Source organism: Eupeodes corollae, chromosome 1 (assembly GCF_945859685.1).
Source record: "Eupeodes corollae chromosome 1, idEupCoro1.1, whole genome shotgun sequence".
Lineage (NCBI taxonomy): Eukaryota > Metazoa > Arthropoda > Insecta > Diptera > Syrphidae > Eupeodes > Eupeodes corollae.
In genome coordinates this window covers 7,301,736-7,373,824 of record NC_079147.1, presented here as the reverse complement: position 1 = coordinate 7,373,824, position 72,089 = coordinate 7,301,736, and the positions used below count along the sequence as shown (strand labels likewise).

General features: G+C 32.6%; 2 protein-coding genes and 1 non-coding gene across 4 annotated transcripts; all 3 read left to right on the top strand.

Moving 5' to 3' along the window:
• Nucleotides 1–30,070: 30,070 nt before the first annotated feature.
• On the top strand, nucleotides 30,071–30,142 carry Trnag-ucc (transfer RNA glycine (anticodon UCC)). The gene has a single exon. It is a non-coding gene; the product is annotated as a tRNA-Gly (tRNA).
• A 4,201-nt stretch (nucleotides 30,143–34,343) lies between these two features.
• LOC129953688 (atlastin) lies at nucleotides 34,344–67,132 on the top strand. Of its 2 annotated transcripts, none has more exons than XM_056067021.1 (7): nucleotides 34,344–34,597; nucleotides 49,835–50,079; nucleotides 60,091–60,867; nucleotides 60,931–61,086; nucleotides 61,158–61,438; nucleotides 61,508–61,574; nucleotides 66,243–67,132. In XM_056067021.1, the coding sequence occupies exons 2-7, from the start codon at nucleotides 49,885–49,887 to the stop codon at nucleotides 66,366–66,368; spliced, it is 1,602 nt and encodes a 533-aa protein (XP_055922996.1). In that variant the 5' UTR covers nucleotides 34,344–34,597; nucleotides 49,835–49,884; the 3' UTR covers nucleotides 66,369–67,132. The 2 variants fall into 2 exon arrangements, with proteins under 2 accessions (XP_055922996.1, XP_055922997.1); XM_056067022.1 differs by lacking the exon at nucleotides 34,344–34,597 and adding an exon at nucleotides 49,558–49,752.
• Nucleotides 67,133–69,805: 2,673 nt separating this feature from the next.
• On the top strand, nucleotides 69,806–71,809 carry LOC129940454 (putative nuclease HARBI1). The gene is made up of 3 exons (XM_056048801.1): nucleotides 69,806–70,019; nucleotides 70,080–70,521; nucleotides 70,588–71,809. The coding sequence occupies exons 1-3, from the start codon at nucleotides 69,898–69,900 to the stop codon at nucleotides 71,113–71,115; spliced, it is 1,092 nt and encodes a 363-aa protein (XP_055904776.1). The 5' UTR covers nucleotides 69,806–69,897; the 3' UTR covers nucleotides 71,116–71,809.
• The last annotated feature ends 280 nt before the right edge of the window (nucleotides 71,810–72,089 follow it).

Here is a 72,089-nt window from a genome sequence, read left to right as displayed (position 1 = left end):
TAAAAGAAAGAAAAGAAAAATATACAACAGTCTCCCTACACGTGAACAGGCCACGTATAATTGCCCATAAGAGAAACATGGATTCTCTAAGTCTAAGCCGCAAATAGACATTGTTTGTCCTTGTGATTTGTTAATAGTCATCGCGAAAACTAAACGGATAGGAAATTGCAGTCTTTTGAAAGGTATTGGAGAATCTGACGGTATCAATGGAATGCGTGGTAACAGAACGACTTATCCTTTAAACTTTTCTGCCAAAATAGTTGCTTCGAGAACATTTAAGGTGATTTTTTTGATTACCGAACGTGTACCGTTAATTAGAGCTAGAAATCACTGGCAATGTTTGCCGAAAATCAACAGATAATAGTAGAAAGCTCCACCAAAAAGTCTGTCATTACTGTTTAATCCTGCAAAGTTCTATTTAATGCTTCGAGTGAATGTTTATGTACACTCATCCCAAATTATGATTGAACTCCTTTGTAACACTGTAGCCATTCCACTCCTTTTCTTAATGTTACACATAGTATTTGGATTTGTATGGACATCTAGTGGTTTCTTAAAACCAGAATGTGCTGTTCGACCACTATCTAACAGAGTAGCAGCTATGCCTGATAATGCAATTGCTAATGCAATTTTCTTTTGTGACCGTGCTTTCGCAAGGATCAACGATATCAAAAATGTTTTACCGGTTCTACCTGGTGCATCCAAGAAAAAGAAACCACTTTGTTTAGCATCAACAGACAACATAATCCCATTGTATACATTTGTTTGTTCGTCAATTAATAATGGTTCATTATTAGCAACAATTGTAGCTAAATCAAGATTATTCAATTGTTCTTCTCGCTGCAAATCGCTATTCACTAAGTCTATAGGTGGACGATTAGGTGATGGCATACCATAACGACTAAGTGATGAATTTGAGATCATAATACATAAGTTTTCAAGTAATATCAATGCTTCATTATACATATCTGGTGAGAAATCTAGATTTGGACATTGGTTTGTTTGTTTAAGTCGGTATAGTATATCTTCAGTCATGTAGTTTTTATATTTTTCCCACAGTGTAGATGACTGTGTTGGAACCATGCCGTCAAGATGATGGCAAATAGTTGACGAATACAACTTGGCGAGAACGTTAAAGCTGCATCAGCAAGTGTCAGATCCCAATGATTGTCATCTTCTAAAAGTTGCAACTCACGACATGCATCTTGATACGTACTGAACACTCGACCATTAACTTTTCGTAAAAATTGGAAAGAGATTGGTCCAGGAACATTAACCAACAACAAACGCAAAAATAAAACATTCACGTTGTTTTGGATGTACTGTATAAAGTCGCCCCAGTGTCTTAGCGTTAAATATACCTGCTATAGAAGGATGTGGTTCTCCTTTTTTACGTGGTACCTATTTTTTAGTTGACATGTTCCATGTAAAATAGCATGGAATATCGGTATACATATCATATATAATTAAAACAGTAGATTTATATAAAGTATTTTTCATTTGCAACATATATGTAAACAATTTAGACAATTCCTGGAAATATAAACTATCCTATATCTTAATTAGACACATAAAATGCCAACTTTCACCGAAATCGGTTGACTTGGTGGAGAGTTCACTGGGAACATACATATGACACTGGATTTTTATATATTAAGATTACAGAGTATTGAAAACAATATTTTCTGTGAAATAAAATAAGTTTGAAGCAAATATGGTTAATTTTTGAAAAGCTATTTGAGTCGAAAGAAAATTTTTACCAAGTTTTATACATTTTTTTAGGTTTTTATTTTTTGTAAGAAAACTGTCAATTCGCTTTTTTTCAAAATGTGTCCTAATGTTGAAAACAATATTTCTTATAAATAAAAGTTAGTTAATAACTATTATCTCAAACTTTTGAATAGATAATTGAGTCGAATATCATTTTTTACCAAATTTTGATATTTGTTTTCGGTTTTTAATTTTTTGTAAAAAAACTGTCAATTCGATTTTTTTCAAAATTTTATCGAATGTTGAAAACAATATTTCTTGTTAGTAAAAATTAGTTAGAAGCTATAATCTCAAATTTTTAAAAGATATTTGAGTCGAAAATCATTTTTTACCAACTTTTATTAATTTTTTTTTTACTTTTTTATTTTTTTTTAAAAACTGTCAATTCGATTTTTCTCAACATTTTCCAGAATGTTGAAAACAATATTTCTTATAAGATAAAATAAGTTTGTAGCCTAATTTCATGTATATTTGAAAAGATATTTGAATGATATTCAATTTTTATCAACTTTCAGTAATGTTTTTTTTTTAGATTTTTATTTTTTATAAAAAAAAACTGTCAATTAGATTTTTTCTCAAATTTTTTTCAGATGTTCAGACGAAAATTATTCTTCGTTGGACAAAATTGTTTTGGAGATGAAATCATATTTTAGTCGTAAAATTTTGGAGCTGACAATTTTTTTTTTCAGTTTTTTTTTATTTATAAAAAAACCGTTATATTTCTTTGATATCACATCACAGTTTATTATATAAAATTTAATTCAAGTCTCTAGCGTTTTTGGTTCGTAAGATATTTAGGGTTAACCAAAATGTTCACCTTTTTTTCAAACTGCTATGGTAAAAAAAAACACCCACGCAATTTTCTTGGGAGCCCTTTCTGCATCTTTCTGCCTTATTATCTGTATGTCAAAATTTATTTGAAATCAATATCTCTTCTGGTTCTTGAGAATGGACGAATTTTCAATTTGACAAATCGCACACATTACAATAACTTCCTATGGGAAGTTAAAAAAGAATTGCCAGATTGAACACCACACGTCTAAGATCAACACCCGTTAAAATAATGTATAAATATGTGTATTATCATCTGATAACTCAGCGTTTCTGAACTCAAAATTTACTTTTACAATTTATTTACAAAACTTATTTTTAATCCTTATTTAGGTTACGATTTTTATATTATATTGTTTTCGCAGATTTTTTGCAATATCGCTTTTATTAAAAATTATCGTAGTTATTGTATCAAAACCTTTTGAAGTTATATAGCATAAACATTTTTTGTTGATTAACATATAGTATACATATATATTAAATCAATCATTGAAAATGACCAACAAATCATTACCTAAAACGTTCTATAGAAAAGTTAATATTTCACCTTTTTTCTACGTTTTTAATGTTTATTACCCTCTTTCAGTTTGTATATTCCTTTTTTTTCTTCTCTTTGTATTAAAAATTATTGCGAGGATCTGTAAAGTTGGATATGATATAAAAAACAGTACAAATACGCCTCACTTCACTTTTAATTAATATAAATAAAATCAAATTTATATCAAAGTACTGAATTTTAAATAATCCTTTTGCTGTAAAATGCAAAATAACGTTTCAATTGAAATTGGTTAATAATGCATTTCATAATTTGTATGATACTATTTAAGCATTAAGTTCTATCTGATTACTTAATAATTGCGATTATAAACTGTAAAAAGTTTATTAGTGTGTCCAGTATTTCCAAAAATCAGAGGTTATCCTTGACAAAAGAATTTACAAACAAACATTTAAATATGTTCTCTCCAAAACTTTCCGGCTGAATAGTTTTACGAACTCCATCTTTAATGTTCTGAATAAATAATTTCATCAGGATCTTTAACTGGTCATGCTTCTTCGGTAGTGACGTACACTCTAGTGCAGGTCCCGAATAGGGTTAAAGTAGTAAACCGAAGACTAAATCACGGTTCTATTCGAGCTGCAAATAGGTTAGCATGACCAAAAATTACGGCAAAAAATACTGCAATCAATGTCCCAAAGGCAGGAAGAAATGTTTGGTCATTTGTTAAAAACATGAGGAATTCTTCCTTTTCCTCGGTTCCTACGCTTGTTTTCAATGACACTCCTTTAGTTTTGATAAAGCTAACTTGTTTGCAAGGCAGTTCGCCGAAACTTCCACTTTACCAGATAGTGTCATGGCTCACACAATTCTTGAACGCGTAAATGATTCAATGGGACCAATCTGTTTTTGTACTCGTACTGTGACGAAAGTTCTTAAAGATCTTAACATCCATAAATCCACTGGTCCAGATGATATCCCCGTTATTATTCTGAAGAGGTGTTCTTCCACGCTAGCGAAACCACTGAGTTAGCTTTTCCATCTATCCTATTTTTCTGGGCTCGTTCCGAGTAGTTGAAAAACCGCATTTGTTCAGCCAATCCAAAAAAAAGGCGAATCTTCTTCCCCCAAAAATTATCGACCGATAGCACTTACATTTCTTCTTTCTTAGGCCATGGAAACTCTGACAAATTATCAGCTTAAGAAATATCTTGAGGAACGGAAGCTTCTTAATGATCAGCAAAACGGCTTTTGTAGCAATAGGTCCACTGGTGATCCCAAGGTTCATCTCAACGAACAGTGGAGCAAATCTTTAAATCGTTTTGGAGAAAGTAAGATTATGGCACTTGAAATTTCAAAGGCACTTGATAGATTTCGGCATCAGGCTCTCTTATCGAAAATGCGTGCTTTTGGTATTAACGAATCTTGTCTTTGTTGGATTAGAAATTTTCTTTCAAACCGTTCAATACAAGTTGTTTCGGACTGATTTAAATCTGAAACTCATAAAATAAATGCTGGTGTACCCAGGGCTCCGTTTTGTCTCCGACCCTCTTCCTCATTTTTATAAATGATCTACTGTCTGCTTCTTTTAATCCAATACATTGTTTCGCTGACGATAGCACTCTCAGCTGTTTATATTCGTTTCCAGACTCACAACCCTCCTCTTCGTATGTGGAACTGTAACGGCAAAATATGATAAGCTCATTAAATTCTGAACTACTCAGCATTGTACAATGGGGTATAAAAAACCGCGTGGAATTTAATGCTTCAAAAACCCAATGCTGTCTTGTATCGTTAAAGTGAGAAAAACCTTCTTTGCCAGTATCTATGAGTGGCACTTGCATCAACGAAACGAAAAATCCCGACATCCTTGGAATGTGCAACAACAATCACCTTTTGTGAACCGATCACAAACGCCAAGTCGCCAAAAATGCCGCAAATGTTTCTCTCCGTCTGATTGGGCTTAAATCTACAAAACCTATATATGTATGTCCGAAAAGTAAATATATAACTCTCATCTCTGGGCTGGTGCTCCAGTAACTTATTTTATTTTATTTGGACAATATTCAAAGAAAAGCTTTTAAATTAATTGGTGACATGAACATCATCAACGCGATTATGTCATTCGAACATCGTCGTAAAGTTTCTGGTCTCACGCTTATTAACTGTTATTTTAACGGACTATGCTCTAGTGAAATAACCAGTTGCATACCCCCCCTTAAACAATTTAACCGTAATACCCGCGCTTCTAGGAATGCCCATCAGTTTACCCTTGAGCCCAACTTCGGCCGTACAATGAAGTACAGAGATTCATTTTTTAGCCGTACTACGCGAATGTGAAATGCCATGCCATGCTCTATCTTTCCCTATCATTACAATGTTCAGGAATTCAAAATCAATGTACATCGACTCCTCCTACCCAACCATTCCTCTTTTCCAAATGATTCCACTCTGGCTTTGACATATTAAAGGTATACAAAACCCTTTTACTTACTTACTTACTTAAGGTGGCGCTACAGTCCTGTGTGAAATAATGCTTCACCCAACAAACTTCTTCATCTAGCTCGGTCCCTAGCTAGATGTCTTTAGTTTCGCGTTCCAAGTTGGTTGAGGTCACTTTCCACTTGTGCGCGGCACCTGATCCGCAGTCTTCCTCTACTGCGCTGTCCTGTGGGTGTGGATTCGAAGACTACATCGCTGTATATCCCGTACAGCTCGTCGTTCCAACTTCTCTTATAAACAAAAATAGTGGAGTATAGACTTTATCTTTCACGTTGCTCCAAAGAAAAAATTGTAATATTTTGTAAATAGCAGGGTCGTAACAAAGTATATTTAAAGTATGTTTCATTTAGCCTGCATATTTTTCCGATTTAACTAATATATTTGCCTGTTATAGTATTACCATTAAACGAAGTTATTCAATGGTAAGAAAAATTGAAATTGATAGTGTCTTTCCATGGTTCAAATTAAGTTAGTCTTGAAATGAAAGAATAAAAGTATGTTTGGGTGTGGTTCAAATTATTTTCAACCCCTTTCAAACTACCAGTGATTCGTTGCTGAATTAAAATGTTTTCACACTCAATTATAAAATAGTTAAGTTCATAATAAGGATTGATACCCAAAAAATAAGTTGAGAGCTTTCTCGATTCTCAAATCTGGCCTTCTACCAAAAAAGTTGAGTACATAATTTCAAAAATCACAAATCCTTATTAATTAGGGTCAGGGTTTTTTTTAAGTTTGAATAAGCCTTAATTGCCAAAACCACTGAACGATTGCGCTGATTCAAAGGTAAAGTATGTATAATTTTCTTTTTTTCGAATGATTTGCATGTGTTGTATGTGTAGACACATGTGTGTTTGTGTTGATCCTTTATATCGTCACCTGCATACCTACATGAATAAAAACTTATTCATAAAATTAACAACACACGAGACTCAGGTGAATATTTGGGGATTTGTGGTTATCCAATTGTTATTTTCTTAGGAAAAGCCTTGGGGAAAAACCCCTTCAATCTCTATACACACACATGCATGTATACCTACATACATACAAACATACTTACTTACATACATTGGAAAACACACATTAAATTGAATTATGTTGACGTTGACTTTCAAATTGTTTTTTTGTTTTGTTTCTTTTGTTTCGTTTTTCTTGCGAAAAAGGACGCAGATTTTCACAGATATGTGTATTTGTATGGAGGATTGTATATATCTAAATATGTGGACACATATACAGGTATGACCAAAAAAACAGGAACATTTTGTACTTTTGAGTTGAACTCCTTTTTTTTACTTAACCCATTCAAACCTAGTTGAGTTCCATACACACATTATGTGCCACTCTTATTTTAAATAAAACTTGTCCCAACTCTTAGTTTTTCAGTAATTTTTTAAGGCTGCATTCTAGCAGTTACTTATTAATTTTGACATTTCGAGTCTAACGGGCTAAGTAAAACTAATAGGCCATCAAAAGCTATATTTTAGTAACAGTTAATATGTTTCAAACTATTCAATTCGCAATTACACCACATATGACGAAGCTACTTCAAGTAATAGAAAATTTTTATTTCAAGATTGTAAGGTGAATATTGGCCAAATAGAGTTAAATATGTCTGAAATAAAAATTGGCCTTTTGAGTTAGAGTGAAGACATAAATCCAGGTCTGGATGAAATGCCACCGATTTTTAAAAAATGTGCATTAACAATTATAGAACCTCTTTTTCGTATGTTCAAAAGCTCTCTATTTAATGGTGAGTTCCTATCAGTGTGGAAAAAATCATTTTTAACTCCAATTCATAAATCTGGCTCAAAGCTAAATATAAACAATTATCGTCCAGTTTGTAAACTATGATGTATAGCAAAACTGTTCGAAAAATGAATATACAATAAGTTAGCTTTCCTCGTGAAAGAACAGATTTCACCATTTCAACACGGTTTTATTTCGGGAAAATCAACAACCACCAATCTTTCTATTTTCTCAAATTTTATTTGAAATGAACTCGAAAAAGGTCACCAAATTGTTGTAATTTACACAGATTTGGCGAAAGCTTTTGATAGAGTTAATCACTCAATTTTGCTGCGAAAAAGAATTTTTGTTGGTTTTTATTCAAATCTTTTGAAAATATTTTACTCTAACCTTAAGAATCGTATTCGTTTCAAGTCCAGTTTTGGTAACCTCAGGTGTTCCCCAAGGTAGCCATCTTGGGCCACTTCTTTTCCCATTTTTATCAATGACTTACCTGATATTTTTGAAAATTCTGTTCAACTTCTATTTGATGATGACTTAAAGTTTTTAAGATGTATAAAGTCCATTACGGATTGTCTTCTGTTGTAAAATGATTTTCGTAAATTTTAGGAATGATACTCTGTAAACTAATTATATTTAAATGCCTCTAAATGCGAATGTTTTTCTTTTTGTCGTAACTTTTCATGAATTCTCTTCGAGTATAAGATTAATAGCCATTTTCTTGTTAGAGTTTGTGAAAAGAAAGATCTGGGATTAAGGTAAGGCTAAAGTAGCTATCCGTGATGGTGTAGTAGACACTTAAGAAAGTTTAATGTTCCATTGTGATACCACATGAATCTTGAGCCTTTCTTCGAAGCACAATAAAACCAGTTTATGTCCCTTACGAAACGTGAGAGACTGATCATGTTAATATGATTGAGATTGTTTAGATCGTTCTAGGAGAATGCTCCTTTATAATTCTTGCAGTTTTACGCTAGAGCAGGGCATATACAGAGGATATGAAGAATTGTCTTCTTCTCTTTCTCATCCATATAGCTTCTGCAAAAGTCCTTTGAGAATACTCCTAGCCGCTTGGCTTGCCCGGTTATGATACTGAACAGTTGTTAGAGGATGATTAACCAGATATCTTTTCCGCTGATAATTTGGACAATGACCCTGTCTATATAGAATAGCACTCTGATTCCGAAAGTGCCCAGAGTGCGGAAGAGAACAATGAAGAAGTGCATCCTGCTCCACCAAAAAAAAAAACGAGATTGGTAGTATTCAAAGAAAAATCAGGTTGCAAATAGAGCTCAGTTTTACCCGAAAAACGAGGGAGACATCAGATCCGGAATTTGGTCACCCACTTACAAGGACCAAATGGAGCAGCTTGAAACATAGCCACCCTTGTTGAGGCTTGGAGTTTACTTCTAACTAAATAAATTTTGTGCGAAGTGGTGGCTCACTCAAACGAGCAAATAAGGCGCTTTTCTTCTGGTACTGCATTTCGGACAACATACCAAGGACAAACAGATATTACGGAATTGAAAGCATTTATTGTCTTGCTATATCCAAGTGGTGAAAAAAAACTGCCAAGGTACACCTCAGGGAATTGTGGATTCAGTGCTCTAAAGAGAGCAAGAATGTCACAACACCGATTTGAATTTTTGGCAACATGCTTGCGTTTTGATGATAAGAAAACTAGAGTCGAGAGTAAAGTGAACGACAAATTTGTACCGATTCTTGAAATCTGGAAACTTTTCACCGCAAACTGCAAGTAACTTTATACTCCCTTCGAGTACTGCACAATTGATGAGTAGTTGATGGACTACAGGTGTAACTGTCCATTCGGCATTTATATGGCCTCTAAACTAGATAAGTATGGGTTGAAATTTGTAACGATAAATGACGCACGCACATGGTATATGGTAAATGCAATACCTTACGTTGACAGAGTCCAAGTTGAAGCGAATCAATCAGTGACATCATTTTATGTGCAAAAATTGAGAGTATCCATGAAAGTGGAAGAAACATTACAGGGGGTAACTGGTTTTCTTCTGTACCACTATTTCAGATGATTCTGTATATAGAGTCAGGTAAGCCATAGATGTTCTTAGATTACAACAGCACCAAAGGGGGAACTGATACATTCGACAAATTGTGTCATTCCTACACAACTTCCAGAGCTACGCGTCGGTGGCCTATGCGGGTTTTCTGTGGAATGATGGATCGTGCTGGCAAAAATGCTATGATACTATACAGACTCGCTCAACCAAACAGAAAAACTTTAAGAAATGAGTTTCTTTCTTGCCGAGCCTAAGACGGGGTTTGAAGCCGATTATTGAAGGAGTTCTACATGATGAATCCCCGGTTGAACCCTAAAGTTCTGCAACACAATAACCAACAACATTGGAAAAATATGTTCGTTGCAACTTTTGTGACAGAAAGGAAGACCAAAAAACACGTGTCGGTAACCTATTTGCGAAGAACATTGCTCGCTAATAGGTATTAAATGCAAATAATACATTTTTTACTATTCATAATTGGGGTATGTCACACCCCAGTTTGAGGAGCGGGTAAGAAAAATGTAGGTGTGAGAACGGAAGGATTTAGTGCAGCCCAAGAGTTCTTTTTGTGACCTGTCACGTCATTCCACCAGACATTTGCTTTCTTACAAGTATACTTGTATCGATTGGTTTTCCAGCATCAGCCAAACGTGGCCTTACAATTTCCTGAAATATCTCTACGGTCGACCCAGCAAAGGAGAATATTAAACTGTTGTGCTCACCACCTCCAATAGAGTTTGTAAACAAATAATCCAGAGATTTGATAGGGGCCCGACAAGACTTCTTATATCGCCAAAAGTTAAGCCTGGAATACGCTTCAATTATTGAGAAGGCGGAATAAGTTAATGACTTAATTTCAATCGTTCAGAGTATACCACTTCTCCAACCCCTTCATTTGTTTTTGATCCATCTGTCTAAAAGTTTACTGACTCGTCTTTCAGGAATGGCGTATCCTCCCAGAAAGATCTGGATGGTATAGAAATCTGGATGTTATTCTGCCGAATTGCTGCTGGGGGATGGTGTAGTCTGTTCGGTCGAAACACTTAAGAATTATAGAGCGGCCAATGTTGTTGTTGTTGTTAAACAGGCTGCAGCTATTTGTTCGATATGTACTCGTATATCAAGAGGTATTAGATAGAGTAAAGTAGTATTCACATGATCGCGACCAACGAACGACGAATGAATTACAAAATGTTAGCTAATATACATTTTTTTATTTTTTTTTATTAGTTTTTAGTTTTGTGAAGTGTACATTTTTTTTAGTGCAGGAAGCATATTTTTATTTCTGTTTATTTTTATTTCAAATTAGTCCTAAGGTTTATTTAAATTATGGAGTATATTTTTTATTTATGTTTTGTAAATATAGAAGAGGCACAAGTTAATTAAATTAAAATTAATTCTTTTTGGTAAAATGAATAACGTCTTTTAACTAATATTGTTTCATTAAACCATATCGTATTGAAAGCTAACACTTCCTTCCTCCAAGCACCAGTTAGCAAACTTTCCTCGAACATCATATCCTGAAGCCATTGTTGACGTTAAAATCGAATCTTCTGAATCTTGGATAGGATTTTCTTGTTCAAACATATTTCTATGGTTTTTTTGTCTGAGAAAATTGTGGAGGATGCAACAGCTTAGAATTATTCGATGACCTGATTCTTTGCCAACTTCCAACCGTTTCAGGAGAATTCTCCAAGTATGGGCCATGATGCCTAACGCATTTTCAACCACTCTCCTAGCTCTGGATAATCTGTAAAAGAAAAAGGTTATTCAAATAAATACATATTTACAAGTGTAAATATTTAAGTATTGCCTATAGTTAAAAATTCTTTCCCTATGTGAGAGATTTCGGCCAGGAAAAGGTCTCAAGATTGTTGACTTCAGTGCAAAGCCTTCACCTCCAATGATAACATATGGTAATTTTGTGGTTGTTTCAGGAAGAGGTGAATCCTCTGGAATATTCAGTTCTGTAGGATTATTTAGCCAAGCGTTGCCAAAAGGACTGCAACTGAAAACTGTCGAATCCGCGTTACTGCCATAAGCTCCTATGTCAACCATTAAAAATCGATATTTTGCATCCACAACTGCCATCAGGTTGTACGAAAATGTTTTATTATAATTGAAATAAAAACTTCCACTTTTCTTTGGAGCAAACGTTAAAACATGTTTGCCGTCTACAGCACCTAGGCAATTCGGAAAGTTCCAGCGCTCAAAAAATTCTAATGAAATTTGTTTCCAATCTTTCAATTTTCCGATTTGCATTCAATGGATGAACATGAAATCTTTTTCTTGTTTTGTTTATTAACAAATATAGTTTCGACCGCATGTTCTCACTCGTTCGTTTTCAAAACAAAATAATGATAAACACAAAAAAAAACACAAGTCAAACTTCATTCGCGACGAATTAAAAACTCTCATGTGAAAGAAATGTCAAAATCGACGAATATTCGTTCATTCGTTGGTCGTTGGTCGTGCTCATGTGAATAATGCTTAAGGTAGCCAATTCCATATTCAATATGAACGTTGGACTTTATTCACTTCCCATAGGAAGTTATTGCAATGGGTCCGATTTGTCAAATTAAAAATTTTGACATTTCTCGACGTTTCAAGCTCCCTAGAGTCGAAATAAAAGATTTTTAGAAAGATGTCTATGCGTGCGTGTGTACGTACGTTCGCGACGTTTTTCTCGTCGTCCATAGCTCAAGAACCAGAAGAGATATCGACTTCAAAAAAATTTTGTTATACAGATAATAACGCAGAAAGATGCAGAAAGGGCTCTCAAAAAAATTTAGTGGGTGTTTTTTTTCCAAAGCAGTTTAAAAAAAAGGTGAACGTTTTGGTTAAACCTAAATATCTCATGAAAAAATGACACTAGAGACTTGAATTAAATGTAATATTATTAAAAAAATTTCATTTAAAAGTTTTTTTTTATAAATCAAAAAAAACTGAAAAAAAAAAATGTGTCACCTCGAAAATTTTACAACTAAAATATGATTTCATCTCCAAAACAATTTTGTGCAACAAAAAATAACGTTTTTGACATTTGATAAAATTTTAAAAAAAATCTAATTGACAGTTTTTTTTTATAAAAAATAAAAACATAAAAAAAAACATTACTTAAAGTTGGTAAAAATTGAATTTCGACTCAAATATGTTTTCAAAACTTGAGATTATGGCTTCAATCTAATTTTACCTTATAAGAAATATTGTTTTAAACATTCTGAAAAATATTGAGAAAAATCGAATTGACAGTTTTTTTACAAACAATAAAAACCTAAAAAAATTAATAAAAGTTGGTAAACATTGATTTTCGACTCAAATATCTGTTCAAAGCTTTGAGATATTGGCTTTAAACTACTTTTATCTTTGAAAAAATATTGTTTTTAACATTTAGTAAAATTTTGAAAAAAATCGAATTGACAGTTTTTTTTTTTAAAATTAAAAACCTAAAAAAAGAATTAACAAAAGTTGGTAAAAATTGATTTTCCACTCAAATATCTTTTCAAAATTTTTAGATATTCTATTTAAACTAATTTAACTTTTAAAAAATATTGTTGGCAACATTTAGTAAAATTTTGTGAAAAATCAAATTGATAGTTTTTCTTACAAAAAATAAAAACCAAACAAAAAAACAATACTAAAACTTTACTTTCGACTCAAATAGCTTCCCAAAAATTAAAAATATTGTCTTCAAACTTTTTTTATTTCACAGAAAATATTGTTTTCGAACAGTCCGTTTTTTTCATAAAAAATAAAATCTACAAAAAATAGTACAAACAATTGATATCTCTCAAATTAATGTCATTCATCTAATTTGTAAAAACTTAAGAAATTCTACAAAAATTGGTGAAACTCGAATTTCAAACTAAACTATTGCTTTATATGAAAAATATTGTTGGTAATTGTTTTTTAACCCAACACGACAACCCACAAACTTTTAAGCAAGACAAATCGACAGACGGGATGGGAAGTTATCAGTGTGGGTCGCATCCCAGCCTCTTTTTCATTTAGTTTTTCGCGGCTTATAGCTTTTCTAAAGCAATCCATCATACTGCCACACCGTTCAGTAAAATCGGTCTGTTAACCGATGTTTATAACCAATGCGTATAGTTCGGGGTTGTAAGCCCCATTTTTTACCAATAGTTTTTGTTGCAAGAAAAGAAAGATACAGTAGCTTTTTTGACTCTTTCTTGTATATTACGTTTCTTCACTGCACTCTAGCAAGAATGCGTCCCACATTCCCTTCAATTAGGTCAGTGCGAAGTGTTCCAGATCGAGGAAGATCAACAACAGCTTCTTGTTGATTTAATCGCTCCATCAATGCCGTAATCGTGTGCGTAAAGGCTTGATTTGTTACAAATGACGGGAATAAACTCTTTAGGATAAATAATCGGGTAGTATGGTTTTTAATGTGAATGATTTCAAAATTATGTCTCAGTTGCCCTTTAAAACATCTTGATGTCATTTTAAAACTATGTATTAGAAACATGTTTATAGGTGAGATTGCAAGGAAACTAACCATAAAAAAAATCACCATCATAGACGGACTATTGCGCCACCCAATTTATTTTATTTATAGACGTTGCAATTGTACAAAAGAAAAAGAAGTGCGCGGAATCAGATTCATCCTACAAAATTTAACTAGGTACAAGAGGAAGGGTCGGAATGAACTTTAAAGTGGTAATACCAAAATTAATTTAATTGGAACCCGTTGAAAACGGTTTGTACATCAGTAGCTTATAAGACCAAAGTTAAGTGTTACTTCTCTTCTATTGCAAAAATTAATATTGGCGACAGAATACAGCCCTGCGTGACTTCGCTTCGGATTTCAAAATCATCTGACAACCTACCATCGTGCAGAACGTGTCACTTGGATCCATCATATATTGCTCAATAAGAGCAATTAATTTTTCTGGGATGCGTCTCTTCCGTAAAGCTAACCAGATATACTCCCTATTGACGCTATCAAAGGGCTTTACGAAGTCGATGAATAGCAAATGTAGTGGTGATCCATATTCAACGCACTGTTCAATAATGATCCGCTGGGTGTTGATATGATCAAAGCCTTTATGTGGTTTGTAAAAATCTTGCTTTTGGAGGATATTGAAGGTCTTTCTGGTAATTTCCCTTAGAGCAGAAATGTCTTCGTTCCACTAAGGAGGGAATTTTGTACGGCTTTATTTTACTGGACATTAAATCTTTAAAGCCGTTTTTTTACTGATGATTCAAAAATTTTAACCACGTATTCTAGATCTTCTACAGATTTTTTGCCAAGATTTCTTAATTTTGTTTTGTTTGGACTTAACTGTTCGACTGTTTGAAACAGCGGTTAGGAAGAATAATTCTTTGTTCGATCTCAGAGCTCATGTTAATGTTCTGTATTAATAGCAAAACCCAAATATAGCAAAGTGCTTAACTTACATAGAATGACATCTATCGATGGTGACTGTTCTAACCAAGACGTCCCGTCGGTGTTATTAGCCCTTTCTCTATGACAGCTGTCTCTTACTGTCTCTGTCTAAATTCGCACAAATGAAATCACGATAAGCTCGTCCCTTATGCCAATATCGTCCGGATATGATAAATATAACATACAATGGTATGTTGGCAATATAAAAATATAAAAAGAGGCTGGGATGCGACCCACACTGATAACTTCCCATCCCGTCTGTCGATTTGTCTTGCTTAAAAGTTTGTCTATATGTACTCGTATCAATTTTTACCAAATTTGCGTACTATTTTTTGTAGATTTTATTTTTTATGAAAAAACGGACTGTTGGATTTTTATATAAAAATCATTGAATATTGAAAACAATATTTTCTGTAAAATAAATAAGTTTGAAGCCAATATCTAAAATTTTTTAAAAGATATTTGAGTCGAAAATCAATTTTTACCAAGTTTTATTAAATTTTTTTAGGTTTTTAATTTTTTGTAAAAAAAACTGTCAATTCGATTTTATTCAAAATTTTACTGAATGTTAACAACAATATTTTTTGAAAGATAAAAGTGAATCTAAGCCAATATCTCAAAGTTTTAAAAAGATATTTGAGTCGAAAATGAATTTTTACCAACTTTTGTTATTTTTGTTCGGTTTTTAATTTTTTGTAAAAAAACTATCAATTCGATTTTTTTCAAAATCTTACTGCACGTTGAAAACAATAGTTTCTGAAAGATAAAAGTAAATCTAAGCCAATATCTCAAAGTTTTAAAAAGATATTTGAGTCGAAAATGAATTTTTACCAACTTTTATTATTTTTTTTTAGGTTTTTATTTTTTGTAAAAAAACTGTCGATTCGATTTTTTTCAAAATTTTATTGAATGTTGAAAACAATATTTCTTATAAGATAAAATAAGTTTTAAGCCTAAATTTCAAGTTTTTGGAAAGATATTTGAATCGATATTCAATTTTTACCAACTTTGAGTAATGTTTTTTTTAGATTTTTATTTTTTATAAAAAAACTGTCAATTCGATTTTTCTCAAAATTTTATCAGATTTCAAAAACATTGTTCTCCGTTGCTCAAAATTGTTTTAGAGATGAAATTATATTTAAGTCGTTAAATTTTGGAGGTGACAAATTTTTTTTTTCAGTTTTTTTGATTTATAAAAAAAACCGTTAAATAGATTTTTTTCAAAAAATATACTTCCTTGGTATCACGTTACAATTTGTTATATAAATTTTAATTCAAGTCTCTAACGTTTTTGGTTCGTAAGATATTTAGGGTTAACCAAAATTTTCACCTTTTTTTTAAACTGCTATGGTAAAAAAAACCACCCACGCAATTTTCTTGAGAGCCCTTTCTGCATCTTTCTGCCTTATTATCTGTATAACAAAATTTATTTGGAGTCGATATCTCTTCTGGTTCTTGAGCTATGGACAACGAAAAAAACGTCGCGAACGTACGGACGTACGGACGTACAGACGTACGGACGTACGAACGTACGTACACACGCACGCACAGACATCTTTCTAAAAATCTTTTATTTCGACTCTAGGGACCTTGAAACGTCGAGAAATGTCAAAATTTTCAATTTGACAAATCGGACCCATTACAATAACTTCCTATGGGAAGTTAAAAATACGCGTCCACATACTTAAATATTCCTTATTTTTCTTGAACTTCTTATTTCAGAGTATCAAAATATACCTTTTATTTAGCTTAAAAAGGACTTATTGCCATTTTATTGAGTGCAATGAAATAAATTAAAATAGTTAATAATAAAAATATTAACAATTCTTTTGTCAAAATTTATTGTTGTTTTTTCGTTTATTTTTGCCAACCTTTATTTTGCTGCGCTATAAGCAGATGCCGAAATCACAAATTAAGAAACATTAACAAAATATTTTCCTCTGAAATTAAAGGTTTAAAATTTAAATCTGTTGCTCAAACAAGTGCTTAAGACATGATCACCAAAAATTAGGTTGTATTCCTATTATTTTGGCCACAACTGTATACCTATGCAGAACATTTAAATTCTGAAACTGTCAGTATAGTATGGCTTGAGGCTTCTTTGTACACAACACATCATACATATACAATATACATTCTTACAAAACCACGAACGAAAAATATAAATCCCTTAGCTTTTCAATCATTTGAAATGAAACAAACAAAAAAGAAATAGGTATTCAAACTCCAATGATTTTCACACAAATTGGCTATAGCTGGAGGCAGGGTGAGATACAACAACAACAAAAAAGGAAGAAAAAAGATACGTATTTACATTGCCTCTATAATATTTTGTTGAGCATTGAACAATCAATGATGAAACATGAAAAGAGCCACAAAGCTTTTAATCCTTTTTTTGTCCCTCGAATGGGCTTATATTTATGTTTAATTCATAAAGTGTATCTATTGTACTCGTAAATGTATGTAGGTACCTCAATTACTATTTTGTGTCCTTATAATTCTGTTATGCTATTAAATAATGATATACTCGTACCTACCAATAGTATCTTTTTATTGTTCCATAAAACATACTTATCATTTTATATCTAAACAATTTTACTGGTACTAGTACTTTGTAGGCACATTTGTTTAATGGACAGCTTTTCATTTTCGAACTTAATTTCAATTAATTTTGACAGTTGGAAATTCGAACTTCATTATTTTTTTTTTAAATTATTTGGAATTGAAAGTGCAACTAGCCAAAGAGAAACAATAATTGAATATTATGGACGAAATTATTAGATATACAAATTAGTTTTTATGGAAAAAACCTCCATGTTTAGGAGGAAACAGCATTTTCCATAAACAACTGTATAAAGTTTTAAATCGATAGATGTACTCGTACGCATCAAAAATGACCTTTTATTTCTAATTCGCTAAAGTGCTCGTATACTAACTGTTAAGTTCAATTTTAGAGTGAAGTTGGCTAAGGTTATTAACTTCCCATAGGAAGTTATTGTAATGGGTCCGATTTGTCAAATTAAAAATTTTGACATTTCTCGACGTTTCAAGGTCCCTAGAGTCGAAATAAAAGATTTTTAGAAAGATGTCTGTGCGTGCGTGTGTACGTACGTTTGTACGTCCGTACGTCCGTAGGTCTGTCCCTACGTTCGCGACGTTTTTTTCGTCGTCCATAGCTCAAGAACCAGAAGAGATATCGACTTCAAATAAATTTTGTTATACAGATAAAAAGGCAGAAAGATGCAGAAAGGACTCTCAAGAAAATTGCGTGGGTGGTTTTTTTTACCATAGTAGTTTGGAAAAAAGTTGAAAGTTTTGGTTAACCCTAAATATCTTACGAACCAAAACCGCTAGAGACTTGAATTAAATTTTATATAATATATTGTAACGTGATACCAAACAGGTATATTTTTTGAAAAAAATCAATATAACGTTTTTTTTTATAAATCAATAAAACTGAAAAAAAAAATTTGTCACCTCCAACATTTTACGACTGAAATATGATTTCATCTCTAAAACAATTTTGTGCAACGAAGAATAATGTTTTTGACATCTGGTAAAATTTTGAGAAAAATCTAATTGACAGTTTTTTTTATAAAAAATAAAAATCTAAAAAAACATTACTCAAAGTTCGTAAAAATTGAATATCAATTCAAATATCTTTTCAAAAACTTGAAATTTAGGCTTCAAGCTTATTTTGTCTTATAAGAAATATTGTTTTCAACATTTTGAAAAATGTTGAGAAAAATCGAATTGACAGTTTTCTTACAAAAAAATAAAAACCTAAAAAAAAAATTATAAAAGTTGGTAAAAATTGATTTTCGACTCAAATATCTTTTCAAAACTTTGAGATATTGGCTTCAATTTACATTTATCTTTAAAAAAATCTTGTTGTCAACATTCAGTTAAAGTTTGAAAAAAATCGAATTGACAGTTTTTTTACAAAAAATAAAAACCTAAAAAAAATTTATAAAAGTTGGTAAAAATTGATTTTCGACTCCAATATCTTTTCAAAAATTTTAAATTTTGGCTTCAAAGTAATTTTATCTCATAAGAAATGTTGTTTTCAACATTTGGTAAAATTTTTAAAAAATCGAATTGACAGTTTTTTTACAAAAAATAAAACTCTAAAAAAAAAACAGTACTAAAACTTTTTAAAAATTTACTTTCGACTCAAATAGCTTTTCAAAAATTTGAAATATTAGCTTGAAACTTATTTTATTTCACAGAAAATATTGTTTTCGATATTCAGTAATTTTTATATAAAAATCCAACAGTCCGTTTTTTCATAAAAAATAAAATCTACAAAAAATAGTACACAAATTTGGTAAAAATTGATACGAGTACATATAGACAAACTTTTAAGCAAGACAAATCGACAGACGGGTTGGGAAGTTATCAGTGTGGGTCGCATCCCAGCCTCTTTTTTTGATAGATTCGGTGTACGAAAGGTGGTTGACAAATGTGACAATGGGCAGGTTTAGACAATATAAGGGACATCATTTACAATCAACTGCATTCTTTGAACTTAAATTGATCAAGGCGACTATTTGGTTTTTCAAGTATCCTGCACTTCAAACACCGAACCTTACATTAATAACCTCTACCTTCAGTTAATCGTGCCAAAAACATTTTTATCTACAACACACTTTTTATTCTATCACAACTTGTATTTTGTATTGTAAAGAAATGTTACTTATTTTTTTCCAATTTAGCAAGGAACCCTTTTACACAAAACAATTAATGCAATTGTGCAGAAAATAAATAAATTACAGAGTAATAAATTTCAGCTTTCTTTTAACATAAATTAAAAAGTAATAAAGTTCAGCTTTCACTTAAATGAAAAAAAAAAACATGATCGGCTGTCATTTTGACATAAGTGAGCTTGACTTGATAGTAAGAAAAAATTTGTTTAAATTACTTTCCAGTCACCCTTCCAATAAAGTTGCCTCAATTGGAAGGCAGTTTTTTTGAAGGCTGGCCCTTTTGTCGTCTGCACCTGCCCAGTCAAATTTTAGCAGATTTTTCGTGTGACAGTATTTTATCATATCGACGTAAAAATATCGGGTTTTAATATTTCATTCATTTTTTGTTAGTTCATTTACTTATATTTTCATATAAAATGAACATATTTGTACAGTTGCAATTCTTTAAAACGATAAAATTAAAAATAATTACCGCAAACAAGTTCATTTTACTGAATCTGCAGAACAAATTAAATTTGTGAACATTTTCTTCCGAAATTTTGTAATAATATTTTAAAAAGACAATTTTAGCATTTATTTACACTATCACCATTTTTATTTGTTAAATTTAATAAAAGAAAACCAAAGAGAATTATGAAGTCAATGCTTTTCTTCCTAAGTGATGCCAAATTTCGGATAATTTGTAATCACCTTACGCAGATGGAATATTAGGTAATTTTAGATGATGATCACAAATGTGACAATTACCAATCTAAATATATCATTCAGTTCTCTGAAAATAAATACCAATAAGAAAAAAAAAACAAATTGCAGAAGATGCTGCAAACAGGTGCGTCAGTAGGACCGTTAAGAGAGTAACCAAAGAGCTGACCGGTGCGAACAGCCCAAAGCAATGCCTAGTGAAAGAAGTAGACGGCACTTTGCGAAGTTCGGTGGATGAACAAGTCAGAAGGCGGAAACAACACTATTTCTCGGTTTTAAACCGAGTGTTTGCAAACAGCGTGTAGCCTTTTTATGATTTCTGACACGCCCGAACACACGAACAAACTAATCCCCGAATCCGCACCGCACCTTCCGCTTCCAGTAAAGATGAACAACAAATGGGTACGGGCTGATGAAATTCCGGCAGAGCTTTTACAAACAGCACCAACGTCATCAAGAGAACAGCTTCATTCGCTCATAAAAGAAGTTTGGGACCACCGAAAAAAAAATTACCGATGAGTCGAAAAAGGGATCGAAAATGATCGTCAAGATCCCAAAAAAACTGGAGTAGAACTTGCGTTCTATGGGCTGTTGCCAAAATAGTAGCAAAAATCATAGTGGAACGCATCAGAGAACACCATGAGGCCACACTCGATGGCCAAAGAAGCAGGATTCTGCGCTGGAACATCATGTATTGATCATATCAACACCCTGCGGATCATTATGAACAGTGCATTGAACATCGAGCACCACTACACCTGCTGTTCACCGACTTCGAAAAGGCCTTTGATAGCGTTAACAGGGAGTATATCTGATTAGTTTTGCGGATGAGAGGCATCCCAGAAATACCAATTGCTATTATTAAAGCAAAATATGATGGATCCAAGTGTCAGACACTGCACGATGGTAGGTTGTCAAAGGATTTTGAAATCCGTAGCAGAGTCAGACAGGGCTGCGTTCTGTAACCAATATTGGTTTGTTGGTGATAAGCGATGAATAGCGCGCAGCTTTGTCACGTAGCGGAGGGATCGAATGGACTTTGACATCCTATTTAAAGCACTTGGATTACGCGGATGATGAGGAGAGAGAAGCAGGAGTCGTGGGGCTGAAAATTAATATCAGCGAAACAAAAATGATCAGCCTCGGAACCCAACCATCATCCCCTCAAATGAATATTTTCTCGCAACCGGTGGGAAAAGTGGACTTCTGCCATTACAAGAAAGCTACAAACCTTCGTTAATAGATGTCTTCGCAACATCCTGAATATTTTCTAACCAAACCGTATATCATACGAGGTCCTTCATAAAAGGACAGATCAGGAACCTATAGACTCTATTATACGAAGGTGTAAGTGGCAATGCATTGGACATACGCTTCGAAAAGATAACGACGACCAAGCAATGCATTTGAATCCGCTCACGCAAGAAGCATGAAGAGCTCGACGGCCGAGAAGCACATGGCGCAGGACAGTCGAGGCGGAATCAGCGTCTTAAGGCAAGAGTTGGAGGGCGCCGAAACACATCACCGAAAACCGCACACGATGGCGCGTAGGCGTAGATTGATACACCGAAAGAAAAAAGCTTCGTTGATTCAAGTATTTTCCATTGTTGGTTGACAATTCAGAAAAAATTGTGAAAATCACTACTTTTGTAGTCGAATCAACTAAGGCGTCGTGATCGAATCAACTAATCGAGCATTGTTGATTTTTATTCGTGCTAAGTATCATAAAAATAGTTATATCAATAACATACCTAGCTGATTCAAACATGAATTAAATGTAAAACGATAATTCAATTGTTGATTTCATTGTTGCTTACGACGTGCATTGTCGTAAGCAACAAAAACCTAATAAATTTGTGAAATTGAGTACATCTGTGATGATTCAACCAAGACTTTTCATGTTTAAATCAACAAACTAGACGTTGGTGATATTTTGTTGCCTTTAAATACCATAAACATTAATTCAATGATCACTCTTATAGTTAATTTTTAAAAATATTTTAATAAATGAAAATACAATCACAAACGTATTTGAAGAAGCAAGGTTTAATAATAAATCAGTAAAGCAGAGTGGTTGATATTTGCGCTTTTAAAGTATCGTAAAAATAATCACTCAATCACATTCATAGTTCATTTAAAATAAGAAAAAGTAAAATTGAAATGGTACATTACTGTTGCAACAACCAAGGTTTAGATTAACCAAGCAGACTTGGTATTGTTGTATATTTTTAAGTACTATATACAAAATTTAAAATATATACATTATTTATAAACGGTCAGAACTCTTTAACTTGTTTGTAAGTCACAGAAACAACCGACAAAACGTAGCAAATCAGTTTGAAGGAAATCTTTCTGATTATCAACATAGTGAATGTGAAATCTCCTTACGCTTTCACTCCTGAATTTTACATCGACGAAGAGTACAAACAAGCCCATGCACCCAAAAAAATCTCTACAGTAAATTTCACAACAAGATGCAATCAAATTTACAACTAACTGTTTATTTGTATATTCAACAGAATTTGTGATCAAATTGACAATTATTTGTTAGTTTTACCGATTTGCTATCATTTTTATAACAAAATTGTGAAAATTATCGCAGTTTCTTGTTGTAGAATTTACAACGTGTTGTCAATTTTGGTTGTCAATTTTGGTTGACAATTCTACATCATTAGCTGTACGCCCATATCTGATCCGGATTGGATTTTGTTTTCAAAATAACAAAAAATACACACAACACTGGGACTTGTCTTGTTTTTTTTATACCTGAATGTAATTCTGAAAGTAAATTCAATCTGGATCAGCGCTGGGGAAAATAAAATACCTACAGCTATCATGAATTTTGTGAAATCCGCACCAAAAAAGTCTGAAATTTATACAATCTAAATTTATCAAATTATAAATTATTCAAAAATATGTGAAAATGACAACCGATTTTGTTGAATTCACAAGATGGTAATCAAGTCGACAAAAAAAATCTAAAACCTTCCACTTCGGTATTAAAGTTGTACTTTCAACATCCAATTTTGTTGAATTCACGACAATTCACTCAAATCGACAACCAAAAATCTCAAATCGACAAAAAGTTGTGCTTTCAACATCCAATTTTGTTGAATTCACAACAATGTTATCAAATCTGCAACCATCTGTTGAAGTCACATTGCATTGTCCGTTATTAACTTAACTTTAACTCATTCGCTTCGCGTTCGCAGTTCGATCAGGTCGGTCATCGTGTTTTCTTGTGTCAATTTATACATTAAAAATTAATAGTGATGATATTTTTGTCCTGTCTCAAAATGCTGAAAGTGAAAATAATCCGTGCGTAAGCAATTCGTCGTCGCCGTTGCCTTCACCTTCTTTTCTTTTAAATTTGGAAGTTTTTGAGCAATTTTAATCTATCAAAAATATAATATTAACACATTCACAAGTCCACCCATTCACCTTAATACCCTGAATGATGGGTCAAAAGTTTTTAGAAATAAGCACATATGATTTTTTGTTGATAATAATAATTAGTGTTGAATAAAAAAATATGTTAAATATTGAATTTGTATGTTTTTATTTGTTATTTTGAAACAGAAATTTTGGTAATCTAAACAAGATCATGCCTTTTCGAAGGTTTTTGATGTGGTTAACTCAAATTCGAAGCAAGAAATTGTTTATTACTTTCAGATTTTGAGATATTCGCTGGTGCTGTCTAAGAACCAAATGGTTTAACTGTTTTAGAATCACAGTTTTGTGAAAAAAAAAATATTTTTTGTGATATTCGAACGAGAATATCTCAAAAACTAATTATAATTAACAATATTTCAAGTTGACTGCAAAAAATTGCAGAAATTACAACGAAATTTTTATTTTCTACAACATAGCGTTCAATTTGAGTGCAAAAAGTTGTGAAAATCACTACGAACTTTTTATTTTCTACAACATAGCGTTCAATTTGACTGCACAAAATTGTAGAAATTGCAACGAAATTTGTATTTTCTACAACAAAGCCTTCAGTTTGACTGCAAAAAGTTGTGAAAATCACTACGAAAATTTTATTTTCTACAACATGGCGTTCAATTTGACAATTTGACTGAAAAAATGTTGAAAGGCACAATGAAACTTGTATTTTTTACAATATTGTAGTAGATTCTGCAGCAAATGGTGTTGTTTTCTTATTTTTTCTGGTTTTCATTTCTACAGCAGGCATTGTGATTTTTACAATTTTATGATTAGTTACACAACCATGTCAATGTCAAATTGACAACATTGGTTGTCGGGTCGATTATAACAACGAATGCAATCAAAACAACCTCGGTTTTCATCATTTCTACAACCGATTTTTTTGGGTGTGTTATTCAGAGCATCTAGTTTTACGTAGGAAAAACAAAATTAAGTAAATAAAATCATTTTTGTCCTCGTTTTTTTTTTTATTTATTAATTTGAGTTTAACTCATGCATTATTGGGGACTCTGATATAAATGTTTATATAAGTTCGCAGCAAAAGACAAATATGTTTGGAACCGTTCTGCATCTGATGTTTGAAGGGTGGCGAAATTACAATTTTCAACCAGTCCTTAAAAATCATATTTTGTAGTAGTCCCTAAGCTAGAAACTCATTCAAGCGATCCCGTATTTTTTCTAGCTATACTGATATCTGTTAGTGTATTAATTCCACACAATAGTCACACCGTACACATTAAATGATTAAATGAGCTTATTCCTAAAAAAACATGGTCTTTCATTTTAAATAAATTACCTTTCTACAGTCTAATTGCGAAAGCTCTGAACATCGGTGTATGTAGTTTAAAATAAAATATAGTGTTTAAAATAAATAAAGTTATATTCATTAAAAATTTCTGTGAGGTGCGTGTCTTCTCAAACAAAGTTCAAACATATAAATAACGTAACTTGGCAAGGTGACAAGTGCCTTCATTTAGAATTACTAATTTTTTAGTAGTGTTTGGAAGAAAAATTTACGTTACACACCATTGACATGAAGATAATTTGAGCGCCACAGTGTTCATGTTTCAAGTAAAAAAATATTCCTGAAAATAAAAGTTAAGGAACATATAATAGTTTAAAAATGGTTTTTGAAAATTTAATTTCTCAGGCAGCCAGAGTTACAATAAATTTTTGTATAGTATTTTCACGATTTTTATATTTCAATTTTTAGAAAAAATATATTATCGGAAGTATAATATTTTAATAAAGAAAGATTATGGAAAAACCTCTAAAAGAAACCATATTTACGAATTTTTGTTTATTGTTGTACACATAAGTTAATTAAATAATATGGATTGTTTAAAAGCATCGCTGAAACTAAAAAGAAGTCAAAAGAACTCACCTTAATAATTGAAAATTGTTTGCACCTCGTAAAAATATTGATAATATTTTAATAAACTTTGTAATTTTCTAATTTGTTTTCATTAAATCTTTTGTTGCAATGTAAGAGTAGCTTTATACTGCGGTGAACACGACCATATTATTTCCATCACGAACATAGTTACAATTGACAATGATTACAGTGTGGTCAACAACGTACGTGATCATTAGGACGCGCTTAATCGAAAATGGCATTATTTTTTGTCTTTTGCTCATTCCAATGTGAAAAGTTTGGTAGTTTCTGTTTTAGTTTTTAAAATGTGTTTAGGCCCTGTAAAGACTAAGTCAAAAAATATCGAATATCTTATTTCATTTATAAAAAAATAATATATGTAATTCTTAAGTGGATGTTTTCATATACGTAAAAAAAAGTAACCAGAACTTACAGTGCATTAAAATATCATAATTCGCTTAAAAATTTGATTTACTTTTAAATTAATTCGTGCTATCATTTATATTTCAAAATGGACATTAGGTACTTATGAAATTGTAACCATAATCAGTGTTAAACTCATGCACTGCTATTACATTATTTATTTGGGTTGATATTAAAAGATATACCCAATATATTAAAGCAGAAATTTTGTTTATTAGTTTGACATATTTTATGATAGCTTTTCTAATTTTTTTTAAAACATGTTTTTTATTTTTCTTTTGAATGAAGCAGCTTGACTGTATGTGTTACAAAAAATTTAAAATAATCTAAAATAATTTTAACTTCAGAAAAATTACAAAAGATTTCAACATATTTCATTCTGCTTAGAATCTCCAATAATATCTACAATTCCAAGGAAGAACTTGAAAAAGGTCATCGTCAGTTAGCATCAGTGTTTGTGCATAACAATTAAAATTAAAAAAATAATATTAATGAATTTCATGGGCCTCCAGTGCTTGCTTTCAAACCCTAGTGGTAAAAATTTTATAGTTTTAAAGTTTTTTTTGAATAATGTGTCTATTTTTTATTTTATTCTTTAAAAACATTGTTTAAAATTCAAGAAAAAAAAAAAACAAAACAATAAAAAACAGTTAAATTAATGAAAATCAACTTTTTATTTTACCTTTTAAGAGTTCACAGATTTTAAAGTAAGTATGAAATCAAAAAACCACTTAAGATAAGGCGTTGTCAAGCAATCACAGTTGCAGTTTAACGTAGTTAAAGAATAAAGGAGACATTATAGTTTAAGCCTGAACATTGTCATTTAACAACGAAATAATGGTTGTTAAGCAATCACAGTTGTAGTAGGTGTACAATAAACGTAGTTAGTACTCTTGATGAATATAGCCTCCCGGTCCACCTTTTTCGGTCTATAGCTCCACTCTAGTAATTTGGACAAAAATATTGTATTTCGTTGCTTTACCTCTTGAATTGCCTTCCAAAACTTCTTATCTTGTTAAGTGGAGTCCACTCTCCTGGTGTTTTTGTGAAGAACACCAATACATACAGTTCAGAAAGCTATAAATTATTTTGAGTATGTAATCACAAGCGCCCATTATAACACAAAATTGCAAATTCACACTATTTTAATAGCGGCTCTAACAGAAACACGTTTAAGCTTCGGTTTTATCTGCATTACGATGGGCCCGCTTCGAGGTTGCTTTGAATGAAATTTTTAAAACCACACAGCACACACATTAGCAGCAGTTATTTTTTCTCAAAAGTTTGTTTTGATTTTTCGTACAGTTAAAAAATGAATTTTGAAATCGAAAAAATTATATATAATATACATAATAATATAATAACCAAAAGGAAATCCTCAAAAAGTAAATGTAGTTTGTTTGTTGACTTTTTTATAGCTGTTGAGCTATCAGACATTTGAACTAGAGCTTCCGTTTAGAGTCACCTTGCGTTCTTTTCCTTACGATTGTCAAAGAAAACGTGAGGTCAAAGCTTCATTGTGATAGCAAGCATTGAATTCCTATTGGCTGAACTCGTAAACGTCAGGCGAAGCCGAAGCGTGTTTGTGTTTCAGCCATAAGGTGGCAACTTATTTTTCGAATTACCTTAGAAGCGTCTGTTCTTCTCCTATGTTATACTAGGCCTGTTCGTTAACTTTCAACTTCTGATATTGTCTTACTTAATCAGTAAAACTGTCTAATTTCAAACAAATAAATAAAGAACTTATTTGACACATTGGTCGTAGAAGCGCAAAACTGTTTTAAGCTGTTACTTTTAACGTCTTTACACTTTTAAAACGAGTTGCATGTTGCAACTGATCGTGAATTCTGTGTTTCAAAACTGTTCATATAAATTTAATGTACATTTTAACATTTCTAATTTATTTAAAAAAGTGTGAAGGAGAACAATTATACAATTATGAGACGCCTTCTTCCTAAAGTCATTGAACTGCATTTAAAAATCTCTTCAATAATCTTAACTCTTTTCTCAATTGTCCTACCTAAACCTACTTCTCCATAATTCAAATTGCCAAAGATTTAAACAAAGAAATGTCAAATAAAGTATATCTCAAGTAACTTGACGTTTAACACTCTAATAAAGATATTAATCCTCGGAAGCCATCTTGGATTGCCAAGCTAAAACGAACAACTGATTCATAAAGTTATTCAAGTAGGCATGCGTGACATTTCCCTTCAAAATTGTGACAGTTCCTCTCCCAGTAGAAATTCACTTGAGGAATAAAATGCAATGAAGTCATTACTAAAAGACATTGCGTTTGTCCTATGATCATTCAATCCACCCTTTCATTTTCTTTGTAAAATATTTCCCTCAAGATGAAACATGAAATGGGTTTCGTGTTGTTTATTTGTCTTCGCTTCTTTTTATACCTGCCACTGAATAGTTATACGGAGATTGGCCTCAGTTTCAGAATTTCAACTCTCGGGTTTTTTACATATAACAAAATTGCCGTTCGCGTTCGTCAGCCTGGTTTGCTTCGAGAAACAAAGTTATTTCCAACAACAACTACCGACGAAAGAGGCCGGCAACGGATGGTTGAAGGATAGCAACGTTTGGGTTTTTTACATATCATAAAAACTTTGGTTCACGATCCTCAGCGTGGTTTGCTTCTAGAAACAAAGTTATTTGCAACAACAATGCACAATGTCCGGGTAAGTTCAAGCATTGTTCTTTTTAAGAGAAAAAGAAAAGTTGCAAATTTAGTTTGGGTTTTCCAGTAATTAGGTTAAGTGCGAAGCGCCACGCACCACGCGCCGTTGTTTTCATTACATATAATCCTTTTCTTCTGTTGTTTATTTTTTCATTTGAAGTCCATTGTTCACAGTGTCAACAATTGCGTGAAGCCGATATTTAATGGAATAGTGATTGAAAAGAAAAAAAAATTTAAAAGTGAAAAAAGTCAACATAAAAGTGTTAAAAAGTGAATATTATTTTAATAATTTGGTACAATTTGTGTTTAATTAAATTTAAATTTAAAATTAGTTTTGGTATAGGCAAAGCAAGAAAGGGATAGTTTAAATATGAAAGGAGGCCTTTGCTAGTAATAGCGCGCCAGCTTTTTAGCCCTATTATAGCTATCAACTAGATACATAGCAATATTTTTGATGAATTGGTGTTATGACTATTAACTATCAATTTTGTTATATTTTTGCGCAAACAAAATACTTATATTTCAGGATTTTCAAAGCAAACAAAATTTAAGGAATTATGACTTCGATGGAATGGGTTTTCGAAGGGAGTTATCGTGTAGTAAACGCAATTGATTTGGACGAGCACGTGTAATAAGATACTTTTCTTTAATTCTTGCATTGGCTGATGAAACTTCATTGCAGATTCATTCAAAACTTCAGGCTTCCCAAACAAGCCTTTCTGGAGGTGTTAAGCGATATTAAGGAAAAACTCAAACCGTTTAAAAGTCAGCAATCCATTCCAGATCCAGATGTACTTAAACCAGCAGCATTAAAAAAAAAAGATAAACGTCAAACGAGAACAAAAAATCATTCACAATAAACTATTCACAATCGGCTCAAACATTAAAAGTTGATACTCATAATACTGATTCATCAAATGGTTGATAGATATTAAAGGCAAATAGAGAGTGACATTGAGGGTGAGATTGAAAACAGTAGTTTCAATGCACATTCAAGACATTTTTCACCAGCTCATTTTGCACCAATAAATGAGTAACATTTTTTGCTTGTCTTATGAAATCACTGGTCAATATTCATTTATGAATAAACAACATAAACAGCAACTCCAATAACCTAGTAAACTCACCGGTGTGAATTCACGCCTTCACGGTATTTTTCATCAACTACAATTCACTTCACTGAATAGTCACCGCATGAAATTCACTACTTGGTGAAGCCAATCCAATCCAATCCCTATGTTAGTTTCATTGATGTTTTCAATATGTTTTCATGGCGTGTAGCTTCCCTCTTTCCCGTTCATGATGATTCTTTAAATAATTTTTTAAGGGAATTTTCTTTCACATAATAGGGCTTCAAACAAAATTGTTTCAAGAGAATTGTAGTAAAGGACATGTTTTATAAAAATTCTTACCCTATACTTTCAGTTGCGTCGGTGGTGTAATGGTTAGCATAGTTGCCTTCCAAGCAGTTGATCCGGGTTCGATTCCCGGCCGACGCACACTTTTTTAAATTTTCAAAAGCTCCTAACGGTAAATTGAAGTATAAGGCCAAGCGCAGGTAATTTCTGTACAATTTTTACATTAACTATTTTTTTTATCAATTTGAGAAACTGTTGAATTGGACCTGACCATGAATTGGTGTTTTCTTTATCTTGAAAAAAACATAAATTTCATTAATTTCGAAGAAAGAGTATGTAGTTCTACGTTTTGATCTGCACATCCGCTTTTCCCAATCTATTGATTTTGACACACTTTGATATCTCCTTTAAAGTAGGTTTCAGATAAATTTTCTTTGCTAAATGAATTATTGAATCGAACATACCTAATTTTGAATGTCACATTTCTTGTTGACAATGGACATTTTATTTAACATCAAAACACTGGTGTATGCGTTATGAACCACTATTGACATTTGTTTTTTCTATTTATGGGAATTTTTTCTGACAGATTAACGGATAGAAGAATAAAATATAATCACAATTCACTATTTTGTTTTATTTATCAATAAAGTTAACTTTGCAATTTTGTTCATACTTTTTAAACTGTGTAAAACATATTTTTGAGAAATCGAATCATAAAAATTCAATTCTTGGATTCAGAGTCACTGTCGATACAAATTAAAGTAAAATCCTGTTTTGCATAGAGATTTGACTATTCTTCGAGTATGAAAAGCAATGTTCAAGGCTTTCATTCTTAGACGTTGGTGCATTTGACACTAGATGGTTGCGTTCAATCTCAGACAGATAGGGTATCCGGATACCTTTTTGTTAGTGTTTTACATGTAAAATAACAGCTGATCAAAAACAGCTGAGATATCAAAAAATTAGGGTATGTAGGTACCTGACAGAACAGCTGATTTAACACATGGTTAAATTTCAATAAACTTGAAAATTGATTTCAGCTCTTTTGTATTTGTTGGTAAACAAAAAGATGCAAAATGTTAGTTGAAGTTGTATTTGAGGATAGATAGATTCTGTACAGAAAAGATTAAATGTTTACTGACAACAATTATGACTTCGAAGCTTAAATGTTTATCTGCTTTTGTTGGCTATCTCTATACAGCTATCCAACTCGTTCAACAAGGTATCTAAAAATCCATCTTTCCAAGATAACCTATGCAAGACTTTATTATTACTTTGATATTTTTTAACTCAACTGACGTATCAACTTTTGTTTATTTTTTTTTATACATAAGCATGTCCTACAAAATTTTTTAGGCAGTGTTACACTAGAATCCATTAAAATAATACCTATACATTGAAATCTTACTTTTTTTATGTTTTTTTAGTATTGCTCAACATAAAAACAATCTTTGAGTTCCATAGACTTTCTTGTGTTATTTTATATTTATAATTGCAAACAAAAAATAAAAATTTAGTTTTATTTTGGTACGCTGACTCGGACTAAGTTCGTCAACTATGCAAAAAGTTAGGATCGAAATACAATTCATAAACTATAGTGCCGTATGTTGCCCAGAGGAACCATAATCTATAATACAAACGTATTTTTTTATTTTCCGGACGGAATTTAATTTTCCTGAACAGCTGATACTTTTGTGTTCAAAAGTGAAACGAATCGTTAAACTGATTTGTGTAAAAATTTCACACAATTCCAATGACAGATTTCTGTCATTAATTATTTTTAAATATATTTAATTTCTAATGATCGCTATAAACGACCTTTAAAAAATGTTAAAATGTCTGTTTTCAATGATGAAAAACAATGATAGTTATAACTCCGTTCGTCCGTGCTCCATCTTGTCTCCGACGCTCTTCCTTATTTTTATAAATGATCTTTTGTCTGAAACTTCTAACCCACTACATTGTTTCGTTGATGACAGTACACTCTGCTTATCATATTCGTTTTTAGATTTTCATCCTTGTTCTTCGGATGTGGACTACCAAAGGCAGTGGTTCTTGACAGCATTGTTCAATGGGGATTCAAAAACCGTGTTCGAAAACTCAATGCTGTCTACTGTCACAAAAGCGTAACCCTAACCCAATGCCACTATCAATGGGTGGTACTTGCAGGAGACTGAACAGCTATCAGTCCTAGGTATGTGCATTACAAACCACTTGTTGTGGAATGATCACATATTTGACATCGCCAAAAATGCTGCTAAGAGCCCGTTCACACGATTCGATATTTTCACTGTATCGGACATTTTCTCGATTCAGTGTATTTCGGTTGGAGTATTAAGACGGTACGGTAATTTAACCGTATACCGTACTCGGTTATCAGTTGCATAATTAAATTGTAAAACACAAAAATGACTATATACTACTATTCGACAGTATATATCGAATCGTCTAAACTTGCCACGAAAAGCCGAATCGTTTTTTTTTTTACCGTACGACCGAAAACGATTTGCAGAGACAAAACCGAATGACAAAATCCACCTAATCGGTAATTTTTTGCCGTATACAGTTAAATGCCGTATCGTCTGAATATGCTCATTTAAATTATATTGACACTTGCTTATACGGTAAAATCGACGATACGGCAAAACCGCCGATTCGGGATCGATGCAAGAAGTTGTTTACCCCTTCTGAGCTATAATTTTTAAAGCCTCTATTCGTCCAAAACTTGAGTACAATTCACATATTTGGTCAAGTGCTCCTATAACCCACTTGAGTCTTCCGGACATAATTCAAAAGGGGGCTCTAAAAATGACAGGTGACCGTTGTCTAACTGAAACTTTTCCATCTATCGAGCACCGTCGTAAGGTTACATGTCTCTTATTTTTTTATCGCGTCTTTCATTAACAATGCTCTAATGAAATAGCCAGTTGCATTCCTCCCCTTAAACAATTCAACCGTAATACCCGTACTTCTAGGAATGCCCATCAGTTTACCCTTGAACCCAATTTCGGTCGTATTGTAAAGTAGAGAGATTCTGTGCATTGGTATCTCCTTTTAAATCATATCCTCCCTTCCTAATTACTCGCAATGTGTATAATCATTATAAGGGTATTCATATCCCCTTGAGCGTAAATTCGTTCGTGATATGAAATAGTAAAATATACTAAAAGTATATGCATGACAGAGCTGAAGAAAAGTACAACGGTCCAGCTACATATTTTACAACACACAATAGAAAGAGTACACACAAAACCTACTCTATTGAGTTCCTATAATTTGCTATAAAGCCATAACAACTGTCAAAACCTCCAAAGTTAAATTTGATTTTGGTAAAATCTGTGAAAAATTAAAAATTTTAAAAGTGTTTTTAGAAAATGCAAGACGATGATAAGATGAAAGGGCTTCTGGCATCCTTCATATTTGAAGGTGACAAAAAAAAAAACCAAAAAGAAAAAACGATTCTCGTTGTTAACTCTTGATTTCAGGAAAGGAACAAAAATATTGCATTTGTAACCATTTTAAACTTCAAGTCTTTAACTTCTGTGGCCTCGCCATCCATAACTAAAGACTTCTTCATCTTGCAGTTAATTTGTACAAAACTACAATAATTACTCCGGTGAGTACAAATTGACAATGAACATAAATTAAAAATCTTAAGAAATCAATCACAACACGTTAACACACTTGATAATTTCTATTAATTTTCAAATAAAAAACTAAATAAAATCCAATAGAAAGCTAAAACAATGCACACCATTGGCATTCGTCCGCTAAAATATGAGCAAAAAATATCTTTGGATTAAATCAATGATGACATTTCGTTGCTATAATACGGGTCTTAAATTTTACAGCAATCTTACAATTTAGTTTTAATGTTCTCTTAAAAATTAAAGTAAATTCAACTGAAAGCTAAAACAATTCAAAGAAAAAATTGGCATATCTTTGAATCAAATTAGTGATAACATTTCGTTGCTATAATTTCCATATGTAATCTTTATTTAATGTCTCAAACCGTTTAGCTTATTATAGCTCTATGAAACGCCTCTATTTTTATAAATAATATGTTTTCCTTTTATTTTATGCTAAGAAAAATCTGTTTTTATAAAATGTTACAAATAAACATCCAGTTCAAACACGGCCTTTTTCAATACAATTCCCGTGTAAACATATCTTCATATGGAATTCCGTACTGTCAAAGTCTTCACTCCAACTGTACTTGCATTTTCCTCATCATGGTCGATTTTCAGTTTCTTTCTTTTTTTGACAGAAACAATTTAAATGACGTTTCATCTTTGACGTGCACACACAATATCATCTCATCTCTCTCTCTCCCAATGTGTACTTAGGATAAAAACAAAGGCTAAAATAAAACTTCATACCCGTCGAGCTGAGAAACGAGTCACAAAATTTTTAGCCTTCGTGTTAAGTTTTTTTCGTAATAAAATTACTTTTTGTAGCAAAAAGAAAAAACAACTAAATTAATTTACAATAAAATTCAAAAAACTGATTCATTCGTCATCAAATCCCGAACCCACATCGACTCCAGACGAAATTCAACTGAGAAATATCTCAAAATAAGAAAGTCAATTTTACGTAAGTACAATAGATACAAGAAAAAAATAATACAAATTCCAAAATTCCAAATAAATACCGAAAAAGAGTGTAAAACACGTTACCATTCCATAAGTCCGCCGACTAACTAAACTAACCCCACAGTCCGCAGTGCCCTCAGATTGGGGCCTTCTGTGCTTGAATTTAGAATTAATCAAACTACGTTCTTCTTCTAATGTGATTCAATTAATTCCGAGATGGGTGTTCCAGGTTATTATATTTTTATTTTTATTGAAAAGACGACTTTCATGGAATTTTTTTCATGACAAAGTTAGTAGAAAGTTCACTGGAACTCCTGGGATTAAAGATTAAAGAGACAGACATTGTTTACCTTTTTGTAGCATCAACTGATGTTCCCAATTGGGAACGAACGAATCTTTAGTCTTTGCAAAATGTCTTTATTCTCAGGTCTCGGTGTAAATGGAAGGAAATATGTAAGAACCAGTTGCACAAGTTTGTGTTGTTCTCACTTGTTTTCGTTCACCTTTTGGGGCCTTTCATGTTCTAGCCCCACAGCCCCGATGGCTGTCGTGTTTTCTTTTTCTAGAAGTGCAAAAAACTTTAATTCTAGAAGTACGCACAGCACAGCACAGCACAGGTTATAGGTAAGTAATTGTGTGTTGCATTGTTGTATAGTTGTCTAGTAAGTACCTGCCTATTTTAGTAGCCAGAGAAAGGACTTTGAACCGATCGAGTAGCCTTTTGTCATGTCATTGCCAGATAGAGGTAGATTGGGCAACAACCTACTTTCATTTACCAGATGCAAATCGAATAAGAATATTCTTACCGTCGTTTTCGTTGTCGTCGTGGTTTCTTTTACTCGAACTAAGATAAATCATTGAACTTTCCAATTTGAAGTCGATTAGCACGGTCAAGCTTCATTGTCTCGATTGATTGCTAGATCGGTTGTTTTGTTTTGTTGTTGTTTCTTTTTTACTTTGTTTTACATTCATTTATCCGGGTGTGGAAATGACGACACTGCATTGTAGTTGAGGTCATGTTTTCTGAATATATTGCTGCGTAAAATACGGTCAACAATAATTGTTTATTCTGCACACTTATGACCTTGAGTTGGTTATGGTATCATGTTTATATAAATACAACCCATTGAAATACTTATATTTTAAAAATTCAGCATATACCTAAAATGAATCTAACTCAAAAATAAGTATTCTATGATTCATGTTGCGAATCTAAGCACAAGTAATAATCTGTTAGAGCGGTTGAGGTGCCTTTATATCGGTCCACGATATCGTTAAACAGTGGCGATTAACATAATTTATCAGTAGGTATATAACGATTAAGAAAATCACATGAGATATAAGTTGAAGTAAGAACTCTTTGATGAGTTAACAAAGAATAATTGGTTCATAAATTTATGTAGGTGTATAAGAAAAATGTAAATGTAATCTTGGAGCTACGAAAGTTATGAATGAGTGTAGAACATCGTGCGTTAATCTTTATTTTTGTAGCGTGTTTCTAGAGCTAGAATACAATTAAAATGAATTATAAAATTTTGTATATTGCACATTTAATTTATACTAAATAAATTCAATGAATTGCTGCAAATAAAACTTCAAAAACTCAACACGTGCAATGCGATTATCGTAGGTCCAAAGGTAGTACTCGAGTAGTGCGGAGCAAAATTGTCAACAAAATCAGATTAGAATGAATTTTTTATAAATTTAAATCTAAAGAAAATCACAGGAGATATTGCTAGGTTTAAAAATTACAAGAAATCTTCAAATGGAAAAGTGTATGATCTAATGATAACAGACCACAGAATGATAGCGATGAATAATTTTTTGAATTCGAAATTAACACCACGTCAAAAAAATCTCAAAAAAACCATTAATTATATTGATTACTTTATACTAAATGAGTGCTTAAAATATGAATTCTGGGATCCAGTGTTTTTAGAAAGTGACCCTTCTGAAGCTTTTGATGTATTCTTTTCAATCTAAGAAAAGCATATCAAATCTTGTACATCTTCGTCAACCAAAAGTTCAAGGTTAAAGCATTTAAAGCCTTGGATGAATAAAGGGCTCCTCAAACTCATAAATAGGAAGAATGCTTTTAGTAAAAAATGTAAAAAACATCCGCTTAATGAAAGTCTTAGAAAACACTACATTTCTCTCTGTAAAACTGTTAAGAAACATATTGAGGTTGCTCGAAATAATTTCTATACGGATGCGTTTTTAAAAGCTAGAGGAAATGTCAGATAGGAATGGAGAGTTGTTGATAACATCTTAGGTAAAGAAAGGCAACCAATTGAAATAAAAAATTTAGAAGTTGATGGTGTTTCCTTTACTGATCCAAGTTCAATTTCTAATCAAATTAATGAATACTTCACTGAAATATCTGATAAAATTAAGCCTAGATTTGATTCTTACTGTAGTTGTGATTGCTCGATTAGTTCAATTTTAATGTCTGGTATACAATGTAATAGTTTTGTCTATAATTCTATAACATCACAAGAAATATTAAAAGTTATTCTATCGCTTAAAAACAAAAATTAAAGTACTTCTGATGAAATTTCTAGTACTCTTCTTAAAAAAATTGCATTTTATGTTGTGGATGTTTTGATGTACTTATTTAATGCAAGTGTTGAAAGCGGTTGTTTTCCTAAAAATTTAAAAAGAGCCGAAGTTATTCCGCTGTTTTAAAAAAGGTAAAAAAAAATAATATATCAAACTATAGACCGATATCTTTGCTTCCAACTATCTCCAAAGTTTTCGAAAAACTTATGAAGGTGCGAATCATGTCGTTTTTGGATAAAAATAACTTTTTTAGTAAAAACCAATCTGGTTTTAGACAAAACATGTCTACAGAAGATGCTATTCTACGATTATGTAGTGAATTATATGGCAGCCTTAATGCAAATAAGTCCACCATTGCACTTTTTGTTGACATGACAAAAGCATTTGATATGGTTGAACACAGCATTCTTCTCGATAAACTTTACAGTGCAGGTTTTAGAGGAAAAACTTTTGAATGGCTTCAATCCTATTTGATATAAAGGGAACAAAAAGTTGTTGTAAATGGGACCTATAGCGATTCCCGTTATTTAAAAAATGGTGTTCCACAAGGATCTATCCTTGGTCCGTTATTTTTCCTAATTAATATAAACTCAACATTCGAATTAAAACTTAATGGATCATCTACTGCTTTTGCAGATGATATAGCCTTCACTTATCAATTTAGCACGTTATTTGATTGTATAACAAAAATTGAAGAAGATCTAGAAACACTAAGGACATGGTTTACTGCTCATAAGCTTATCATCAGCGAAAAAACAAAACTGGTGACCTTGAAAGTATCTGGAAATAGTCTTCCTAATTACAACCTATACTTTCATGCCCATAACTGCAAAAAATTTTCTCTACCTATTCACAAGTGTGGTAGGAGTAATTTTAATCCTAGATTTCAATGCTCCAATAGTTGTTTTAAAATCGAATCAGTATTGCATTTTAAATATTTAGGGGTTTTAATTGATTTAAATTTGAACTGGAAGGAACATACTCGCACTTTAAAATCGCATTTGATGTTGGTTTCTCGGAAAATGTATCTTATAAAACCATTTTGCTCAAAAAAAGTATTAAAATGTATTTATAACGGTCTTGCACAGTCAAAACTTCAATATGGTATAACCAGTTGGGGTGGGTGCTATGCTAATAATTTTAGACCTCTATTGATAGCACAAAAACACTTGATAAGAATTATTTCTAACAAAAATCGATTAGCTTCAAGTTGGCCCCTATACAAGGAATTGCAAATTCTACCAATGAGACATCTCTATGTTTTTAAAGTACTCAAAGAATTTTTTAAACAAAGTGGCAACATCCCCAGTAGAAACTCAGAAATTTATGATCTACGCACAAACAGCTTGCACCTTATGAATGAACCTTTCACTCGTAGAACACATTTTTCACTTTTTTACATTGCTACAGCACCTAAATTTTTCAATAAACTGCCTGTTTTTATCAGAAACACTACCCGGTTAAATTCTTTTTTGAAAAAAGTCAAGGACTGGCTATTCACTGTTGAAACTGATCATATTGAATCCATTTTAAGAATCCCAAATTAATTATCAGCTCAAAATAACAATAATTAATTTACCTTTTGAAATTGTTAAGTTAATTTTTTTCTATTTCTTCCTACGTTTTTTGATTTTTTCTTCTTTTTTATCTTTTAATTCTTCTTTTGTATCTTAAATTAAATAATTGTATAATGATTAAAACATTGTGTTCATTTATTATAATTATAATAACGAATTTACTTTGTACTGATTGTCACCCCACATCAGACCTTTATTGAAATTATTTATTGAAACGTGTCATTCAACACTAACTTAATAAGTTAAAGAATGATTACTATTTTTTACTTCATTCAATTTAATTTAATTTGTATAATTGTATCTAGCTTTAAGTAATTTATATGAATGAATAAAAAACAAAATGAAATGAAATGAAATGAAAAAGAGTTGACATTTCTTCTTAAGGAGCATATTTCAAAATGGCTTAATTGCAGGAAGATCCACAACCACTAATCTTTCTATCTTTTCCGATTTCAAAGAAGGTAAACAAATTGATGTTATTTGTACTGATTTTGCAAAGGCTTTTGATAGAGTTATTCATACTAGTTTGATTGTAAAACTGAAACAATTTGGTTTTGTTAAAATTGTTGGAGTCCTATCTAAAGGGTCGTGATAATTCGTTTTTATTGATCAAGTACTCTAGTCCAATTATTGTTACATCGGGTGTTCCGCAAGGAAGCCATCTTGGTCCCCTTCTTTTTTTTTAATATTTAGTTTCGTTTATTTCATCAATCAATCTGAGATTAACATTCTCTTTTAGATTACATAAATAAAGGGTATCCCAAAATTAACGCAAGATTTTAATTAAATAGAAAACGCCGTTTTTAGTCTTTTGATAGTTATATTTTTATTGACTCGTAAAGTACATGGGATAGGGTTATGTATGGAATAACACATCGGACAAATAGCCTCCACGGCTTTGCATGCACATGCGCACTCTTTAGTTGAAATTTTCCATGACCATTCTGCATAAATGTGGCTGAATTCCGTTGATGCAGCGTTGAATCTCCTCCTTTAATGCACGGGTGGTTGTGGGCTTGTTGACATAGACTTGTGATTTCAAATAACCCCATAAAAAGAAGTCTAATGGTGTTAAATCACACGATCTAGGAGGCCAATTTTGATCACCGAAACGAGAGAGTACACGACCTGGAAATTTCTCATGCAGTAATTGAATTGTTTCACGGGCTGTATGACATGTGGCACCGTCTTGTTGAAACCACATATTGGACACATCAATATCATCCAATTTTGGCAGAAAGAACTGTGTAATCATGTCGCGATATCGAGATCCAGTAACAGTCACTACTTGACCAGCATCATTTTCAAAAAAATATGGCCCAATTATGCCTCCAGCCCAAAATCCACACCACACAGTCACGCGTTGTGGATGCATTTGTTTTTCGTCAATCACATGTGGGTTCTCCGAACCGAACCCCAAATGCGGCAATTTTGGCGATTGACAAAGCCATCAAGATGAAAATGTGCTTCATCGCTTAGGATGATTTTGCTCGAAAAATCATGGTACATTTGTTGCTGTTCATTAATCCATTCAACGAACTCTCTTCTCTGTAAATGGTCATTAGGCTTCAATTCACTATTTTTGAAATATTCTTTAATAATGAAGACACGTTGTTCTATCGTGTAACGCTCCATTTTCAATAACCCTATACTGTTAGCTGTCAAATTGCTTTTTTTCAGGGTTGCCAACACTTCATTGCACAAATGGCAAATTTAAATCTTGCGTTAATTTTGGGACACCCTTTATAAATAAAAATAACGAAAAAATAGTAACTTAGAGATATAATAAATATTTAAAATAAGTACAGAAAACATAAATTTAACATATTATTATTATTATTATTATTATTATTATTATTATATATTTATTAGGCAAGTAATAAATTACATGTTAATATAAAATTATTGAGCTTCTAGCTGCAAAGTCCTACCGCTCTATAATTAATTTTACACACATACATGGTTTCAATTTCTAAAAGAATATCATTGATCTTAATTATATTTGACAAACTTGGGTATCTCAGCGTTTGGATGATGTTGTTTCCATTTAGAATTTTCTCAATGATTGGTTTAGTTTTGTTGCAGTTTTGGAGCAGGTGTTGTAGGTCAGATGTAGCATTGCAGGAAGAACAGATGGGAGGAGGTTTTTTTTGAGGAGGTGGAGGTGGGTGGCAGAGGTATGGCCAAGTCGGAGTCGGATGAAGTTTTTTATTTTTGATTTTTTGCAGTTTGTAGGGTATACAGGTTTTGATTTTGTTGGTTCAGTTTTCGTGTGAGGTTCTTCACAAGGTCATTCTTGGTGTAAATATTTTAGAAGTAGGTTGGTGACTTGCTTGCAAGGTTGGCGGCTTTATCAGCGAGCTCATTGCCACGGATGCCAACGTGTTAATTAATATGCTCGTTTGAATTTACTAATAAGGAGCGAACGTTGTTGATGAGATTGGTGGAGTTGTTGTTGGTATTTTTGACAGCTTTGATCGTAGAGAGACTGTCTGTACAAATAACCTGCTTGTTTTTTTCTTTTATAGCTTCTTGAATGGCAGTAAAAATGGCAAAGGCTTCAGCAGTTAAAATGGACGCGGTTTGTGGAAGTAATCCAAAAAGTGTCTTGCTACCGTCTTCATTTGTGATTGCAAACGTTGTAGTTTCTGAAGATTTGGACCCATCGGTAAAAGAAAATTTCCAGTTTTTGGACTTGAGCTCAGATGAAATCCTTACGAAAATCTTGCGATATACCTCAACGTTTGTATGGGTTTTTCTTTGGGATACGAGGTTCATTATAAAGGAGTTGGAGTCGATGAGCCAAGAAGGTTCCAATAGAGCAGAATTTTTTGTTTTTAACAACTCTTGTTTAGGATATTCAGAGTTAGCTTCAATCTGCTAACTCAATGGTGAAAATGGCTGATAGTGTTTTGTAATTTCTTTTCCGGTTCAGTGTCAAGTTGACTTCTTTGTCGATTATCGGGTTCGACGAAAATACCAGTTTAGCATAAAGTTTATATATGATTTTTTCCCTTCGCTCTTCAAAGGTAGGTAGGCCAGCCTCTGCCAGGATGTTTTTGATGGGAGTTGTGCGGAAGGCGCCAATACTACATCTTGCTGCTTGGTGGTAGATTGGTTTAATGATCCCCAGTGTTGATTTCGGAGCGTTGCCATAAATAAAAATACCATAATATATTTTATTTAATATTAGTTGTTTGGTTATATTACAAAGGGTATTTACACGTACGCTACTTTTCCTACTTGATAAATACTTAATAATATTAGACCTTGCAGCTAGAGATTTCTTAAGATCTAAACAATGATTGTGCCATTTGTATTTACTATTAAATAGGAGTCCTAAAATTTTTAAATTTGTTACATTTTCAATTTCTATATTATTTATATTAATTGACAGAGGTGTACAATAATGTTTCCGACATACATGTAGGATTTTGCATTTTGGTAATGAAAGTTTAGCTCCAGAAGAAACTGTCCATTCTAAAATGTCATTAAGAGCATTTGTGAGTGAATTTTTGATTTCCATAACATTTTGATTTTTGGAGAGAATATATACATCATCAGCATAAAGGCAGTATTTTAGGGACTTGTGTTTGGTTAAAATGTCACATATATATTGAAATGCAATGGAGAACAGAACGACAGATAATGGAGATCCCTGAGGTATTCCGTTCTGTAATCTGTATGTAGCAGAATAGGTGTTATTAGTTTTTATACAAAATTTTCTACTTGTAAGAAAAGCTTTAACGTAATTAAAGATATTAGGGCCAAGGCCCCAATCTTTGATTTTCTTTAACACTACGTGTATTCCTATTCTGTCAAATGCTTTTTCAAAGTCTAGGGTGAGTATAGATGCATGGTTTTTGGAGCTCAGTGCTCTAGAGATATAGTCATCTATAAAAAGCAGGGCGTCTGTACACCCACTATTAGTTTTAAATGCGACTTGGTTTAGGCTAAAAAGTTGTTTAGATTCTGCATACCACATTATTCGTTTTGCGACAATTTTTTCGAGGATGTTAGTGGTACATGAGAGGAGAGAGATGGGTCGGAAGCTGTCTGGAGTTGGTTTATCTTTGTTAGGTTTAGGGATTGGAAGAATTGCGGCTGTTTTCCAGCTTTGGGGAATGACTGCGGTTTAAGAATCGTATTGTATAGATTCAGAAGTCTTTGCTTTGTCTCAGCTGGGAGGTTTTTAATCATAGGGTACAATATTCTGTACCTGCTTGGAGTTTTACCTTTTAGATTATGAAGACAGGCTTCAAGTTCAACCCATAGAGATTTCACACTCAATGAATTGGGCTTGGGAATTAGCTGCAGATAAGACTATTGATTGGGTTATGACCTCATGTTTCATAGTTTTGAATTCCTCTGTAAAATTGGAATCTTCTGAGTATTTAGACTAATTTGCGTGTCAATTGTCTCTTAAAATAATTGAAATGAGACTTTTTGTTTTATTTTTTTTTTATATTTTAGTAAATTTTGTTATTTTTACGCTTGAACTGTTGCGACAGTTTTATTACTAGCGATTGATGACTGTTAATCATTGCTGTCTACTTGAATTTGCAAAAAAGAACAACAAATTTAATGCTCAATATAATTGAATGATGATGTGGAAAACTTTATTACATGCCAAAAGAAAATTAAAGTGTACAAATGTTAAATTTTCGTGCAAACTACTGTATCTTCTAAAAGGAGGGTTACGAAAAGTTATATTTGTATCTGCAATGCTAAATGAGTTTCTTGGATTTGGTGTTCTTCTCGTCACAATTTTAAAAACCATTCTATTTATATCTTTGAGACAAATTAGTTAGATATTGATATTGAGAATAATTGAAAAAGTGGTAAAAAAAGTGAATTAGTACAACTACCAACTACAGCTCAAATTAAATGCATTCAAGTGGTGAACTTATAGCTGCGTTCAATCTCGTGTTGGATAGGGTATCTTGGATAGGTGGATTTTTAGATACCTTGTTGAACGAGTTGGATAGCTGTAAAAAAATAAAAACAACTGTTCACAAAAAGCAGGGAAACATTTAAGCTTCCATGGTAATGTTGTAGCGGTTTTTCATATTTTTTAATTTTATTTCCAATTCCTTCTCATCAAATATTGACCCGTGTTCTTTAAGAACTTTTGCAATTTCTTGAAAAATTGTTCTTCGACGGGTTTCCTCAAATACAACTTCAACTAACATTTTGTATCTTTCTGTTTACCACTATTACATACCATCATTAACAGATAGTATGTCTTCATGTGGTTTAAGTCAACTCAACGGTATGAGAAACCGTTTTGGAAAAACACTCGATATGGTATTTTTCTCCGAGACCATATGCTCTGAAGCAGCTGTGATTTCTTCTGCTCTCATAATTTTGGACAAAGATCGCCATCATCCTGCATTAGACATAGCACTTAATTTAAACATGGCTTTACCTCATATGCTGTCTAATAACAACAAACTAGAATTCAACTTTAGTAGGTGTAGTTTTTAAAACCTCTTTAACTTATTATGTACGATCAATTGGGATTATTTTTTTTTTTTGTAACTCAAATATTTAAGTATATGTGTAACATTCTTTATTTAACTCTTTTTGACTGTTTCTACAAAACGATTCAATTTAAAAAGACTCGAAATAACTTAAGTGTTCCACCATGGTTTGATAACACAAGTACACAGAAAAGGTCCTAAAAACGAAATAATGAACTACCGACCTATTGGTAAACTATACCTAAACTGTTCAATCGTATGTGGTGTCCTTTTTTTCCCTGTAGTTCAATTATCTGTGATAACCAGAATAGTTTTGATTAAAAGCTTTTAGCTGTTACTAATCTGTTTCACTTTACGTCTTCTTTTTTAGATGTTTTTGAAAAACGTGTACAAGTAGATTGTATCTTTACTGATTTCAGCAAGGCCTTTGACAAATTGTGTCATAAAACATTACTTTTAAAACTAACGCAGCAAGGTTTTAACATTAATTTCATAAACTGGACCTGATTATATTTGTAAGGTACCCATTACAGTGTTAAATTTCTTAATGAGTGTTCAAGTTCATTTTATGTGAATTCTGGTGTCCCCCAGGGTAGTCACGTTGGCCCTATTCTATTTGTTTTATTTATAAATGACTTTGTTTCAATCATAAAAAATTGGTCTGTCCTAATATATGCTGATGACATTAAAATTGCAAGAAGACTTAATATTATTCAGGGAAAGGTGCAATAATAATCTTCTTGTTTTAAATGTTGACAAATGTAAAACTGAGTTTTATACGCAAAAAAGTTCCAATCGTTTTTAGTTACATGTTTGATTCTTGTCCTTCAAGTAGAGTATATGTATTTTCTGACTTGAGTGTTGTCTTAGATTCTAAATTAACATTTAATGAACATATTAACTTCATAGTTAAAAAAGCAAATAGAGTTCTGGGTTTTATGATTTCGTAATCCATATGTTTTAAAATTATTTTTTGTTTCATTTGTGAGACCAGTCCTGAAATATGCTTGTGCAGTATGGTCACCTTACTAGGCCGTACACTTCACAAGACTCGAAGTCATTCAGAAAAAATGTTTGCGTTTTTGTCTACGGTCCCTTCAAAGGTTTCATGATATTCAAACATTACCGCCTTAATCACAAAGACTTTCTCTAATAAATCTTCCTTCTTTAACAATTAATAGGATGTACTTTACAGTTTTTTTATTGTTGGAATAATAAACGGACAAATTTCATGACCATCAGTTCTTGGTAGTTTTAGTCGTTCAAGTATAAGTGTACATAGCCCCTTAAATCAATTAATTTAATATATAATGGATATCACTCTTCAACAAATCATAATATAAAAAGTATAAATTGCAAATTAATATTTATCAACAGTCTAGTTTAAGTTTTAGATTTTAAGTATATACTATATTAATAAGAATTGTTAGCGTTAGAATTTGACAAATTATAATAATGCATCAATTTTTGCTACGTTTCAATTCCCATGGTCGCTTGAATCACTGTTCGAATTGTTTATCAAAAAGTGATGCGTATTTATTTCAGTAAAGAAGTATTTGTTATTTATTAGTTTCTTTTAATCCATACAAATTTAATCTAGAAACAAAACATAACTATGTCGGTTTTTATAAGTAAATTGAAATGAGAGGAATATTTACTTTTGTTAGGATTTTAAGTCGCTTACGTTGATGATTTTCGATCAATAGAATCCATTTGAAAGCAACCGCTTCTCACTGAATTGACGATACCTCATAATCGACTTTAAAATTTGAGATTGCATTAAAAAGGCTTCGTTAAATAAAACATAAATAATATTTAGAAGAAAAATTAAAATGTAAACAAATCCTTCAGTAGGAAGTCTTTTAGTGATTCTACCTTTAAATAAGCCAAAAATAAAATTTGTATATCTTAAATACTAACAATTTCTAATTTGCATCATCAAAGTCCTAATACTTGTATATGGAGAGACTGTGCCTCAGACACGATGGCTTTCCATACTCTATGATTCCTCTTTGCTATAGCAGGACTGGTAGTAATAGGGTTTTTTAGAGCTTGCGCTTTGCCTTACATGTGACAGGGTTTAAACCCATTTGTTTTGCCAGGCCGAAGAACCCGCAGCTTCACCGGATCTCCACTACATTTTGGTAATTTTCACACTTTGGCTGATGATCAAAACTTACATATTCCGAAGTCAGATGTGTTTTTGTAGAGTGCTGGCATAGTCTTTGGTCAAAACCACCCCATTTCGCCTGTTCTTCAATCACCGTGAAAAACTTTTTAAAAAAACTTTAACGAGTATGTCATCCGCACATCGTATTAGTTATTCTCATCTGATGGGAAATAGTGGATATTGAATTTAATTTCCTTGGTCTTTTCTGTAGGGTATGTGTTGTCTAAGTTTGAATCTACATTTGGCTGTATATGAATTGAATTGTTATCTGAAGTTTGAATTGTTATCTAGAGTTAAGTCATGGGCTCTCTCAAATTTATAAGATATATGTTATCTTACTGTGTAAGCTTTATAAATAAATAAACTGCCAATGAGTGACATGACTCCTCCTGTACTTGAAAGTGTAAACAATTCCATGGGAAGATTCTTCATTTGCACTCGTAAAGTTGCTAGGGTACCAAAACATCTTGACATTCACAAATCCGCTGGCCCGGATAGTATTCCCATTATTGTTATGAAGAGGTGTTCTGCAACGCTGGCAAAACTACTGCGTAAGCTTTTCCATCATTCCTATTCTACTGGTCTCTTTCCGAGTGGATGGAAAACTGTATTTATTCAGCCTGTCCCTAAAAAAGGCGCATCCTCCTCCCCCTCTAACTTTCGTCCAATCGCACTTACGTCCCTTTTTCCAAGGTCATGGAAACGCTGATCATTCTTCAAGTAAAGAAATGTCTTGAAAAACGGAAGCTTCTTGATGACTAGCAGTATGGCTTTCGTAGCAATAGGTCCACTGGTAATCTCATGGTTTATCTCACCGAACAGTGGAACAAATCTTTACATCGATTTGGAGGAAGTAAGATTATTGGTTTGGCATCAAGCTCTCTTATCGAAAATGCGTGCTTTTGGTATTTATGAATCTCTTCTTTATTGGCTTAGAAATTGCCTTTCGGACCGTTTAATTCAAGTAGTATTGGACGGGTTCAAATCTGATATCCACAAAATAAACGCTGGCGTGCCCCAGGGCTCCATTTTGTCTCCAATTCTCTTTCTTATATTCATAAATAATGATCTTTTGTCTGAAACTTCTAACCCACTACATTGTTTCGCTGATGACAATACCCTCTGCTTTTCATATTAGTTTTTAGATTTTCAACCTTGTTCTTCAGATGTAGACTACCAACGGCAGAGTATGATAAGCTCATTAAATTCTGATCTTGACAGCATTGTTGAATGGGGATTCAAAAACCGTGTTCGAAAACTCAATGCTATCCACTGTCACAAAATCGTAACCCTCCTCTAATGCCACTATCCATGGGTGGTACTTACTTGAAAATGCATCTAAGTTTTTAGGTTTTCTCCGACGAGGCATGCAGTTTTTTACCTCTTCTGATCTGGCTATAATTTACAAAGCTTTAATTTGTCCTAAACTCGAGTATAAATCTCAAATTTGGACTGGAGCCCCAATAACGTACCTGAGTCTTCTAAAATAATTAAAAAAGGAGCTCTTAAATGATAGGAGATCGTTCTCTCTCTGAGACATTTGCTTCTCTTGAACACCTAAACAAGGTCTCATGCCTGTCATTGTGTTACCGTACCGAAGTACAGAGATTCTCTTTTTAGTCACTACACGAATGTGGAACGCTTTACCAAACTCAATATTTCCCATATTACAATGTGCAGACATTCAAACCCAATGTGCATCGGTTTTTCCTTTCTAATCCTATGCTCCTTTCCTAATTGTTGTGTTTCATCATAACCCTTTTAGTGCGCGCACAATATAAAAAAAAATAAAACTGAAAGTGAAAGTAAAACTGATGGCGGATCAGCAGCTACTATTTTCTGTGCTTGAGTAACTAGGTTACCATCGCTGTTTCAAAGAGCCTGTTTTCAGTTCTGGTCTTGAAGCTCTCAATTTATACTAAAAAGTCTTAACAAAAATAAGTAAATTAGATGGCGCATCAGTCTTTTGCGAACTAGGGCTTAGTGACTTACAACTCTCAGCCATTCATGTGTGCGAGTAATGGAGGGACCTACAGTTTCAAGCCGAATCCGAACAGCTAGTTTGACAAAGCTTCTTACGACAAGAATTACTCTTTTCCTCAATTTCTCGCAACGCGAAAAAAAAAACTTTAGATGAACCCAAACCCTCTAGCATGACAGACCAAGGCACTAACCATAACGCCGCGGGTACTTAAAAAGTTTTAACAGCTAGATATAATAATGACACATAAAAGTTTCCAGTTGAAGCATAACAACGTAACCGGATTTTCAAATACAAATTTACAAAAAGTCACAAAAATATATTTCGCTTCCAATATGATGATCTTCCACTAAAACTAATTATCTCATCCATTTCCGGTCTATTAAAACTTAAAGCTTTAGAATCGAAGCTTTATCTTATTGCGTTTTATGGTACACTCTTAAATGCATTTCTCGAAACCCTAACTTACTATAAATTAAAATTAAAATAACCCAATGTTATTAAATCCACTATCTAACTCATTTACTTTAAGAAGATATAAAGTGGGAGCGTAAATGTCACTATTATAGTTAATAAATTTTTAAAATATTGCTAAAATGACGACAGTACTTTTTAGGTGAGCTCATGTTAAGAAGATACTGCGTACAGTGTGACAGATCAACAGTAAAATAATAAAATTGTGCTTATTCCACATGGTCGACCTTGAATAGGTCGTTATTACAAACCTAATATGACAAACGATCAATTGGCATCGTCGTCGACTCATACCCAATACCTGGCCACCTTATGAAATGTTTCAATCTTCCCAAGCATCGAGAAGAACAAGAAAACATCGAAAACATTTTCTAATTGCCGCTAAAGCATATTATATCATTTTAAAGAGTATAAGTTCATTGGGCTGCTCTTGAGAAATAATACAAAAATTAATAAATAAGTCAAAAACTTAGGACAGATACGAATAGGCGCAAGCGGAGAGAAATACAGCCGCCGCGGCATCGGCATCACCATCGGCACCGCAACTAAAATAAAAACAAAATCAAAAAAGACCTCAAATTTATTTTTGGAATCGCTGTGCTGTGAAAAAAATGTGTTTGACTATCTTCCTTCGTCTCTGGTCGCTGGCGCGCTATTTGCTCTCCCAATCCCAACAATCTAATAATTGTGGCAAAAAACAACACAAAAATATTCTTTTGCAATTAGCGTGCCGTGATCGTTCGACGTTGTGTGTTGGTTTTATACCTACTTACCTTCTGTGACTTCTCTCAATATTTTTGTTCTATGTAAGCGGCAAACAGCTGTGTCGATTTTAAATTACCAAAGTGCACTAAAAACTAAAATTGCGAATAAGGCCATGACATACCCTTTTTTCTTTCAAAGGGTTATTTGGTATTAATTATGTTAAAATTTTTGTTTTCTTTAATTGTGATGTGAAGTAATTTACTAAAAAAGTATTCTTTTGTTTTTATAGATTCACAAATAATTATTTAACGGTGTTTATTCAAAATACAAACGAACAAAATGCCAGCCGAAGCGCTGCATATAATCACAACAGCAGAAGATCACACATTCATCCTAAACGATGAAGCTCTTGCTGAAGCACTCAACAAGGATGAAATCAAGGATCGATTTGTGTGCGTTGTTTCGGTGGCGGGAGCATTCCGTAAAGGAAAGAGTTTCCTTTTGGATTTCTTTCTAAGATACATGTACTCAAAGGTAAGTTATAGACAGAAGATAGAAGAGAAGAAAAATGATGATCAAGATGATTAATGCTGTGAATATTTTTATGAAAAACAAAAATTATTTAAAGCATATTTTGTTTATGTAACTTATTTCGATGCAATTTTGCGTACTTCCTGTTCTTTTATATTTTTTAAAAATTTCGTTCTCTTTGCAAAAATTTATATGGCTGCCAAGTACCTACAGTAGGAATGGTTTGCATATTTTGTTTATGAATGACAGTTTAGTCTTTCTTTAGACTCACCTTTAAATATTCCAAATATGTCTATTTAGGCCATCTCTGAAATGTATTGAAAAAAGTTCTTAAGTATTACTCATAGCAACAAAGTCTTCTTTCATAAAATCAGCACATTTTCTCAAAACTGTTAGTACCGATTGGTTGCTGACTTCTTTTTTTTAAATTCCCTGCTCAGTTGTTTTTAAAAATTGAAAATTGTTTTCTTTTTTATTAAAAATAAGTTGGATAAGTCTCAGAACATGGTTAGATTTGCACTATTTAATGTGATGTAGATCCTATAGTCTAGGTATAAAAAAGCCTACAAATATTTTCAATATAAGTTCTTCTTTAGAGTATATAAAATACTTTGACTTAACATGTGTTTAATTGCCATTACGCTGTCATGTCGCTATAAAAATAACTCATTTGTTTGAACTTTAATCCTAATAGAGTATTAATCTGTTGTTTATTTATCTGTTGATAATAATTAAAAATCTAACAGCTGTTTATTCTTTTGTTGTGTATGCACTTCTCAAATAAATTGTTATTTGTGTCAATGATTATTTCTTCTGATTTGAATATAAAATTTGAGTGGGTTTAAAGTAAAGAACCCCAAGCTAATACAAACAAAAAAAGAAAATTAAAATAAAAAAAAACATAGTGTACAAAAACTCTAAACAAGTTAACTTATAGATTCGTTGCTTGCGCAGTATTTAAACTAACCATAATACTTACTCTTCTATGACTGCCAATCTATTTACACTTGGCCCAACCGTACTGTGAAGTACAGGGATTCGTTCTTTAGCCATACTACGAGAAGGCCGACTGCTGTCTTTCGTTTTCATTTCAATACTTAAAACCAATGTACGCTTAAACCTTTCTAACACTTTTCTTTCTTCCTTTTGCAAAAACTTTGTCGCTAGGGCAAAGAGACAGACAGCCATTTTTTTGATCCCCCTGGAAGATAATTTGTTTGTATATTGGTAGGAATTCTCTTCAATCCAAAACTAATCGTATTGAGTTAATGGATATGACAGTTTCGATAGATAGATGGATAGTTTCTTTATTTACAGTGAGGGCCATTAATATTCGGTTTATTTGTTTCTTTCCATAAAAACACTTTACTTTTCACTTTAAACTTTAAAAAAGTTAAAAAACTGCTTTTCTTTAAAATATTTTGTATATAAGAATTTCAATATATACACTCCGCTTCAACTGAATACGCACACATTTTTTCTAGGGTATGTTGTCTTTTTTCTCCCAACATTAAGCATTTCTTCGTCTTTTTTTTAGACTTGCTAATGGCTTAGTATGTTAAGATAATAAATGAGAAAAATTTTCGCAAAAAGTACCGCTATTTATTCTATTTTTCTCTTCCATTGTGTTCCATATGCAATAATGTCATTTATTTTTTGTTTCAACTGAATAGGTACAAACATAAAAACTAACGATTATTAGTAAATGAAATGAAAAAAAGTAATATTTTTTTTTGAAAATTATGTTTATTAATTTTTAGTAATGAGTACTTCCGCCTTTATTGCTGATTACTTCAAAGACTCGATTGGGCATCGAATCATAAAGCTTCTTTATATAATCAAGCGAAATTTCGCTCCACGCTGATCGTATGGACATGATTAGGGATTCCCTGTCTTCAAATTGACGGCCAGAGGCATAAACTTTTCTAACTAGCCATCCCCAAATGTTTTCAATAAGATTCATGTCCGGGGAATAGGGTGGCCATACTAGTAACTCCACATTTTGCTCGTCGATCCAAGCTTTAACTGCCCGCGCTGTGTGAATAGGAGCGTTGTCCTGTTGGAAAACCCATCGATTAGGTCCAAAAATATCCGTAAATTTCGGAAAGTTTCTTTCCAGGATGGTTTTTGCAGTCATTTTGGCGGTCTGAAACTCTAAATCAACTGTACCGTAATAACTCACCGCACCCCAAACCATAACTCCACCTTCTCGGCTGTGATGACGGGTTAAAAATTGTTCCTCTTTTCTCAGATCATGAAAATAATAATTAAACCCATCAGGGCCATCGAAGTTAAACTTCTTCTCATCCGAGAAAACTACAAAATGCCATTCTTCTTTCCAGGTCATATGGCGTCTACAAAATTCAAGTCGTTTTATTTTTCGTTGTTTGTTAAGAGGTGGTTTTTTTTTGCAGTTTTTTTCGTTTTAAGTGGCTGGCACTATTTATTATTCTTCGGACTGTTGAAGTACTAGCACTAACGCCGTCGTTTTTTTTTATTTTTGCGGCAGAGTCACAAGAATTTGAAGCACATCTTATAATTTTTCTTCGATCAGCTGGTGTTGTTGCCGTTTTTTTGCCGCCTTTCATATTTTTCCCATAGGAATCTTTATTTCTAAGGTAGGAATAAACCACATTAAAACTTCGTTTAATTTTTTCCGCTATTGTACGGCCGGTTTGACCTTGCTCACGTAGTAAATTTATCTTTGCTTGTTCAATGGCACTTAAACATTTCGATCTACCCATTTTTCTTTTAATTCAGATGAATAATTATAAAATTACACTTAAATTCACTCAAAAGTCTTTAACCGTTCACCTGATTTGTCAATTACCTCAAACGCTTGTAAACAATGAAGTTAAAATGTTTGTACCTATTCAGTTGAAGCAAAAAATAAATGACATTATTGCATATGGAACACAATGGAAGAGAAAAATAGAATAAATAGCGGTACTTTTTGCGAAAATTTTTCTCATTTATTATCTTAACATACTAAGCCATTAGCAAGTCTTAAAAAAAGACAAAGAAATGCTTAATGTTGGAAGAAAACAGACAACATACCCTAGAAAAAATGTGTGCGTATTCAGTTGAAGCGGAGTGTATGATACATTTTTGAATTAAAATAGCAAATTAACAAAATAAAATAAATAAAGAATACGACTCAAAAAATAACACTTCATTAATATTCGGTTTTTTGTACATACTTATGTTAACTTTATAATTAATCTTTCTTACTATTGATTTTAATATTTTGTTGGATACCCTTGATTGGATACAATTCCGTCCAGTCGCTTGGGCAAATTTTTTTATAATTGTTTGAAGGTATTCAATGTCTATTTTGCTTCATTCCTCGTGAAACCGTTGCACTTATTGAAGAGACAGGGTTTTCGCGAACTCGACGGTCCAATTCATCCCACAAATTCTCGATTGGGTTAAGGTCTGGAAATTGTGGAAGTGTTTGGATAACTTTTGGAGAGTTATACAGAAGCCATTCCCTTACAACATACGCCTTGTGCTTCAGGTCGTTGTCCTGGTAAAATTTGAAATTCCTTAAAATGCCCATTTTCTCAGCACTTTGCCATAAATTTTCTTTTAGGATCCTCAAATAGTATATTCCCTTTTCAATAAACCGTCGATGAATACTAAATTTTCTATCTCTCTTGGCGAAATGCTACCCCAAACTATGATGTGCCCGCCTCCATGCTTCACTGTTTGCTTTGTGTTCCTGCTTTTAACTCTTCCATCCCATCCAAACAGGTTGTGCTTACTCTCGTCAGCAAAGCAAATATTACATCATCCCACCAAGTTGCATCCTTATTTTTGTGTTACCTCGCAAATTTGATCCGAATTTGCCTGTTGCGCATATTGATAAATGGCTTTTTTCGGGCAACACGACCATTGTCTTTATGGTTCGGCGTACCTTTGATGCAGGTATTTTCTTTTTGCATTCCATTAACACTTCTTGCACAATTTTTGGTGCACTTAAACGAGGATTTGCTTTAATTTTTCTTATAATAAGCCGTTCTTCTTTTATAGTTACCTTTTTCGGTTGACCCATCTGCTTCTTTGGTTCGATCCTTCCTTCTCTTTGATACCTCCACACAATATCACCGACAGTGTTTGGCAGTATGTCTTAAATATCGGCAATTTTGTTTGTATGTTTCACCTTTATTATGGTGAAAAATAACAAGGTTTCTTTTTTCAAGGCTTCCATTTTTACCTTTGCGCTCAATGATTAACTTTTTAAATAAAACCAAACGATCTTACACTAAATCGTTTTAAAAATGTATCCAAATGTCTAGGCAACATTTTACTTTAACGGTACTCTTGAATAGACAAACTGTTAATCGGAGCAAATGTCAAACTCAGCAAAGAAAACAAAAAACCTAATATTAATGAAGCGTTTACATGTGTCCTTTTTGCGTTGTTTATCGTATAATCTAAATGCAGTTAAGCGATTGCACCATTTTTTTAACGAAATATTTAGGGAATAATATACTAATTTATAAAATAACCAGATAATAAACCTAAATTGAACTTTTACTACGAAAAAAAGAAAAATAGTGTTTTTAAGAATAAAAACCGAATATTAATGACACTCACTGTATATAAAAAAAGCATAAAGTGCGAACTCAACAATTTTGAGATGATTTTGAAATTAAAAAAAATCAATGTTTACATGATTTAAAACACAAAATAGTAATTAGGAAACTTTGTTTGATCCTTCAATTGCAATAATAGTTATGGAAAACTATTGCACTTTCATAGATAGTCAACCATCCAAAATCTCCATTAAGGATTTCAGAGAGTCGAGTTAGGGGAAGAAATACAGCCGTCGAATCTCTTGGAGCAGAGGACACGATGCAAAGAAGTGTGTGATGTCTCCGGTTCCCCGGTGTTACAAAGGCTACAGATTTGTGGAAGATCAGTTCGATGCGTCCTAGAGCCAATATTCATTATTTCGACTCGGGCTCTAAATATGTAACTAATAACCTCAGAAGAAAACTCGTTACTGAAATAATTAGCCTGTGCACTTACTTGGTGGTTGAGGTTTCTATAAACATTTCTTAATAATGTTGTTCAGGTTTTTGAAAAATATTCACTGAAGATATGTTTATCAGTTCTGGTGACCAGATCATTCAACATGGTGTGCCATTGATTCAAATTGGACTCCAAAAAGAATAGATTACTGCAATTTGATGAAGCTATCTGGTTCCATTCCTTAAACGAGGAGGCATTTATTTGCATAGGCCTTGTCATAATGGATAAGAGATGACCTATTCAATTTTGAATTATTTATTTTTTTATATACAATTTTTTTTTTATTTTACTTCCTAAACTTTGTTGCCAAAAAATTCAGCCCTAAAACAAACATCACAAATGCATCAAATTTTGACCAATGGATGATCCTGGAGAACATAAAGCTTATTTAGTTGGGTTGTATAAGTAAAGTTTTCGTCTAAAGATTTGTTAGTAATTAAACGACATTCACCAAACAGTGGTTTGCTTACAAAAACAACTACAATGTTTGTTTCTAAGAAAAAGAGCAAATATTCATGTTTTGAAGAAGAAACCATGAATAAGAGATCGTCAATTTTTTATCAAGTTGCTTTTAAATTTCTAAAACTAGCCTTCAATTCCATCTTATTTATTTAATGTGAACATTTAAGTGTTTTATCTAAAAAAAATCGAATCAAACATAACATTACGACGATAGAAAAGTCGAAAAATTCCCAAAGAGAGAATACCCAGTGCGAAAATCCCCAAGTGAATATCCCCAAAACAGTTATGTTCAAGTAGTGAATCATGCGCATGATTGTATTGAGTATATTAAATTTCATTTTTATTGCATGAAATGCAATCCTAAGATTTGAAAACAATAACATCACCATTTCAATTTTTATTCCAAAACAAAGGAAAAACTCGGCACTACAAAACAACACTTAGTCAGCACTAAGCAAGTACTAGAAATACAATGATTCTCTATGAATATTAAATTCAGACTTAGAAGTGGATACCTTCATAGCGATTTTTTGTTTAGAAACTGTTTATAATTATCATAAATTAATATCAGAATAAGTGAATTTCATGAGAGTTTTTCTAAAAACTGCATGCAGAAATGAAGATATGCACGGATACTGGGGATATGGAGATTTCGTGGGGATTTTGGTAAAATAAATTATTTAGTTAGGGATTTTGTCCATTTGTCGTCTGGGGATATTATAAAAATGGATTAAATTTGTTTGGGGGTATTGTCCCGTGGGGATTCTATACGACACCCAAAAAAATGGGTCCCACGATTTCGTGCGTCTGTCTGTCTGTCCTGACCCCTACAGACTAAACCAGTGTGCCGATTGAAATTGAGGTTTTCAGCCGTTTAACTTAAGGCCTTTTTCTTTATTTTTTTAATACGAAAAATAACAGCAGTCCCGATACAATTTTGTTGGCATAAAAGCGAAAATTCCAATTTTTAAATAATGAACAGATAGATTTTTTTTAAAACTTTGTCTATTGTTTTCTTAATTCGGCTCCTTTATAGAAGAGAAACATTTTTTGGCTCCAGAAGGGTTTTCATCATAAAACCATTATTTTGTTTCTTAGTTTTCTCAAGAACTAATCGACCGATTTCAATAATCTTCAGTGCAAGTTCTTGACGGTCGGTGGTCAAATTGATGATGATTTTTAATGATCAAAAATGTCATTATTTTTTTTTTTTGCAAAACTTGATATCTCAGAAAGAGGTGAACATTTTTAAACAAAATTTTAATTTTAAATGTATATTTATAAGCACTAAAAACTGGATACCAAAGAAATTAAAATTGAAAAGACCCGCTCTAATGATTTTCGAAAACAAAAATGAAGTTAATCCAGGTTTTTTTTGAGAAATAAAATGGCTATTAAATTTTTAAGAAAAACATACTTTTCATGTACTTCTTTAAATCTTAAAATATAGCAAATATTTTTAAACATGCTTTTTTGAAGAAATTAGCAAGTTCTAGCGACCCAGTCGTGCATTATATAGGTTCTAGGTACTTATCTCATGTCGAACGAATATGGTTATGTATACTCTTGAACAACGCTGGGAAATATTGCCTGTGATCGACTTAGAGAACATGCTGATTTTGCCAAAAAAATCATCTTTTCAGATGAAGCTCATTTTGATCTTGGCGGGTATGTAAACACGCAAAATTGTCGCATTTGGGGCACAAAAAACCCGCACGCATACATTGAAAAGCCGATACACCCAAAACGAGTCTCTGTTCGGTGCGGATTTCCAGAGGCATAATTGGGCCATTTTTCGAAAATTTGTTAACAAAAATTTAAGTGGAGGATATTGGCAAAATTTTATTTCAAGAGGACGGGCGCAACGTGCCACACATCCCGAGCTACACTCAATGTTTTGTGCCCTGTTTAAAAAAAAAGTTATTTCATTTAAAATTGATTTTCTGTTGAATAAAACTTTTAGGAAAGTTTTTGAAGTGAATTTGCTTTAGATGTATAAACACGAATTTCAAGAACATAAAATTCCAAAATACAGCAGAAGTGATACTTTTGTTAAACTAATCGTTTTTGAAAAACACAATTCACATTCTAAATCTATTAATATAAAAGCTTTGAATCTCTTGATAACTTAAGTGAAAGAGATTCTGAAACGTGAAATTTGTGAATGCCACAGAAAAGTTTCTTCCCAACTTATTTGTTTGCCTTAATAAGTTTTATTTTAATTTTTTAGAGAAATTATGTACTTAAATGCCCCTATATACTCAAATTCTCTGCGATTTTTAAAGTTTGTTGACTCATTCAATTTCAAAATAAGAGTAAGCAGAATGATAGCGATAATAATAATAGACTCCCGAAAATTGAGTTCGAAAAAACTAAAAAAAAAAAAAACTTCTTACATTTCTGCGTGAAATGCACCAGTAAACCTCTAAAGTATTGTGCTTTAGGTCTTAAATATGGAATATTTAGAAAACTGTTGGAATCTTGGAATGCTTTCATATGTAGGGAGTCATCCTTTTTGAAGGTAAAACTGATGAACTAAGGATCTGTTTTTCAGGTTATGGTTGGGGAAAGTAGCTCGTACTGCCTGCACCGTTTCCCTCGAATCTTTAATTATGTAAAAGTCATTCGTTTTCCTGAATATCTTACTGACTTAAGGAAAATAACTCGGGTCACTGAAATCAACAGACAGAATCTTGTGGTCCCAGTACTTGTTAATTTATAACTTACCTTACCTACCTTACCTACGAGTAAGCAGTCATAATACACTCCCGAAAATTGAGTCCGAAAAATCTACGTCGAAACAAGCCAGAAAATTCTTGATATCGGATCCTTTTTCTTTATGTGGGTTTTTGTAGCGTTTTTTGAATTAAAAGCTAAGTTTAAAAACAATTTCTTAAATTTCTGCGTGAAAGCAAAAAAAGCAGTTTTAAATATGGCATATTTAGAAAATTGTTGGAATCTTGGAATGCTTTTGTATGTAGAGAGTGGACTAAATTAAATAGTTAGACTATACCTTGCTGGAGATTAATTTAATAACTTAAGTTGTCACTTTAGCCCTTGAAATCTTTACATTTAAGGTTAGCCTCCCTTACAGAACATTAAAGAACATTTTTAAGCGTAGAGTTAAAAGTCGTCTTAATGTCAGCATGTGACCCCTCTGATTAAAAGTCTGCATCCGACCTTGCTCCTGCCAGTAGACATACACATTAAATAATAAGTATCGTGCAGCGCGCTAAGGCTTAAAGAATCAAACTATGGGCATGGCAACACTAATAAACTGATTCCAGCGGATATTTTTGCAATGGACACGGGTTACTGCACCCCTGACTTGAATCTTATTAAAGATTTTAAAATCATCTTTCCTGTCAGAAAGCATTGGGAGGACGGCATAGTTACACTATCTATACTTACGGATCAAATATGGAGTGTGGAGCTAAAATAGAAACAAAGCTGACAGCCAGGCCACAATATCCTCTTAGCTGGTCTAACAATATCGGGATGAACTATCCACCTAAACATCAACCTCCGTGTCCTCTTATTTGAGTTCTAGGTCATAGCGGCGTTGATGGAAATACACGGGTTGATGGTTTCGCCCGGCAAGAATCGGCCCCTCATTGTCCACTTGCGTAAATATTCTTCTAGGAGCTATGAAGAGCAAATATTTCTCAATTTTTCTGACAGAATCCAACCGCAATTGAAACTGTCTTAACGGACTGCAACAAATGCAGAAAAATATGGCCCACCTATAACAAAAACCGTTCAATCGACCTTCTATGCAGAGTCAGGCATGCTATAGCCAGGGTCATATACATATGTACCGGACATTGACCGATAGGGGTATCCCTGACTGTTATTCACTTTCTCTGTAAATGTCCTGCCCTGGCCGGTTCTAGCTTCCATAGGGCATTCCTAAAATATTTTGAGGAACTTTCCGAGATGAATATTAAAGAGCTTTCCTTTTGAGGATCGAACCCTGTCTAAGTAATTGACGCAACCTATGCACTACGCATCACGCAATTGCGATGCTTTCAATGCAAGTTATTATGTTTTTTTAATTGCAAACTTTCAATTTTCTTTAACCATAGTAAATTACTTTTTAAAAGAAATGCCCATAGAGCACCTTAAATACACTTTATTTTACTCCTAGTTTTGGCCAGGTCTTTTATTTCTATTTGTAAACTTTGTTTGGGTCTGATAACCACAAAAACGCTCTCGAATCATTTGGAATCGGTGTTGAATATATTCGCTAGAAACGACAATATCAGAATGGTTGCTTTTAAATTAAATACGAATTTTTATTTCAGATAATCACAAACACCTCCTCGTATTGTTAAGGCTTTAAGTCTTACATATAACAATGAGAATCGCACTATTTCATATTTCTTTAAAGCAGTATTCTGTTTTTAGATAAGCTTAAAAGTGAACCTTAAACCAAACTCTTCGTCAAAGAAAAGACCAAACAATAACTTTTTTTTCACGTATAATTTACTTATTCAACTTCTTTTTACTTTTTAGTATGTTAAACATGATGTCACAGATTGGCTTGGCGATGAGAACGAACCCCTATCGGGTTTCTCATGGCGTGGCGGCTCCGAACGTGATACAACCGGAATTCTTATGTGGTCGGAAATATTTTTACACGACTATCCAAATGGAGAGAAAGTCGCCATAATCTTGCTAGACACCCAGGGTGCATTTGACAGCCAGAGTACAGTACGTGATTGTGCCACAGTGTTCGCCCTCAGCACAATGGTTTCGTCTGTGCAAATTTACAATTTATCACAAAACATACAAGAAGATGATCTACAGCATTTGCAATTGTTCACAGAGTACGGCCGCTTGGCGTTAGCCGACTCTGGTAAAAAGCCTTTCCAGCGATTGCAATTTCTGGTGCGTGACTGGAGTTTCCCATATGAAGCCGAATATGGGCCAGAGGGCGGGGATAAAATACTGAAACGGAGATTAGAATTGTCAGACAAACAACATCCAGAGCTGCAATCACTACGTAGACACATCAGTTCATGCTTCACTGAAATTGCATGTTTCTTGATGCCACATCCTGGTCTGACCGTAGCCACAAATCCCAACTTCGATGGCAGACTCAAGGACATAACGCCAGATTTTAAACAGTCCTTGAGAAATCTTGTGCCAATGCTGTTGGCGCCAGACAATCTTATAACAAAAGAAATAAGTGGCCAAAAGGTCAGGGCAAGGGATTTGGTTCAGTACTTTAAGTCGTATATGACAATTTACAAAGGGAACGAGTTGCCAGAACCCAAGAGTATGCTTGTGGTAAGTATTATAAACTATTTTTTAATTAAATTTGAAACATTTATGTTCAATATATAATTATAGGCAACTGCAGAGGCAAATAATTTGACAGCAGTAGCAGCAGCGAAGGAGCTCTATTCTCAACTGATGGAAGATGTTTGTGGCGGAACAAGGCCATACTTAAGTACAGGTCACTTAGATGCGGAACATTTAAGAATTAAAGATAAAGCATTATTCCACGTAAGTCGATACTTCAATAAATTCCATCTTAAGAACTTATAATTTTAGAATCGATTCATTTATTGATTTAGTTTGCTGCCAAAAGAAAAATGGGTGGTGAAGAATTCTCCGAGAAATACCGAGAACAGCTTGATTCCGATTTAGAAGATACATTTCATAATTTCAAATCGCACAACGAGAGTAAGAACATATTTAAAGCAGCAAGAACGCCAGCCGTTTACTTCGCCATTGCTGTAATAGTGTACATTTTAAGTGGAATATTTGGATTGGTTGGTCTTTATACATTGGCTAACTTCTGCAACCTCCTAATGGGTGTTGCATTGCTTACACTTGCATTATGGGCTTATATTAGGTTTGTATATAAAAATAATAACCTTGTACATATGATTTTTTTAACACTTTATGCAATTGTTGTTTATAGATATAGCGGTGAATTTACAGAAGTCGGATTAACGCTGGATGAATTTGCATCGTTCTTATGGGATAACGTAAGTGTTTAACTGTTTTTGAAGATGTGAACATGAAATATGAAAAATGAAACTCAGAAAAATTTAAGACTCAAATAAGTAACAAGAAAAGTAAATAAGGTATTTAATTTTTGTTGCACTCTTTATATTTCTATAATATTAGGAATAAGTTTTTTAAGAATTGATTTCTCAATTATTTTCTATCGCACAATTCAAATAGGGAAGAAGGAAATACGAAGCTCAGAATTCTGTTTATATTAAGAGCCTTTTTCTTTGCTCTTTTTCAACTTGATTCAAACTACGCAGTTGATCAATTCTAGAGTCAATATCTTCAGTTTTAAAAAATGCATAAAATACAGAAAAATGCATGAAATCTTCATTTAAATTGATAGTACGGTCCATATAATTTAATGTTTAAAGATTATTTCATGCAAATGTTGATCTTGACTGCGCCTTAAATGATCCATCCGCTTAGTCCAATTTAGGCATACTCCTACCAACATTTCGGCCGGTATCTCACGAATAAATGCTTCAATGTTGTCTTTCAATGCGTTTATTGAAGCGGGCTTGTCTATATAAACATGAGCTTTAACATAGCCCCACAAAAAATAGTCTAAAGGCGTTAGACTGCATAATCTTTGAAGAAGTACGGTCCAATGATGCCACCAGCCCATAAACCGCACCAAACTGTGACCTTTCGAGATGCATTGGTAGCTCTTGCAATCCTTCTGGGTGATATTCACTCCAAAATCAAAAATTCTGCTTCGTCTTCGTCGGTGAACACAATTTTCGGTTAGTCCAATCACCAAAAATTTTACGTTGCAGTAAGTTAAGTAACAGAGGTCCAATTGCTGCGAACGCTGACAAATCGATAATTGATGGCCACCATTAACACTGTCCGATACAGCTGCGATATTTTCTTCAGTTTGCACTCTACGTAAGCGTGTATGTGGTTTAATGTCCAACAATATAAATTTTGTGTGAAAATTATTCACAATAGCCCGAATATCCGCTTCAGTGGGTCAATTAAACTGACCATAAAATGGAAAAAGCGCGCGATGAACTTTTTTAACAAAGCTCGTATTTTGTTAAAACGAATCAGTAATTTGCAAGCCTTGTTCGTTTGCAAGACGATTCATGGTTTAATTACAGACCAAACTGAAGATGTTTGACAGTGAATGCGCCAGGTGTTTAAACTAGTTTTGACAAAAAGATAATAACTAAAAAATTACCCTTTATTAGTTATAGCACTTAATATTTAATACTTAATTGCGTATCATTCCCATTTATTGGCATCCTCAAAGCATCGAGGTATTGGAGGGAAACGTTTAAGAATATTTTAAGTCTTGCTTTCTGCAATTCTCCAAGGTCCTCAATTTTTCTGAAGTTCTTTTGATCAACACGATTTCTCAGTTCATCCCAAATATGCTCGATTGTATTTTATTTTATTTTTGGTTTTAAGCACTTTAGGGCAGTTTTACACAAACCACGACCTTGCTGTAAAAGATGTGTATTTTTGGTGATTGTTCTGATAGAAAATGAAATTGTCTTGTATTATGAGCTCACTGACACTAGACCCCAAACGTGGTTTTAAAATATTGATCTTAACCTCTTGTTACGTATTGCCTTCGACAAAATGTTAGTTCCGAACACCAAAACTTCCAACACATCCTCAAAACATGAGCGACCACCGTCCTTACAGTAGTTCGAGTATGATTATGAGAAAATTCTTTATTTGCTTTCCGCCAAACATACATACATTCTTCCATATGAGTCTTTAATGTTAAACTTGCTATCGTCCGTGAACAAAACATAATTTATTTATTCTAATGGTTAACTAACAATGCAAACAAATGTAGTTGCACCTTATTTTTACACTGATATATAGCTTATTATAAGCGATACTGAAGCTTCTTCTTCTAATGGTTTCGTTGCTGACTTCTTTACTCATGGTCTCTTTAAAAAAAATCTTTGAGAGATTCCCAAGGTAAGAAGCGATTTTACTCGACTAGCCTAGAAAGTAGGTTCTCCAACTTCTTTCCTTTTACTTTTCTGCAAACATCAAGAATACTATTTTAGTTTTTATGTCATGAAATTATGTAATGGACTGGAAGAATATTTGCAATTTCTCTTACTGATTTATTGTACTGGCTATGTAACAAAACAAAAAAAGTTTGCATTCCTTTGGTGTCATTTTGACGTGGATCAAGAAACTACTTTATATGTTAGACATGCTCAAACACATAATAGACTTGAACGTAAAGCAAGTTAGTAGTATCTGTAACTGTCAAAAAATTGCTTTGGAATTAAGTCAATTTTATTATAATGTTGACTGGAAAGTAAGTCAAGAAAAATCTCCCTAAGTCAAGTCCACTTATATATCAAAATGACAGCTGATAATGGGCAAGTTCAGACAACATAAGGGACTTCACTTGCAGTCAACTTCATTCTTTGAACGTAAGTTTTGAATAAGGCAACTAGTTAGTTTTACAAGTGTCATGAATTTCAAATTCAGAACTTTACTTCACAAACCTCTACTTTAAGTTCATAGTACAAGAACTACCAAACACATTGTTTTCTACAAAACACTCCTCAAACAAGTCCATTACGATTTGTCTTTTGTATTGTAAAGAAACATTACTTATTTCTTTTTTAAATTGACAAGGGAAATGCAGAAAATAAATAAATCATAAAGTAATAAAATTCAGCTTTCAGTTTAATGAAAAAACATGTCCAACTGTCATTTTGATAGAAGTAGACTTGACTTAAACGTTAGGGAGATTTTTCTTGAGTAACTTTCCAGTCGACTTTCCATTAAAGTTGCCTTGATTGGAAGGTAATTTTTTGGCAGCTGGCCACTCAGATACTAGAAACTTGCCTAACTTTCAAGTCCCTTATGTCGTCTAAACCTGCCCAATGTTTTTCCGTTCAATTAAAAGCTAAACTTTATTACTCGGAAATGTATTTATTATCTGCACAATTAAATGCAATGTTTTTTACAAAAGAAATTTTCTAGTTTTTGCATGATCTGAAGGTAAATATTAGTGAAGTAATGTCCAGAGTTTAAAATGTATGAAACTTGAAGAACTGAATAGCTGCCTTTGGTTAAAATTTGCGTTTAGATGGTTACTGCAGGGCAAAAACAGTAAGTGTCCAAATATGTGTGAACTAAGAAATTGTTTAACATGGGCCATTCAGGGCTCCCCACTAAAAAGAAGTACAAATATGTCAATATGAAGTTCTGAGGAGGCCAATTAAAAACGCCAAGATGTCTGTTAACAAGATTTAGAGATAAATTTAGTGCGTACGAAATTCAGCCTAAACTACAGGTCGCCTAAAACCATGTCTTCAATTTCAGTAAAAAAAAACACCCACGTTGCGTTGGCCGAAACGTTGCTCTCAAAAATGCTCTAATAATGCCAAAGGCGGTCGACTTATTGATCAAAACTTATACGTGAAAGCACTGTACACTGCCCTTTTATTCCCAATAACACAACTGATGGAATATGTTTTAAAAAAATATTTTCTTCCGGAAATAATTCAAAAAACATTTTAGTTAAGAAACAAACAGAAGATCTGAAATAAAGTCTAAGTTGTTTTTGTAAGTTCAGAAAAATCTAAAGTTAATAAATTCTTGAGTTGAGAATGGCAACTATAAATACATAACATTTTAAAAGTTAAGTTTGTGTGTTTTGTAAAAACATTTTTTCAAAATCTCTTTTTTTTTTATTTACGCTAAACAGAACCCGTTTTGTTGTACTTTTATTTCATTAAAATTTCATATGACTTGTAGACTGAAGAATAATCATTATATTCACATCTTAGTAGTTTTTTACTATTGAATTCTTGAACACTGTATAACTAGGTCGCCCTATTCTTTTAATAAACCAATGTGGAATAAGTCGTGTAGCCATTAATACTTAAAGAGTAATTAACCTTGTCACTACCCATGAATGGCGCTTGTGAACAATCAGTTATGTATTCAAATACGCTAAAAAGCTTAAATTTGATACAACCTAAAACTCTCGTACTTTTAAAATATCATTTCATCTTAAAAGTAATTTTTAATTCTTATATACATAATTGCTAACTACGCTTTTACATTCAAGAAAATCGGTAAAATCTAAAAAATAGCCCAACGATATTTGAATTTCAATTTTTCTTAGCTCTTTAAGTTATGGGCCGGTTATAGCTCTCTGTAAAATTTGAAATAGGAAAAAAATGAAATTAACGTCATTAAATGTTGTTTTCTTTCGGTCATAACATCGAGCTTCGCGCCTCAGACAATTTGCTTACTGTTGCTTTCATCAGTAAATTTTTTAACGATGTGATCGGAACAGTACACATTGGTACAAAAATTGGTACACCAACAGTAAACCGAATTGGAATTTGTTTTGGCTTTTGGCAGTCAGCTGTTCAGTAAATTGAAATATCATCATTTAAAAAATTAAAATGGATTTATAAATTAAATACAACTTTAAATGCATTGCTTCTTCTTATCGCATTAATCTTTTGCTAGAAATAATCTGCAACGAATTTTTTCTGATAGCTATAACCGGCCCTTATATAAAAGATGTTCATAAAATCCAGTCGTGTATTTCTTGTTTGTTTTTAATTCCATTTTATGAGCTTGGATATAATTTTAACAAATTTTTTAAACTTCAAATATTAAAACTCTTTCTTTAACAGTTTATGAAGCCAGTCTACCAGGGATGCATGGAAAAGGGTATTCAACATGTGGCTACGCATGCTGCTGAAGCAGCTGTTGGTGGCCGATCAACTGGATCAATAAACGGCAAGGTGAAGAAGTCATGAGAATACGCCTATCCAAGGCAAAAAGCAATACAATCACAAAACCAACAGCCGCAACAACCGATTAGAAAACCCAATCAGCAGCCATCGTCGTCGTCTCAGCAGCTCGTAACGAAATCACAAGTTAAATTAAGCAATAATCATATAAACAACAACAAGAGCAACAACAACAACAACTGCAGCAAAGCTCCACAAGTAGAATCATCAACATCCACGTGGGGTTTCTTTGGATTATTTCAGCGAAATTCTCCACAAAACATTTCAGCGCCTCCTGCTGCTACCCAATTTGCTTCAACAGCAAACAACAACAACAACAATAACAACACCATCAGTTCTGCAGCTTCGACTCGCAAGGCCAAGAGAAGACAAAACAAAAAGAGCCCACCGTTAAAAAAATAAAAATAATTAACTAAATAAAATTAATTAATAAACACTGAATTAAGTTTGAAATGAGAAACGGTTTGCTCGTGTTGTGATGTATGCTCTCCTCCATCCACGTATACAAATAATCGGCTGCTAATTCTAATTCTTATTGGTTCACTTTTTTTTAAACAAACAATATTAGCCTTAAATTAGAAAAACAAAAGAATATATTTAACAATAATTGAAAATCTTTTAAAATATTTCCATTTCTTGTTATTATTAAACTGTGAAGTTTTTTTTATTAAAAAAAAATATATGTATATGAATTTTTTGTAAAACAAAAGAATATCCATTGAAAGGAACAAAAATGAAAAATGAAAATGAAAATATTATTGTAAAACGTACATTAATGGTGTGAAATTTTCTGTTCTATATTTTCATAGATAAACAATTTAAGGAAACATGAAAAACGAAAAAAGCGAGGCTGGATCTTAAAGTCAAAGGTCCTTGGTCTCGAATTCATTTTTTAAGTAGATACATAAATACGTTCTCACATATCTCGCCCGGGTAAGGTCTGTCATTTTGGTCTCATTTGTTTCTATTTTCCGGTAACGTTAAATATTACGTTTTTGTTTTGTTTTAAAAAAAAAATTCTCAGAAAGCTAATGCAAGAATGAAGAAGAAAATATTTAATTTGTTTAAAACAAATATTTAATTTAAATTAGAAAGTGATAACATTCTCTAAGTGTCAATAATCTTCCCATTTTGTTTTTCTTTTTACCTACATTCATACGTACATATTTTTTGTATACATTTTATTAAGGTTTGGGTTTTCCGCGTTGATAAGAACGTTCTATGTACTTTTTTTATATAAAACAACTGAATGTCGAATTTGTTTGCTTGTGATTGCTTCGATTATTAAAAATATATATTAATAAAAGAAAGAAGATTCTAAAATTTTCTTTTCATTTTTATCAATTTTTTTTTTTGAAGTTATACAATAAAATAAAATGAAGAAAACATTCTCAAAAATTGATTAAGCTGCCTTTTTTATTTCATAAGTCATAACTTTATCGTGTGAATGAACGTTCAAAACTTTTGTACGAACACAACTTTTGAAAAATAATAAGAGGCTCACTCAAGGGAATATTACTACCCTTATCATGCAGAGGCATAGTGTGAGCACCAGGAAAAGGGTTTGAAAGGAGATGTCAGTGCACGTTTGTTTTCTGAATTCTGAATTCCTGAATTTTGCAATGACTAGGAAAGACAGAGTGTGGTAATGCATTCCACATTCACGTAGTACGGCTAAAGAACGAATCTCTGTATTTGACAGTTGGGCTCGAGAGTATACTGATGAGCATTCCAAGAAGCGCGAGTATTACAGTTGAATCAATGCTTTCAATTGATCATATTAATAAAAAAGAAAGGGTGTTCACGCTATGATGTAAAACGACGCGTTCATAAAGCTAGTGACTACGTAGTTAAAAGCTTTGTAAATGCAAAATTAGACCACAAAGCTAGCTACATTAATAACATACATATATTAATGACAAATGCAAATACATAAAATAAAAAACATTCGTGTTTTGAGAACTTTAAATATTTTTTTTGTTTTTAAACTAAATAAAACCAAATACGTAGAAGATCCAGTGCGGTGAACATGGTTAGCCGCACTATTTTTTTTCTCAATAAATTGTAGTGATAATAGTGAGAGACACCTAACGGTTATTTTGATTTCTTTATTTCCACAAGTTTAAAAACAGCTCAAATAAATCGGTTTACTTGGTTAGACGCACCTGTTAAAAGTTTGAGAAAAAAAGAAGTTGATCGATTTCTAAATTAGTTTTTTGCGTTTTTATTATTATTATATTATTTTTTACAGTTTCAGTACTTTGTAGAACCTCTACGACTTGAAATGACATCAAAAGTTCTACTTTTAAGAGATTCATATAACTTTTTTAAATAATTTAATGAAATCTTAGACCAGGCATCTTTTATCGCGGCAATAAGCTCCTCAAGGCTTTCATACTGTTTGGCTCCTTCATAAATTTGACGGGTCAGCCATCCCAAAACGTTTTCTATAATGTTTAGATCAGGTGAGTATGAGTATCCCATGTCATGTGAAGACGCGCGAATTCTAACCGAAGTTCCTTTCTTGCAGCGTTTAGTGGTGGTTTTTTTAGCTTTTTAAATTTCAAGTGTGGAGCACTTAAAATAGCTCGACGAACCGTTGCGTTGCTGGCACTTACCCCCGCTAATTGTCTGATTATAATTGTGGAGTGTGCTAAATTTGAGGCAATTCTTATTATTTTTCGCTTCTCGTTCGGTGTTAAGGCTGTTTTTTCCTTCTTTTTTTTCGTAAGTAGCAGGGTTTGATAAAAAATTTCGAACTGCTTTATCACTTCGTCCTATTTTGCTGGCAATTTTCCGCATAGAATACCCTTCTGAGTGGTAGGCCTCAAGTTTTCCTTTTTCCGCCACGTCAACATTTTTTTACCCATTTTCACTTTAAATACTCGAAAAATTTTTAAAACGTACACTTATTAACCAAATTTAATTTGCATTACCCAGCATTAAGAAAATAACTGAATAAATACGTGCGTCTAACCAAGTGAACCGATTTATTTGAGCTTTTTTTGAACTTGTGGGAAGAAAGAGATCAAAATAACAGTTAGGTGTCTCTCATTATTCTTGAATTTACAGCCCTATTATGGTTACCAAATATCAACAAGATATTTGATAATAGTTGATAATTATCAACAAAATTAATGAATCGGTATTATGGTGATCAATTATCAATATTTTTGATAAATAGTGAATTAAAAGATCTATTGTGAATAGCGTTATTGATAAAATCGGTATTACGGCTATCAAACATATTGATACCCATCAAATATTCTATCAGCTACAAAATCTTCGTTGACAAATGTATCAAACATTCGTTAATGGTAAAGAATTGTAATTTAAATACGATTTATAAAAGTTTTAATAATTTTTTTTCATTTTCAAACTTCAGATTAATAACACGCGGAATCTGATATTGAGCGTTCAGTTTGTGGAACATGCCTAATGTATCAAATTATCGCAGCCTGTAAATAGTTTTTATTTATATACAGCTTATAAATTGTTAGGTATTTTTTGTATTGGCAACAAACATTTTAAAACGATGTCTTCGGTAGAATTGTTCTTTGAAGGCAACTATGATGAGGAAAGAAGTGTTATCACGCACGCCAAGATACGCAGGGCATTACGAGATGCTTCAAACCCAATGGATTTGGACGAAAATATGTATGTAGGCAATAAGGTTTTCCATTTTTACTCTAGGTACTTACTGTGATTCGTTTCCAGATTCATACAAAATTTCCGACTTTCGAAACAAGCCTTCCTAGATGTATTGACCGATATTGACGATAAACTTAAACCAATAAAAAGTCAACAATCCATCCCAAATATACTCAAGCTAGCAGCTGTTTTAAAATTCTTTGCTCAAGGAAGCTACCAATTGAGCGTTGGGAATGACTTTAATATTGGTATGGCACAACCAACGGTGTCTGTCATTCTTAGTGAACTGCTAAGTATTTTGGAAAGACACATTTGTCCGAAAGGGATTCAATTTAACTATACCCAGGAAGAAGAACGTCGGGCAAAAATATACTTCTTCGAAAAAAGTAGAATTCCAAATGTGGTTGGGGCTATCGATGGTACGCACATAAAAATAATTGGACCCAATAAGGACCTTCAGCATGTGTATTACAATAGAAAGGGCTATTATAGTATAAATGCGATGCTTGTGAGTTTTTTTTTTACTAGGCAATAGACGATTATTATTTAGGTATTTGTTTTTTTTTTTTGTAAGGTTTGTGATCACTTAATGTACATCAGGTGTGTAAATGCAAAACATCCAGGGTCCTCACATGATGCTAGCGTTTGGAATATGTCACAGCTAAAGGTAAAGTTAGAAGCTTCGTATCGTAAAGGAAGAACCAACTTTCGAATTCTTGGTGACGGGGGATATCCTCTTTCACCATACTTAATTACACCATATAGGAACGTTGAAGAGAGTTCCTTGCAAGCAAACTTCAATAAAAAACATGCACACGGTCGAAATATTATCGAACGCACTATTGGTGTTCTGAAATGTAGATTTAGGTGTCTTTTGCAAGCGCGAGAACTACATTACCCAGCAAAAAAAGCAACCAAAATATTTAACGTATGTGCAGCCCTTCATAACATTTGTGTAAAGTATAGATTGGAAAATCCTGAAGCTATCGAAGAGGAATCCGAAAATGTTCTTGGAAACCATGATATGTTAGATGATTCTGCAATGTTCACTGAAGGCAGTCGGATAAGGGATTCAATAGCAAGATTCATGCAAACCGAATAAATAAAAAAATGCATCACAAAATCAAAAATCTTTTGTTTTATCATTTTATTGTTCGTTTTAAAAAACAATTTATGTATAACAAAACAAGATACATATTACAAAAGCTTAATAAAAACATAACATGAAAACGTAACATAAAAAAAGCACTGAGAGTTCATACATTGCTCAAAAGTAAAAAAAATAAATAAATATCCATTATAACTAACTTAACTGAAATCACAAAAGTTCACTTGTTTTAGCATTTAAAACATAATTAAACTGGCACATAGGAATTCATAACATTATGCTTTGCTTGCTCAATTTCCAAAAGTTGTTTTTTTAATTTTAATTTGGTTTTTCTATCGTTTTCTTTATTTTTAATATTTTCTTTATATAGCTGCAACTTTTCTTTTTTAATTTTAAGTAATTCACTTTGTTTTTCTTTTTTTAAATTGTAAGTTTTTTTGGCATAATATTCAGTGTTTTGAATGGATGATTTCATGCTTTGTAAGTTTGTGTCGATATTGCTCATTAAATTACTCATGTTGTAATTAAATTTTTCCTGCGCCGACGTTTGCTTTTCCAACAGAGCCATTCTTTCTTTTTCATTTGTGTCCTTAAATGTTGCCTTATTTTTCCGATTTGGATTTGTTGACGCTGCAATCACTTCTCCAACCTGCACGGCCGTGACTACTTCTTTGGTGTCCATTGCAGAAATTTCCAAGAGAATTTAATAACCTTTCAAATAAATGCATTGTTTGGTAGTTCATGAGAAAAGCAAACAGAAAAACTACAATTTATTGAGGAAAAAAATAGTGTGGCTAACCATGTGAACCGCACTGCATACAGTCGTGGTCATACAATTAAGCCACAAAACGAATGTACCCTATTCTCTTCAATAAAGCTTTCCTGTATCACTTTGTGTTCGTTTTTTTTAACGGTTAACAACTAACATTATCTCAATATGAAAACCCTATGTCACCTTAGGTTCAAAG

Excerpts from the sequence above, each read along its gene's own strand:
- LOC129953688 (XM_056067021.1), top strand. The coding sequence starts at position 49,885 with ATGCCAGCCGAAGCGCTGCATATAATCACAACAGCAGAAGATCACACA. Across the intron at positions 50,080-60,090 it reads TAAGATACATGTACTCAAAG|TATGTTAAACATGATGTCAC; the intron begins GTAAGTTATAGA and ends TTTACTTTTTAG. Across the intron at positions 61,575-66,242 it reads CATCGTTCTTATGGGATAAC|TTTATGAAGCCAGTCTACCA; the intron begins GTAAGTGTTTAA and ends TTTCTTTAACAG.
- LOC129940454 (XM_056048801.1), top strand. The coding sequence starts at position 69,898 with ATGTCTTCGGTAGAATTGTTCTTTGAAGGCAACTATGATGAGGAAAGA. Across the intron at positions 70,020-70,079 it reads ATGGATTTGGACGAAAATAT|ATTCATACAAAATTTCCGAC; the intron begins GTATGTAGGCAA and ends ATTCGTTTCCAG. Across the intron at positions 70,522-70,587 it reads ATAGTATAAATGCGATGCTT|GTTTGTGATCACTTAATGTA; the intron begins GTGAGTTTTTTT and ends TTTTTTTGTAAG.